General features: G+C 36.6%; 1 protein-coding gene and 1 pseudogene across 1 annotated transcript; both read left to right on the top strand.

The window, feature by feature from the left end:
* The first annotated feature begins 50,163 nt into the window (after positions 1-50,163).
* LOC148132491 (uncharacterized) lies at positions 50,164-50,886 on the top strand (annotated as a pseudogene).
* Positions 50,887-50,970: 84 nt separating this feature from the next.
* LOC148132490 (uncharacterized) lies at positions 50,971-51,876 on the top strand. Its single transcript, XM_087954228.1, is given in 4 exon segments — positions 50,971-51,005; positions 51,056-51,137; positions 51,140-51,793; positions 51,796-51,876. Coding segments are annotated over 4 exon segments (852 nt in total).
* The last annotated feature ends 20,213 nt before the right edge of the window (positions 51,877-72,089 follow it).

Here is a 72,089-nt window from a genome sequence, read left to right as displayed (position 1 = left end):
AAAACACCCTCTAGGGAGAGACCCATACACTGATCTACTGGGACCTAAAAATTACATCTCTTTCACAATACCTGCACCCTTGAATGGTAGCTACTTCTCCCCAAGTTCCACATAGCTCCTCCCTCTTGATATTTTAGTACAAGATATCCAACCTTGGCAACTTTAAGACTTGTGGACTTTATGGTCTTTATATACATAGCTGTTCTTCTAAGCTTTAGGGTAGGGTTTTTGTGGAGCCTTGTGGCTTACATTTTCTATTTGAGGTAATGGGCTTGCTGCACAATGGAATTTTATTTCTATTGCTTCCTTTTTGCTGTTTTTTTATTCTCATTGTTTTAATGAGAATTAATTAATTGTCCAGAGTTGGTTTAAGAATTGGACAGCCTCTCAATTGTGTAAATAAATAAAGTTAAAAAAACATGCTGTATCCAACAGTAACATAAAACAGATCATTCATGGATTCCTCCAAGATGCGGCCTTTGAGTAAATCTAGTATCTTGTAGAGTTTCAGAAACAAAAGTCAGAACTGAAAAAATCAGCTAGGCTAAAATTAAATGATAACTCCAAATAGCACTCCAGAGAAGAAAAATTGTAGCGGGGCACAAAAAATTGGAGAAAAGAGCTAGAAAAAAAGAATAGGAAAGTTCCGAATGACTGCTTTTTGCCACAGCTAATGCATATTTTCTGAGGTAGACCAGGGCAAGGAACAGATACCACATGAAATACCAGAATCCATTATTGTAGGATATAGTAACAGTCTTTAAAAACATAAAGGAGACTTTTTATGTTTCTTGTCTACTAAAAATAATAATAATAATAAAGGTGGTTCAGTCTTTTTCATACCCCCTCCTGTCTATCTGAAGTAAGGAAAAGGTTACAGTATAAAATGGTAGCTAAATTCTTATTTCAAGGTAATCTTTGTAGTCCTTTACAGACTCAGTGAGAAGAATGTCAAAGGTTCAAGGAGAAAAGCTAGTAATTGTGGTGATCAGGAACAGCATTCACAGAACGTTTGCTCACTGCAAAGGAAAGGAACCCTTTGAGTCATGGCAGAGATTGTAATTGATCTGTGAATGCATGTCTCAGGCACTGAAGGGGACAAGACAGCAACAGATGTTCTCCCAAACAATATTGGCCTCCCAGATGTTTCCCCCACACAATGACACTTCAGTGACCCCTGAATGATAACAGGCACTTAATTTCTTTAAACAGAGCACATATTTCCACAGAAGAGCAGGAACATTTTTTTTTTAAATCCTACTGTACAACTGCAAGCAAAGTTACCCTCTGCTATTCCCCAACTTTACACCAAAAATATTGTCAGACATCTTGTGTTTTGGATTGTGATTGTTGGGTTTTTTCAAATCGAAGAGATTGAGTAACTGGGTGACTCATGAAGTATTAGTTGTCTATCATCAATGCTGCATGTTGCGGTCAGTCAGTCAATCAATCTGGGTAAGGTATAAAAGGAATGTTATCATAAATTACGCAATGACAACAACCATTAGATAGAAACAATAACAATGTTAATATATCATATTTTATATTATAAGCATGTTATGCATTATACAGTAAAATATATCAGCAGCTCATCTGAGTAATTAATAATTTAATGAAGAGGTCTCCAAACTTGGCAATTTTAAGACTTGTGGACTTCAATGCTGGCTGGCGAATTCTGGGAGTTGAACTCCACAAGTCTTAAAGTTGCCAAGTTTGGGGAATCCTGATTTAATGCATAGATATGGTGGTTCTTTTCAGTTTAATACATTGCAGTGTTCCCTTGCCCCTTTATCCATGAAAAATCGCTGCAGTTCTGACCTGTTTTAAAATCAGACTCTTTTTAATTGACAATTCAACTATCTGTCAGTTTGCAGGAGGATCGATTTACATCATTTCATTTAGTGACCATTCAAAATTACAGTGGCGCTGAAAAAAGTGACTGTTTTTCACATTTATGACCATTGTATCATCCCCATGGTCACGTGATCAAAATTTGCAACTGCTTCATTTAAATTTGACAGTTGAAGTGTCCTGGGGTCACGTGATCACATTTTGTAACCTTCTGACAAGCAAAGTCAATGGGAAGCTAGATTCACTTAACAAACTGCAGTGATTCACTTAACAACTGTGGCAAGAAGGATTATAAAATGGGGCAAAACTCATTGACAGATGTCTCTAAAAAAAGATGTTGAGACTCTAGAAAAAGTACAGAAAAGAGCAACCAGGATGATTAGGGGACTGGAGACTAAAACATATGAAGAACGGTTACAGGAACTGGGCTTGGCTAGTCTAGTGAAGAGAAGGACCAGGGGAGACATGATAGCAGTCTTCCAATATTTGAGGGGCTGCCACAGACAGGAAGGGTCAAGCTATTTTCTAAAGCACCTGTAGGCCAGACAAGGAATAATGGATGGAAACTGAACAAGGAGAGATTTAACCTGGAAACAAGGAAAAACTTTCTGACAGTGAGAACAATCAACCAATGGAACAGCTTGCCCTCAGAAGTTGTGGGAGCGCCATCACTTGAGACTTTCAAGAAGAGATTGGACTCCCATCTTTCAGAAATGGTGTAGGGTCTCCTACTTGGGCAGGGGGTTGGACTAGAACAGCGGTTGCCAACCAGTGGGCCGTGGAAAAATTTTGGTGGGCCACAGAAGAAATGGCCCCAAAAGCAATTAATCTGGGCCTCACAGTTCTTGTACCTCCCGGCTCTCCGAGGGACCCTGGAGTCAGGCCCCTGAGATGCACGCGCCAACCAGCTCCTACACCCGGCGGCAGCAGCAACAGCAACAGCAGTGCCCTCCCCAGTGCCTGCTGTCAGCTCTTCCCCATTAGTTCTCTAGCTTTGAATTGGTCCTGGCTCTATCTCTTTCCTCCCCCCGCCCACATGCAGGCAGGAAAGGGAGATGGAGCCGTGCACAGCGTTCCCCTTTTCCAGCCCTTGCTGCCTCTCCCAACATCGAAGCCTCGGAAACGCAGGCAAAGCTGCCACAGCGATAGTGTCCTGAGTTGCCTTAGCATGCTCGGTTAGTTAAGAATTGCCCTACCCAGAGAAGGAAGTGGTGCTGGAGGAGGCGGAGGCAGTAGTGGAGAAGCAAGCAACTCAGGGCACTACCGCTGTGGTGGCCTTTGCCTGCGTTTCTGAGGCTTCGATGTTGGGAGAGGCAGCAAGGACTGGAATAGGGGAGAGCTGTGCACGCTCCATCTCCCTTTCCTTTCTGCCTGCATGTGGGCAGGGGGGAGGAAAGAGAGAGAGCCGGGAGAAATTCAAAGTGAGAAAACTAATGGGGAGAGCTGACAGCAGGTGCTGGGGGAGGGGACTGTTGTTGCCGCCACCAGCAAGTGTGGGAGAGTGCATCTCAGGGACCTGAGGCGGGAGGCACGGGAACTGCAAGTGGGAGCGTTTAATGCCTCTGCAGTTGTCCTGAGGCCTCTCAGCTCAGACACACACACACACACACACCGCCCACTCTTCTGTCTCTTTGGAAGGTGCCAGGTGGAGGGAGGCTTCCAGCCCAGAACATTTTATTTTGTTATCATTGAGCATTTACGTTTTTTATTTATTTAAGTTTTTATTGGTTTTTAAAAACAAACATAGACAAACAAAACATAAAAACATCAAGCCATCTTCCATATGTATACATACAGTGTGCCGGTTGGTTTACAAATTGTTTTGTGCTTCCATTTCGTAGTCTTCAATTACAATTACATTGCATATAATCTCGTATTTTCAATCAAAAATTAAATACCTTAGTATCATTATTAATCAATCATTTGACTATACTTTTATTCATTCATGTTTTACAAGATAATCATAATTTACTTAGTTTGTTTTATAACAGTTCATATTATCATCCCAAATCTATCCTAAAATCATTTTGTAGATATAATAAGAAAGAAGTACATCTTTATATATTTATTATTTTCTAAGAGTCTACATATTTCATTACTGTATTTTATTGTCTAACCATTGATAGAATAGATTCCAGATTTTATAAAATTGTTTATCCTCTTGTTCTCTAATTTCAAATGTCAATCTACTCATTTCAGCACATTCCAATATTTTCTTAATTATTTCCTCTTGTGATGGTGTTTTCTCATTTTTCCAGTTTTTGGCAAATACAATCCTAGCCGCTGTTAATACATTTACAATCAGATATTTCAAGTCTTTACTATATATTTCAGGTAAAATTCCCAATAAAAATATCTCTGGTTTCAACTCTCTATATTTTTTTGTTATTTTTTCCAACCACATGTGGATTTTAGTCCAGTATTTTTTAGCATCCGCACAAGTCCACCACATATGGTAATATGAGCCAGGTGTCTGATGACATTTCCAACATTTTTCGGATTTATTCTTGAACATTCTTGCTATTCTTGTCGGGGGGAAAATGCCACCTGTAAAACATCTTATACAAATTTTCTTTATATGCTGTTGACATTGTCATTTTATAATTTTGAGACCACAATTTTTGCCATTTCTCTAAATCGATCCCATATCCAAAATTCTTCCCCCAAGCAATCATAGTTTCTTTAACTTGTTCTTCTTCTAATTTAATTTCTAATAAATATCCATACAATTTTTTAATCACCTTTTCATCAGTACCTGTCAAAATCTTATCTAAATCAGTCAATTTATCATAGAAACCTTCCATTTTAGAATCTTTATCATATCTTGAATGTATTTGCACATATGAAAACCGATTCATCTTTATACCTTGTTCCTCTAGTTTTTGTACAGATTTGAGTTCATCTTTTCATTCAATATTTCACCATATCTAACTGTTTGTTCCTTTTTGTATGTTATAGGATAAGAAAATGCTTCAATAGTCAATAGCCAGACTGGAATTTTCAAATAACATTGTTTTTTAATCTTCTCCCAGTTTAACCACAGAGACTCCCATATATAATGTCTTCTAAAATACCCCTGTGTTTTAGTTCCTTTATACCATAAAAAAGCATGCCACCCCAACAACAAATCATGTCCTTCTAATGTCAACAATCTAGTATTTCTTAGTGTTATCCAGTCCTTAACCCACATCAGATTTGTAGCTTGATAATACAACTCCCAATTAGGCAAACCAAATCCTCCTCTAATTCTAGCATCTTGCAAAAGTTTTAACTTTATTCTCGCTTTCTTACCTTGCCATATATATTTCAACACAATTTTATTTAAATCTTCAAAGTAATCTTTTCCAAGCCTAATTGGAATTGTTTGAAACAAATATAAAATTCTGGGTAATATATTCATCTTGATTGTTGAAATTCTCCCTATTAGTGACAGTTGTAAATTTTCCCATTTCGCCAGTTCTAGCGCTATCTGCTGTTTAAGTTTGATATACCGTATATACTCGAGTATAAGTCGACCCGAATATAAGCCGAGGCACCTAATTTTACACAAAAAACTGGGAAAACTTATTGACTCGAGTATAAGCCGAGGTGGGAAATGCAGCAGCTACTGGTAAATTTCAAAAATAAAAATAATTAATTTGGGAAACGATCTCACTATCATGAAAGGTTTAATTGATTCACTAACCCAAAAGAAGAAGATGATGATGACAGCGGGAGGCAGGAGTCACTCTCTTCCCCTCCCTCGGAGGCCCCCTGAGTCAGGAGTCACTACCGCCGGCGCGCCCCAGTCCCGCCGCCTCGGGAAGGGAAAGGCAAAGCGCTTTTTGCCTTTCCCTTCCCGGCTGGGGCTGTTGGGAGTCGCTGCCGCCGGAGGCCGCGACTCCACACCATTTTTTTTCAGAGGGTAATCTGACTCAAGTATAAGCCGAGGGGGATTTTTTCAGCACAAAAAATGGGCTGAAAAACTAGGCTTATACTCGAGTATATACAGTAATTATTCTCTTTTAATGTACTACATCTTGCTGTCAAATATATCCCCAAGTACTTAATCTTATTCGTGACCTGAATTTTCAATAGGTCTGCCAGTTCTTCCTTTTGTCTTAATAGCATATTCTTTGTCAAGATCTTTGTCTTATCTTTATTTATTTTCAAACCAGCCACCTTTCCATATGTCTCTATCTTTTCTATCAATTTTGGTGCTGTTTCTAGAGGGTCTTCTAAGATGAAAACCAGATCATCTGCAAATGCTTGCAGCTTAAATTCTTCCTTTTTGAATTTCATTCCTTCTTTTCATCTCCAGTATTTCTGTTTAGCACTTCCAAAGTTAACACAAACAACAAAGGTGATAGTGGGCACTCTTGTCTTGTTCCTTTCCTTATATTGATAGAGTCTGTCAGTTCTCCCTCTATCATTACCTTTGCCGTTTGCTTATAGTATATAGCTTCTATTGCTTGAATAAATTTTCTAGCGAAGCCCATCTGTTCCAGCAGTAATAACATGAATCGCCAATTCACATTATCAAATGCCTTCTGTGCATCTAGAAATATCAGAGCCATTTGTTTTTCAGGATGTGCCTCATAGTATTCCAAGGTGTCCAAGGTTACTCTCATATTATCTTTAATTTGTCTCTTTGGCAGAAATCCATTTTGATCAGGATGAATAAAATTATTCAGATATTTTTTAAGTCTTTCTGCCAATATTGAAGCAAAGATTTTATAATCTGCATTTAGTAGAGAAATAGGTCTATAGTTCTTAATTTGTAATGGATCAGCCTCCTCTTTTGGAATAAGTGTAATATAGGCTTCTGACCATGATTTAGGTATCTTCTTCTTTAACATAACTTCATTCATAACTTCTAACAATGGAAGATTCAACGATTCTTGTAATGTTTTGTAAAATTCTGCTGGAAATCCATCTGGGCCTGGTGCCTTTCCATTATTTTGCTTCTTGAGTGCTTCAGTTAACTCCAACATCGTTATATTGCTTTCTAACATTGTTTCAATCTCCTTAGGTATCTGAGGTAAATTAGCATTCTGTAAGTACTGTTTAACTCTTTCCTCATCAATATTCTCTTGCATATATAGTTTCCCATAGAAGTCTCAAATGATTTCCTTCTTTTCTTTACTACCATAGCAAACTTGGCCTTGGTCATCTGTTAATTGCAATATTTTCCTTGATTCTTTCTCCTTTCTCAATTTGTATGCTAACCATCTACCTGGTTTGTTTGTGTCTTCAAAGTAGTTCTGTTTAGCACCTCTAATTTTCTGTGCTAATTCTTCTTTTTCTATTTGACCCATTTTATGTTTAACTATATCCATTTTTAGCTTGATGTCCTTGTGGCATTTTCTGTAGCTCTTTTTCAAGTCTTTTACACTCATCCTCTAAGGCCTTAGAGGCTAATCTTTTCATAGTATTTCTTTTCCTTGTATAGTCTTTTATCAAGCCTCTAGCATATGCCTTCATTGTATCCCATACATTCTGAATTGATGTATCTTCTTTTTTGTTTTCTTTAAAGAAAAAAGCCAATTCTTTCTCCATCCACTGTGTGAAGTCTTTTTCCTTTAAAATAGTATTATTTAATCTAGATCTTCTTTTTTGTCCTTTCCATTTAATTGTCATTGGATTGTAATCTGCCCAAGTACTTGTTTCAATATTTATTTCTTGAATATTAGTTATTAATTCTGTTGACATCCATATCATATCTATTCTGGACCATGATAAGTGTCTATTTGAATAGAAGGTGTATTGTTTAGTTTTGGCATTTCTTTCTCTCCATGTATCTTTTAAGTTTATTTCATCTACCATTTTTTAAAAAGATTTAGGGAGAGTATTTCTGTTTTGCTTTATTGTTTTCTGTGCTGTATAGTCCAATTTATTGTCTACAATTCCATTAAAATCTCCCATCATAACTATATTAGCATAGTCCAGTTCAATTATTTTCATATGTAATTTTTTGTAGAATTCTTCTTGTTTGTCATTCGGGGCATAGATTGCAATCAGGAGTGTTTTTGTATTATTGTCCATTATTTCCACCATTAGTATTCTTCCGTCATCATCGGTATAAATCAATTTAATATAATAAAATCACTCCTTTTTTCTTACATTGTGTCAAGGAAGTAAATATTTTCTCTAGTTTTGGCTGTATCAATAATTGTTCATATTGTTTTTTAATATGTACTTCTTGTAGACAAATTATATCAAATTTTAATTTCTCTAATTTATGAAAGGTTTTCCTTCTTTTAACGGCTGAGTTAAGTCCATTAATTGTAATCATTTTTTTCTCTTCCATGGTTATATTTTGTAGTTAGGTTTAGCAGCTCTCGTAGATCTTGGTTAACGTTGTTCTTTGGCTTCCACCTTTCCACCTACTGCACCTTCTTCTTTTTCAATTGCCATTTGGCAGTCCTCTTGGAATTCAATTAGTGAGATTTCTTTTTCTGCCTCTTCCTCTTTCCCTCCAAAAAATTCTGTATAAAATAATTCCGCTTTCTCAATTGAGTCAATTCTATGTCTCTGTTCTTGCCATGTGAACATTAAACCTTCTGGAATCAGCCATCTATAATTCACCTCTTTTTTAAGTAGCATTTTAGCCAGGAATTGGTATTCTCTTCTCATCTCTCTCACTCTTCTGGGTATTTGTTTCAAAACCACAATCTCCTTGTCTTTATATTTCAATGTTTTCTCTTTTGCCACTTGCAATATTTGTGTTTTAATGGCTTTCTTTGTAAATCTAACGTGAACTTCTCTTGGTAAGCTATTTCTCATCACATATCTTGTGAAAACTCGATAAACCTCATCTATTCCATCCATCATCTTCACTTGAGTTATTTTCCAAAGCTTCAGCCAGTATTTCTATCATTATCTCAGCTACGTTTTGTCCTTTTTCTTCCTCTACGTTTTGGAATCTAAGATAGAATTCTGATCTATCCATCTCCCATCTCAACATACCACTTTTATCCTGTTCAACCACCGTTAATCTATTATCAATATCTCCAATCTTCTTGTCTCTTTGTTTATCTTCTTCAATTTTTTGGAATCTCTCATCATACTTCAACATCATTTGTTGGATGTTCTCCACTTTTTCATCGGTTTTCCCTGTTCTTTGTTCAATGTTCTCTGTTCTTTGTTCAATGTTCTCTATTCTCTTTTTAATATTCTCTGATCTTGCTTGAATATTTTGAATTCCTTGCATAATCATCTGCAGAGTCACTTTTTCTTGTTCTTTTTCTTGCTTTAACATTGTCTGTATTGAACATTGTCCTCCAGATGGTGGAGAGGAGGAAGTAGAAGTTGAAGAACCAGGAGCTGTTGGTTTCCTACTCATTTTAAGCAATTCAAAATCTTCAGGTTCTTCTAAACCTTAATACAATTGTGAAATAACCAATTGTAGTTTGAAGTAAAAATAGTAGAAAAAAGAAGCCAAATAGTAATGATTTAAAAAAAGATGAAGAAAAAAGAAAGAAAAAGAGGACAAAATTTCTTCAGGTTCTTGTATACCTTAATCCAATCAGTGGTTAGATGCAGAAAAAGGCTTGAAAAAATAAAGAAAGAAAAGGAAAAATTCTTCAGGTTCTTCAACACCTTAATCCAATTGAGAGGTCTCAAATAGAAAAGAGTACATAAAAATAAACCAGAAAGATAGATGAAAAAACAAAAATACCAGGAAATGAGAAAATAAGGCTATTCCCTTAAAAAAAAGGAAACATTAATACTAAAGCTTTCCCTTTAAAATAAAAAGCAAGCACAGTGATTGGACTTCCAAAGGAAAAAAGAAAATAAAACGAAGACAACAAAGCCAAAGATCCAAATAGCTATTGCAAAAAAAGAAAAAGAAAGATAAAATGAAATAAAATAAGGCTAGTGAGGAGGGATAGCACAACTTAGAAAAAGTAAAAAGAGCACACTGCACTTTGTTTAATTATCCAAGGCTCTTATTATAATTCTCTTCTCCAAAAACATTTTTCCCCTAGTTTTCAACACCAGACTCCAGCTGTTAATAGAAACCCAGAAGAGCACCTGCAATAATGCTCTCCCATGCTCTTCCCTCTATCTTATCAAACAAGCAGTGTCCTTGAAAAAAAGTCTCAATTCTTTCTCAGCTTTGTCTGGTCAAAGGAAAAGCAGATTATTTCCAAGCCTCTAGTTGGCAGTGTTACAAAGTTTCTTTAGCTTTCACTTTCCCCCTCCTTTTCCGGCAGAGTATAATAAGAATTAGTTTAAAAAGGAAGAAAATATTTTTTAAAAAAAAAAAAAGACTAAAAGGGAGTCTCTAGCTTAATATATTATAAAATCAAAAAGGGGAAAGAAAAGGGTAGATTAAAAAAAAAGGAAAAAACCAGTCCAGTTTCGAAATATAGGATCATCAGCAATAAGAAAAAAAATAAAAATATTACTTTGACTTTCCTGTTTAAAATCGCCGCTTATTCACTTCTGTCAAAAAACTTTTACAGATTCTTTCTTTCCCTTAGGGTGTCCTCTCAAATCTTTAAATAACAAAAAGTTCTCACCAAACCGGTACACTTTCTCTTTCGTTCTCTTTCGTTTTGGAGCTATCCCAACTTCAGCAGCTTTAATGGCTGCCTCTTTGCCGCTGGCAAAAAGAGATTCTCCTGGATCTACCAGGGACTTTGCGATATCCCTGGGATCAACAGGATGTGCTTTTTACATTCACCGTGTCTTCGGGACGGTTTAGATCCACTTGGACCATCCAGGAGCAAAGATATCGGCAGCGATCTCAGACCTCCAGGATCGCATGACATATCGTCGCGACACCAGCTCCGCCCTCGCTGAGCATTTACATTTTTGTTATAATTAAATAAGTGTGTGTGTGTGTGTGTGTGTGTGTGTGTGTATCGTGTATGTGTGTGTGTGTGTGTGTGTATGTATATGTATGTATATACCGTGTTTCTCCAACAATACGACCTCCCCCAATAGGAAGACCCAGCTAGGTATAAAATGAAATTAAGCCCCTCCCCCCAAATTTAGGCCTATTTTAAAACATGCAAAATGGGGGGAAGGGCGGAGGGACTTGCCGTTAGGAGCGCCCCACGGGCAGCAATTCCTTGCTACCAGCTGCTCCTAATGGGCGATCATGGCAGAGCGCGGAGAGCTCCCTACTCCTGCCAAGCACCTTTGCGGCAGACCCAAGACCTTCAGCACCTGCCGCTGTTGATTTCCCTTCTGCCCATGCCGCCGCTGCGTTTGGAGGTGCCACTTCCATGTCTGGAGCACCACTGCTGTTTGGAGCACCACTGCCATTTGGAGCTGCCGCTTCTGCATTTGGAGCTGCCGCTGCATTTGGAGCTGCCGCTTCCACATTTGGAGCGCTGCCACTGTTTGGAGCACTGCTGCTGTTTGGAGCTGCCGCTTCTGCATTTGGAGCTGCCGCCGCGTTTGGAGCTGCTGCTTCCGCGTTTGGAACCCCACTGCTGTTTGGAGCACTGCCGCTGTTTGGAGTTGCCATGTCCACATTTGGAGCTGCCGCTACATTTGGAGCTGCCGCTTCAGCGTTTGGAGCACTGCCACTGTTTGGAGTACCACCGCTATTTGGAGCGCCGCCGCCACTCCAAACACAGCAGCAACTTCAAACACAGAAGTGGCAGATCCAAACATGATGGCGGTGCTCCAAATGGTGGCGGCACTCCAAATAGCAGCGGCACTCCAAACCCGGAAGCAGCAGCTCCAAACATGGCGGCGGAATGGGCAGAAGGGAAAGCAACAGCGGCGGGTGCCAAAGGTCTTGGGTCTGCAGCAAAGGTGTTTGGTGGGAGTAAGGAGCTCTCTGCGCTTCGCCATGATCACCCGTTAGGAACGGCTGGTGGCGAGGCTGCCCGCGGGGCGCTCTAGATGAGGATGCAAGGGGGGGAATTAAGTCACCCCCGAAAAGACAGCCTAGCCGTTTTTTCGGGTCTCAAAAAAATATAAGACCCGGCCTTATTTTATGAGAAACACGGTATATATACATAAAATGTATATTTAACATAAAAAAATTATATTAAATATATTAGCTTTAAAAAAAAATCATATTAGTGGTCCTCAGAATTTAAAAGTATGAGTTTGGTGGTCCCTGAGATCCAAAAGGTTGGTGACCCCTGGACTAGAAGACCTACAAGGTCCCTTCCAACTCTGATTATCTGTTATGTCTCCCTTTTGGGGTTCAGTTGGAGGCTCAGTTGTAGTTGTAAGTTAAGGACTACCTGTAATGATCAGAGGAAGTATTCACAAAATAATAGTAAAATGATTCATGCACATCTCAGTGATTTTTATTCCAACATGGAATGGCAGTTTTTGCTTCTATAATTTCACAGTCTTCTGAAGAGTGGCTTTGCCCTTTTTTCACTTCTCCTTCATTTCTCCTCTATTTTCTTCATGACTAACTCCTGAAATCATGATATGGTATTAGCTTAGAGGGTAGTGTGTGCCTGCAAAGGTTGAATACAAATCAAACTGAATACTGCATGCAGATATGTGAATTACGAATATCGGCAGACTACATAAAATAAATATTTTGTGGCATTCACTTGGGAAAAATCTGGCATGACCTTGTTTAAATCTATTTTGAGAGGAAATGAATTTTAAACACTTTAAAGCACTTTTTAACAAAACTGTTGCAAAATATATGAAAGTCTCGAATATTGCATTGTGTCACTGCCATTCATATTACTGCAGTCCAGCGCCTGCAAGACTTCCCATTAACATCCTATATTCAGTGCTTCAGCTATAAAAATGTACATTGAACTGAAAAGGAAAACAGGCAGGTCTAGCTCGGCAACTTTTCATTTGAAAATATGGTAAATTCAAAACAGAGGAAGCTAATGTTAAATTGGAGCGAGAAAAAGATTCAGGATCCATCCACCTCTTAAATATAACTGTGCACAAATCCGTTCTTCTTTAAGGGACATTAAATTTTGTAAGCTGCATTGAAATTCAATTCCATGAACTTCAAACTAATCTCTTAACTATGCTTATATCAACCCTGAAACTCACCCTTCAATCTTATATTCACAATAGTGCTTTAAAGGTTTAGGAAATCCAGTATTTCTAATATGGATTGTGTTTGGATTCACCTTGTTTCTTAAGGGTAGAGTAGACTACATATTGCACATGCATAAAAACAGTTCAATAGGAGATTGCAACCAAACTTTCCTTACTCCTAACCAGAGGTGCTATTCAGCAGGTTCTGACCTGTTCTGGAGAACCAGTAGCAGAAATTTTGAGTAGTTCAGAGAACTGGCAAATACCACCTCTGACTGGAGATTTTACAGTATCCTTCCCAGTGGTGAATCCCACCATTGGTCCTAACTCCTCTTCATGTACAGGTAGGCCTGAACTTTTGACCATAATTGAGCCCCAAAATTCTGTTGCTTAGTGAGACTTATGTTCAATAAGTTTTACTCCATTTTACAACCTTTCCTGCCACCGTTCTTAAGTGAAACACTGCCATTGTTAACTTAGTAAGTACAGTTGTTAATGAAATCTGGCTTCCCATTGTCAGAAGGTCACAAAAGATGATTGCATGACCCTGGGACACTGCAACTGTCATAAATATGAATCAGTTGCTAAGGATTTGAATTTTAATCATAGCTGGAGATGGTACAATGGTCGTAAGTGTGAAAAGTGGTCATAAATCACTTTTTTTTAGTATTGTTGTAACTTTTGAATAGTTATTAAACGAACTGTTCTAAGTCAAGGACTAGCTGTATTCACAAAAATGCCTAGATGAAACTAGAAAATGTGACTATTTTGTTTGTAAGATGCTTGGAGATGAAGGGTAAGGTTCTTAACCCTGCCTTTGTAATTTTTTTTCAATTCAAAATGGCTTCCCCTAGCTGTCTTTTTTCAAACCATGAATTCTAGATGTATCTTGAATCTATCAATGTATTTACACTCACTTTCTCTGCCTCCAATTGATAATTATTGATGATTTATGTACCATAAGGATAATATTCTCCACCCTTGCCATTAAGTACCATATAAATTTAAAGCTTGTTGTGTCTGTTTAATGTTCACGAATCAAGAGGGCTATTTGAGTATTGGCCTCTGAAGTTGAGATCACTCTGCTTGGAATTATCCAGTTCACTCTGTGCATTTCATCAAAGCCTAGGTGAAGCCTATTAAATATTGGGCTGATTGAAGAGGTAGACACTGATCTTCAACTTCAAGCTCTTTATTCAATAACAACAAGAACAACCCAGCAACAGCCTGTCTGACAGTTTGCCTGTTTATAGGAAGCTGCCAGATGGCTCGACCAATCAGGATAAACTATTTTTCCACCGTAATGGCGGGCCTGGGTGAAGCCTTCATTCCTCAGATTCACTCCTTCATTTCAATATTCAACAAAACCCATTGGGACTATCTAGAAAAAAAATCCTTCAGGTTCAAAGAATCCTTTAAAAAAAATAATAAGTTGCATACTATGGCAGAAACCTTGCATCTCTACAGGAATGGAGGAATAGTTTTCCTTGTAGAAAGCCTGCTGAAGAATAAAGTCTAAGCACATATTCAAATCAGGAGAAAATTTTTGGCAGAGTTGGGCTTTTATAATGGAGGGTCTGCAAGTATGCATGACTTGTCACCAGTTCAGCACATTGTTACGGTTCCTGTTGCATTATTATTTCTACCCTTAAGGTCAGGGTAGAAAATGAAAATGTTTGAAAATGTTTGCATATAAAGTGTTTACACAAGAAAAGCAATTTCAAAAGTATTTCAAAAGTACCAAACAACGAAGAAGCTATCTGTTAACAATATTCAGAAAACCAAGTGCCCACTCCAGTTAAATTCAAAGGATTTAATTATACTAATCCTTTCTGTCCTTTAGAGGTCAAAATATATATAGTTGACATATTCTTAGCCTAAAGTTGAACATGTACAATGATTGTGAGGGGAAATATAATTCAAATATGACATTTTAAGAACTGATTTAGAATGCTTGTAGAGAATGATTCTAAGAAACTCATTTACATTTAAAGCAGCATTTATTAACTCATACAAACAAGGGAAATGACTAACACGATCAAGTATATCATAAGGGTCACAAGCACATTTAAGCATATGATTTCTAAAATGATACTATGCTTGCCAACTAGCAAAGAAGTCTGTTCAGTTGTTGAAAGAAATATGCTAGCTTGGTAGTAATGCAAACATTTTTTTGTTTGTGACCTGCACAAAGACTCAGCTACAGTGTGAACACTGATGCATATTCATGCTGTAGGACAAACCAGCTCCTACCCCAAACACTACCAGACTGTAAACTGATACATATAGTGATAGCATTATTGGAATATCAGTGACTTTAATCCCTAAATAGACAAACAAGGTAGTTGAATATAATAATCATAGTGAATAATCTTGTAATAAATAATAAGGATAATTAATTTTATGAGGCTATGGTTTATAAAATCAATCATAATTGAATTATCTGAAAAGAGATGTAGCGTTTTCCATGTCTTTCAAGAAAGATCAAATCCTGACCTCTAATTGTAGAATAGAGAGAAAAATTCATCAATCCCTATGCCTAAGTTAGTTTGTTTCTATTGTAAAATATAGAAAATTATTTTTACCATTCTGATCTTAGCTAAAAGAAAATTATAAGCAACATTTGTACCATTGCATGTGATTGTACCATCCTATGTTATATCTTATTTTACGAAATTAGCATTCTTTTATTTTAACTTGTGGCTATATCATTTCATGCAGATATATGTGGAGCAGATGGACTATATTGCAATCAGTAAAATACTGTGTTTGAGATATTCTTGAAGAGAAAAAGTAGACTTTTGTTGTTTGTCTTATTTTTGTTATTCTTCAGCAAGATATAATATGTACCACTTAACACCTAAAATCTACTGACATTTCAAAAGCCACAATACAACTATCAATTGAGCTAAGTGTCTAGAAGACCAAAGCATAAAATAATGCAAGGAATAGATGTTTTTTTTATAGAGCCCAGCATGCTGAGGAATCAGTCTAGGCTACAAGTCAATTACTATGAGAAACAAAATATGTCAAGCTGGACAAAATATGCACATAAACACTTCTCTATCTTTATAAAAAAAATATGGAACCCTCAAGGCCACATCAAGAATCTACTGAGAACATGCATTTTTTACCTTAGCTATAACACAACAGCTATAAGTGTGACTCTCTGTTGTTGGGATAGGGAAAACTCACCCAGAAATATTCAGGGCTGTATTGAATCTTTTCATGTAATTTAAAGCTTTTTCAGGCAACTGTTGTGAAGAAACAATCCCAACTTTCCAAAAATACGCTCTTTGAGGTGCTATGGAGATAGTAATGGTTTGAGTTCAACATCTGGAGTTCACAAAGGTATCTGTCAACAAATTGCTCGCAATGTCATGTTTCTAAGAGTTGTAGAGTTAAAATAAAAAAGAGGTTTGCTTATTTCACCATTCTTTGCTATTCAGATTCTTTAAGCTTTTCCTCATAGACAAAGTTACTCCAGTTTTGTTAAGCCTGAATTCCCCAACGAGTGTTAAGGAAAACAAACTAAACAGAATGTGTAGCGTAGTCAGATAGGCAGACAGGTAAATGTATGAGATAAGTTTGTATTTTAGTTAACACGCAGTAAAAATACAGATACGCTTGTGCTATCAAAAATATAGTTTATTCCATTAGGAATGATAGCATAGTCAAAATAAACGGTCCATTAGTCATGTATCATTTCAGTCAGTCCAGCCGAGGATACTCAATTTGCAAAGTCCGTGTTGAATAGCCAATGTCAGTTCACTTACAATAAATCAGTCCTTATTATCTCTTCTCTCCATTGAGAAATCAACACTCCTTTCTCTCCTCCGTTCCAGTAAGGAAAAACGCAGTCATCAATCCATCTATTAATTAGGGATCATTAAGCCAGAGAGAGAGCTGCAATTGACTTGCTTCTTTTATGGTGCTTTTACAACCACACCCTTAATTACATTCTTGTAATTAAAGTTACACACACTTTAACCAACAAACCATGATAACTTATTTATTATTTTTACCCAAACCAGTTAGGGTAAACAATGTTATCCCTAACAAGTTTCATTGACAACTCCCTCCTTTCTTTACACATTAAACTATTAAACTCTTCTAAAGAATTTTGTGTACAGGAGGGTTCCTGAGTGAAAAAAGGCATGATGTTCTGTGATCAAGGTCCTGCCCATTACTCATGTTTCACACATGTACATGTGTGTAAAGGGGAGAGGCTTATTGACCTCCTTTTACAGACACCCTAGCCACTAAAGTCATCAGGAAGCCGGCACTTATCACAAACCTACGCTTTCCACTAATCAGAAAGGCAAAAGCTTCCTTGTCTTCTTGTGTCTCCATTGCATTTGGGTCCACAGCAAGAAGAAAAACATTGCACATTCAAAAGCCCAATGAAATGTTAGTGTAGTGCTCAGTCTCTTGATTTCAGCAGGAGGGGTAGAAAAGATGCTGAGTCTTCACAAGAGCCCAACAGAGTGATGGTACCCTGACTGAGCAGAAAGAAACAAAGTGAGATTCTTATCTCTAGGAAACAACATTAGCTCCAGTTTTAACACTATAAAACTAAATTGGCAACATGTCCATGAGTGCCATAACTGAGCCAGAATGGATTATTTTAGCTTTTAAAGAACTCCAATGCTGTGAAAATATAGTGGTGTGGTTTTAATTCTGGAATGACCTAAAAGCAGAGGTGATATTCAGCAGGTTCTGACCAGTTCTGGAGAACCGGTAGCAGAAATTTTGAGTAGTTTGGAGAACCAGCAAATACCACCTCTGACTGGCCCCTGCCCCATCTATTCTCTGCCTCCTGAGGCCCAGCTGATCGGCTCGGTCTTCTTTTGTTGTCCTGCACAGGAGAACAGAGTTGGAAAGCAGGTTAGTGGGGTGGGGAGGGAATGAGGATTTTGCAATATCCTTCCTCTGCCACGCCCACCAAGCCATGCCCACAGAACTGGTAGCAAAAACATTTGAATCCCACCACTGCCTAAAAGTTACATGTGGAGTGGCCAGGTGTTTTTTTCCTATCAGCGATCATAAAGTGGTTATTACACCATACCATTTCCTGCCCAATTATCTATGTTATTCATACTGTAGCATTTATCTTCTATTGTATTCATGTCTGGTTATTAACTAAACAGCCAAGATATATAAGGAGATTGAAAAAATGGGAGAAGGAATCCAAATTTTCAAGCTAGATAGTACTTTTTAGCATAGGCCTTTCCAGAACTTGGCCACTGATATAATGTACTTAACAACTATTGCAACCTGCCGTTTACATGTGTTGTAATAACTCAGTGCTAAAACTTGTATTTTCCATGTTGAAACTCCAGTGCTCAGTCCTACATCTCCAATTCAAACAAGCCAAGGGCATGGAAGGGGACATTGTCACGGGATACTATTTTTTCCCCAAGTAAAACATCTTCAAATTGCTGGATCTCAGTTTGCAAGATAAAAATGCTGGGAAATAAGTTTAATTGGCAGGTGGTGTCTGTTTTGTTATCAGTTCTTGGCAAGAAGAGAGGCAACCTTGGCAAGAGTAACAAAATCACTCTTCATAACGAGATTGCTTTGTTTCACCGAGTCGCTTGAGTAGATACATTTATGCAAAATGGGTTTGCATGGCAAAGAGTTCTCTTGGCAAGAGCACAATTGCTTGGAATATTATTGCTCTAGCTACGATATTGAAGAGGGCAAGGGAAGGGAGAAAGATGAGGCCATGCTTTTACTGTTGGGATGCATCAGGCCCAATTGTCTCAGCAGGTGACAAATTTTGGCTGACCTTGAAAGCTAAGCTGAGTCAGGTTTGGCTAGCACTAGAGCCATCAGGGAATATCAGAGCTGTAGGATATGTTCGAAAATCAACAAAACCTTCCCCAAAGAAGGCAATGATACATGAAGGCATCCATGAAATCATCAATCTTCCCCTATGACATGCTATTGCTATACATCCCACCTTAGTGTACATAAATGCCATCAGGAGAAGTCATATATTTTTATTTAATGCACATTCATATACACATACATAAGACATATATACATATATGTACAGGATATACCATAAATCAGACCCTATAGGCTTTTATTAATAAATTTTTGACAGAGAAAATATTACTGCATTTAGGAATGTTCAGAAATCATGTGTCAAACTAGCATGTAAGTGTTTAGAAGAAATTGGCAACCAATTTAAACATTTGATATAATTTTTATAATAAATGAGCTGACTTTGTCTAGGAGGCCTGATTTTTGGTATACCTTGCACACTAACCTGAAACATTACTCATGCTTTGGAGGGAGGAAGCATTTACTGTCTTATTTAGCAACCTATAAGTAGAGATACTGTCTTATGTTCAAATTATGTCCAAGCTTCATATATTATTACATCATATAATTATATTCAGATTGAATCAAATGTTGCTTGAAACTTCATGTCTATCCTTTCATTCTAATTGATTAATCTGGAATTCTAAATAAAAACTAAAGGTATCAGTTAGGTGTAAGGCTGACATGATTAAGCATGTGATGTTGTATTTGTACCACACTATGATATACCAATCCCTATATTAGCTATTCTTGAAATTCAACTTCCGTTAAGTGCCTATTTTCAGCTCCTGAGTTAATAGTTGCTTTTAGCAGTTTGGTTGATTTATGCCATTTAAAATAAGTTCCTTTATTAAATACTTTGATTTCTAAAATATCCATGCATACAGTACACCTATAAATCAGGGGTGGGATTCAATTTTTTTTACTACCAGTTCTGTGGGCGTGGCTTGGTGGGCGTGGCAGGGGAAGGATACTGTAAAATCTCCAGTCAGAGGTGGTATTTGCCGGTTCTCCGAACTACTCAAAATTTCCGCTACCGGTTCTCCAGAACTGGTCAGAACCTGCTGAATACCACCTCTGCTATAAATTATCTTATGATTGGCAACATAAAAAATCTTACCATATAAAACTAAAATGAAGCAACCATGGTCTGGAAAAAAGAGTTTCAAAGTGACTGAATATTTTATTCACCTCCCCAGTAAATGAAATGAAAAATTGTTTTTGTTGTAATACAGAATATAGATTTTTAAAGTGGCAGATCATTTGTTATTATTAATATTGTGAAGGTTCTTTGTTCTCCAAGGACTGGACATACCACAACTTAGTTTTATTGTAGCACATACCTTCCCCAAGAACAGGCTGTTGCTCTGAGTCAACTCCTCCCTCCTAAGACTTTGCAAGGTGACGTTGTCGCATGAATATAACTTTAATACCCAGCCCTATTTAATCTCTTAGTACTCAGTTCAACAAAGTGTCAATATCTTCATAGTAACATGGAAACCTTTGCCTTTTTCCGAATATTCTTGCACTAGTTGGGATGAAATGCTGTTTCAGTGCAATCACTCCTCTTCTAATGGTTTTCAGCGATTGAGTAATAGTTACCTTGCTTTCTTGTAATAGCTGTCAAACTTCAGATATTACTTCCTACTTCATTGGCTAATGTCAGGCACAAAGAACCAGGAACAATTGCCAAGTTCAAAGCACTTAAGACTTCATTATTGTTACCTATATGCAAGCATCTGGTCAACTAATGGTCAAAGCTAAATTGGTGTTATTAAATAAGGGTTGGTGAAATTCTTGGAGGACTGGACTTGGATCTCTTACAGCTGCATAATGATGCCGAATTGATGGCATATTTAATCCCACCTTCCAGCTGCACCTGCTCATCTCATAGACCTGTATTCCATTTGCTATCTCCTTTTCTCTATGTACACCTCTTTCCACACTGTTTTAGCATTTGCTTTTATAACATTAAAAGACTAGGTGAGGTGAGGCTGCCTCTGGAAGCCTCACCCTACTTAGCCTTTCAGCATGTCCTTGAAAACATCAGGACATAGCTCAGTTAGCCAGGAAACTTAACTGGCTTGAGATGTGGGTAGAGTTATGAGGGAGTGGATGAATACCTGAGGGAAGGCCAGGCTGGGGGGATAAAGATTATGTGCATGACTGCAATTGCTTTTGAAAAGAGCAGACAGCAACCCAATTTCATTCCATCACAAACATAGAAATAAGTTTGAGTTTAATTATTCCCCAAAGTAGAAGCTTACTTAAGTAAATTCACTGGTCTATAAATTTATGGTTCTATGATTCTAAATTTAAACTATTAGAAATTAGCACTGAGATATTTTGAAAATTCAAAATATGTTCAAATTTCAAAAATTGAGTTGGGGTTTTTTAGTCTTGTTTCAGTCCTATAGTTTCAATGGGCACTTAATATATTTTTGGTTGGATAAGGAAATTCAGAAAGCTTTATTAATACTTAATAAATTTATATTCTCCTTTTAGGCTGATGATTTTTTCTAGTACCTCAGGGGAGAGAGGTTTCATTGAATTTTGTGTTTGTAGTTTTATTTCTATAAAATGCCCAGAGGTTCTGTGAGTTGAGTGGTCTAATAAATACATAAATAAATAAATAAATAAATAATAAACAAATAATGCAATTTATACCTGAAAATAATTAAAAGCACCAATAAATTATTCATATTAAAGATGAATGGGTCAATAAGGCTCCTAAGGGTTTGGCAAAAGGACCCAGTGAGTAGAGGACATGAATGTTATAGTTAGGAATCAAAACATGAAAAGACAATTTTCTAAGAAATACAAGAAATGATCCTGAAAAAAATGCCGGTGTTCTCAAAAGGATTTCTTCTAAAGAATTTCTTCTTTAAAAAATAATAATTAAAAATTAAAGTGAGCACCTTGTACTGGGTACATCTTTCAAAATAAGATTCCAATCATATGTCTAAAAATGTGGACATGATGAATGTGTTTGCTTCATGTGTTTAATGTAATTAAAATGTAAACATGTTTTACTGTTTTATGGCATGGCAGATCACAAGTTATTGGAACTTCTAGCCTGAGTTCTCTGCACTAGGATATGTTTCAAGACATACTATAACATGGATGAAAAAATCAGTTTCAAATATTTTTCTTACTTCTCTTCAGAAATGCGTGGACTTTAAATGCAGTACTATTCTTAAAAATACAGGCCTTTCTATTTAATTAGCCTTTATTTAAAAGACATATTGAGCTTTTCTTTTTCAATAAGCATGTCCTACTTTTAACATGCCATAGATCAGGACAGAAGAAGCAAATTGCGTTCTATCCCTTTAATCACAACTAGGCTATATGTGCAGTATACACAAGGCTTATAAACCATTCCAATAGAAATCAGCTCTGAATAATTTGTATATACTCTTTTTGCAATTAAGATTAAAGAATATAAAGTCTAAAACATGGACAAATATATAATACAAAACACAGCACCGAAAGAAAATGAAATGCTGCCTTTATTAATATCTTGATTACTAGATCACTACATTCTCACCCCAAGACTTTTTTTGGGAGGAAACAGGTTTTGAAGGATTCCTGCTCTGCCATTATAAAAAATGGTAGGAACCATCAGTTCATGATTAGGCTTCACAGGGGTCCTTTACTAAGGCTTCTAATGAAGAAAGGGATCTTTTGACAATTTGCCCAGACCTAGTCACAGTCGTTTGAGTTTGATAGGTTGTGTTGATTGTTTCCCTGGGAATGTAGATCCCATTATAAAACATAAAAAGGTAGTAGATGGGAGAGAGAAATGACACCTGTGCAACTCCACAACTGAACTAACAATCATTGCTGTCTAATAGGATCTCTGCAGGACCATTCAATCTCCTTCAGAATTACCTAGCTGCACCATTTAGTTGTCAAGCGAAGTCTTCTGCCAGATCTGAATTTGAATTCAGGTGTGAATCTGATAATTAAGATATTGGTTATCTGCAATGGTTTTGTTCTGTCCTCACTACATGTTACTCTCTGTGCAGCTCGACGTGCAGCTAAACCTACCTATCCTCCAACACAACAGATCTGAATGTTTTATTGAAAGAACAGGATATAGTGAAACTGGGGGAAAGTAGGGGTGGGATCCGACAGGGTTAACTACCAGTTCGGTCATTTATGAGGTTCGGTGATTTACGATGTGCTTCCCTGCATGCTGCGCGGGGGTGCCTGTAAATCACCATCAGCATGCTGCGTGCAGAGAAGCAGCCTTTGAAAAAGCCCTTTTTTCCTGCTTTTTTAACTGCAGCTGTGTCTCGCATGGCAGCTGAAGTTGAAAAATCAGGAAATAAAGGTCAGGTAAGAGCCCGGGTGAGCGGGTGGGCAAAAACATCAGCAGACATAGAACCGGTTCTATGTCTGCTGCTCTTCAGAGCTACCAGTTCTACAGAGGTGGACAGAACCGGTAGAAACCCACCCCTGGGGGAAAGGAATACATATAATAAGAACCAAATAGAAGACAGGCAGTATTGAGTTACTGCTGAACATAATTAATAAATACAAGCAATTTAAATCTCACCAGTGATGCTCTGTGGGTGGGATATGGGTTTGTTCTGGGATGGCTATGTGCTACAGATTAAGATGGATTCTTCTTTGTGCTTCAGACTTCTCCAAATGCTAAAGGAAATGGAGTCTGGTTTTCCAGTATGCACTTGTTTGAAAGTGTGGGCTGATGAGTAAAATAGGTTGGATCAGCTTCAAATACTTGATATTTGTCTCTCCAGCCATTAGATGGGGCTAGAGCACAACAGTATATAAATATTGTATACTTGTTCCTCCAGCTACTAGATGGAGCTAGAGAACAGCAACAGTATATAAAAGTTATATGCTGGGACATGACAGGTTTCTTGATATCTGAAAGTCTTTCACTTCTCTGCCTCCCCCCCGCAACACACACAAAGGTTTTAGGATTGCAGATATTAGCAGGATATTATATGGACCCATCTTGAGGTAGAATTTATACCAAGGTTCACGGCATATATTTGGAAAAGATCTTCATTTAAATATCAGTATGGTGATGGAGAAATTGGTAGATTTAGCAATGGAGAATCTACAGATACAGTATATCCTTCTATTTTAGTGTACTACTTGTTTAAAAAGTATAGTTTGCTTGTGTTTCAATTTTTCATGTCTGGAAGGAAAATAATAAGTTACATAGGTACACTATGTGCAAATGATTATGTGCATTGCTCAAAATCATTTGAGTGGGCAGTATTCAATATTATGAATAAATATCTATGAATAAGGAAAAATCAATTGTATGAATGGTAGTAAGCTTAAAGCATGATAGAGAGAATGGACCGTGCCTTGGTGATAATGATTTTTTTCAGATTGTGAATTATACAAATTTTTAAACGATTATATAATTTCTTTTTGGGGTATATACTTTCCAAAATCTAATTATGCCAAGTTCTGCCTTAGCTCATGCCTAGAAATTTTTTGGAAATATTTCACTCTTTAGTATTTTTTTTTTTTTTTTGAATTCTTGGTTTATGGTTATGATCATAACAACTGAGAAGGTACTTTCTGTAGCTTCATTATAATGAACTTCTCCTTCTGGAAAAAGAAAAACTCAATTTTTAGTAAATTGTTGTGTTATTGGATCATTAATGCAATATATATTCAACTGATGAATGTTGTTTTTTCAATGAGAAAATGATTAGGCTGATACATGAGCCTGCAGTAATTTAAAGAAAATGGAAAGAAGGAGAGAGAGAAAATTGTGTGACGGTGGCCTTAATTTTCCTCATTTGTTTTTTTTTAAAGTAGATTAACAATTCTATGCACAAATGACTGATGGCATTACTTTCCTGTTCATATATAATTTTAATTAAAACTTTTAAAAAGAAGGATAAAACTAATACAAACTAATATAAAGTAAAGAAGAAAAAGGAAAAAGAAATAAAGAGAAAGCAAAACTTTTTTAAAAAAGCTAAAGAAAAATAAAGAAGAAAGAAAAAAGATACAAAGCCATGTTTTCCAATATTCTTCGCCGCAATTATAATTTTATTTTAACCACTCTCTCTATAGTTACATTGTATTAATCTTCTTTCTATAATATATTCTGTCTAATCATCAAAGTCATAAATCACAAGGGGTTTTTTTCACACAAAAAGTCCATAAGAAGTTTCCAAACATTAATACATGTAGATAATGTCTTTTCTTTAATCAAAGAAGTTAGTTTATCCATGAAGATCTGTCAATTTCACCAGCCATTCCTCCTTAATGGACCATGTCAAATCTTCCCATTTCTTTGCATATAATAATCTCACACTATACTGTAATCATGTACTGAAAGAATCTCCCGTGGCTTGTTTTTCTATCAGTTCTAAAAGGAAAAGTTCTGTTTCAACTGACTATTTATTTTTAAAATCCTCTGTATCAATATTAGCCCTTGAATTCATTTTTAAAGTTATTTTTACACGTCCACCAAGTAATATAAAATGTCCCTTTATATTTTTCACAGTTCCAAAATAAGTGCCTTTATAAATTCTATAGAATGTCTCTGATGATAGATAGTCCTCGATTTACAAGTGCAATTAAGCACAAAATGTCCATGTTAAATCAGACATTTAAGTGAATTTTGCCCCATTTTATGATCATTCTTGCCTCAGTTGTTAAGTGAATCAATGTAGTTGTTTAGTGCCGTAGTTGTTAAGTGAATCTGCCTTCTCCATTGACTTTGCTTGTCAGAAGAATGTAAACGATGATCCCATGACTCAGGGATATGGCAACCTTCATAAATAAGAACCAGTAGTTAAGTGTCTAGATTTTGATCACATTATCTAAGGCAGTGATCCCCAACCTTTTTTACGCCGCGGCCCGGTACCGGCATCAGCTGGGCGCCGCGGCCCGGTACCAGCATCAGCTGGGCGCCGCCATCTTTTTGATGTAAAAGTGCTTCCGGTGAGCTTTCTACCCGGAAAAGCTCACCGGAAGCGCTGGCGCCGCCATCTTTTTTTTGATGAAAACGTGCTTCCGGTGAGCTTTCTACCCGGAAAAGCTCACCGGAAGCGCTGGCCCCACCATCTTTTTTTGATGAAAACGTGCTTCCGGTGAGCTTTCTACCCGGAAAAGCTCACCGGAAGCACTTTTTTCATCAAAAAATGATGGCGGCGCCCAGCAAGCCAGCGGCCCGGTAGGACTTGTTCCGCGGACCGGTACCGGTCCGCGGACCGGTGGTTGGGGACCCCTGATCTAAGGGACACTACTACAGTCGTGTGAAAAATGGTCATGTCATTTTTTCAATTCTGTTGTAACTTTGAGTGGTTGCTAAATGAACTATTGTAAGTTGAGGACTAGCTGTGAATTATTTGATAAAAATGTTTACTTTCCTGTTCAAGATAATATTTTGTGTTTCCAAGAAAAGTACAGAGGTTCATGCAGCTGCTGAAAATGACCAGAACAGGCTATAAAAAGAATAAAAATAAATACAAGCTTAGAAGATTGAAATTTTGATCCCAGATATACAGATGATAGCTTCTCTAAGTGCATGATACAGAGAATTCAATTTCCATTGTTTATTTAGATTTGGAGGGAATTTCCAAGGACAAACAAGAGAGTGAACTGCCATAATATTCAACATTTCAAAACCAAGATGGATCAAGTGGATTTATCAGGATGAGGCTCAAGATAGCTAATACGCAAGATAGTAGGAAGCTCCATAGCTAACTGTGCAATTTAAGTTTCTGATTAAAATTATTCCATCCTTCATAACAAATTGTATCCTAATCCTCCAAATCTCTATCACCTTCAGTCCAATGCATCTTCAGCCCATTGCATTTCCTTTGTTTCCAGGCAGATAATATTTAATCTACTATTACCTCATCTAGATCCAGCACAGTCACCATTCCTTTTTATAATATATGTCCTCTTTTCTATAGATCTCTTCCTTCTGTAACCAGGAGAACTTCTACCATAAAGCAGTCAAATTAGAAAGCCAATTGTAAAACTAGGACTGAGGCTTACATACAAGGTAGTGCCATGGTAGCACAGTGGTTAGAAGGTAGTATTGCAGGCTAATTCTACCGACCGTCAGCAGTTAAATTCTCTAGGCTCAAGGTTGGCTCAGCCTTCCACCCTTCCAGGGTCGGTAAAATGAGGATTCAGATTGTTGGGGGCAATAGGCTGACTCTGTAAACTGCTTAGAGTAGGCTGTAAAGCACTGCAAAGTGGTATATAAGTCTAAATGCTATTGCTAGAGAGGCATTTAAATCTATTAGTTTCACCAAAGCAGCCATATATGGTTAGCCACTCATTCATCACACACACTTATTCCTTTTACTAAAAGATTCTGTTTTTGAAAAATATGCAGTAGGTAATCCATCATCCACTTCATGAAACTACTTTACCTTACAAAGGTGTGTGACTCTACTTTGCTTTGATGGGACATTTCAAAGGTCATGCAATTATCTCTGGGGGTGCAGTTTCATGGGCTCTGCAACAAATTTAACCATTAAGTTTTCATTCTCACTCCACACATACAATACTTGAAACAGATCAAGCATCTCAAAACATTTTGACTATTCTATCCATATGAAATAATCCAACTGTACAACAAAGCCTTTCCTTTCCTTGGTTTCTCACTTTGGCATCCCAAGAATAGATGGGGTAGGAGTCAGTGCTAACTCTCCTTCTTAGTTGTGGAAAAGGTAACCTAAAAAAATAATTCTTAAAAGACTTCTATTTCTTGTAATTAAAATGTTCCTCTTTGTTGAACCTACATGTCTACATTTCTTAGGCTAGATCAGTGTACTTTTTTTTTTTGACACAGGTGGTCCTGAGTTCAATAAATTATCATCCAAACTAAACTCCCAAGTATAAGATGCCCATTAGGTCCTTTTCTACTCCCTACCTAATGCTTTAACTAAACCTGTTCCCTGACTTCCAACTACCAGAGTCTCTAAGGAGAGCATATCCCATCCCTCAGTAAACACACTTCTCCCTATAACTAGATAAACAGTTCAGTTTTGTCACTTGCATTCAGAAATAGTAGCCATACCTATATCTATAAATTTACACCATTACATAAACACATGAAAAAGCATTACAGAATTATAGCTGTTGAACTCAGGATATGAATCCTCACATTTCTTAGAGGCTTATTTGGAGAATGCAAATCTCTATCAGCCTCAGTCAGACAGGATTTTCTTTGGTAAAATCCCAAATACATTCACAATTTCAGTCTCATGAAGTATTTTCCATTCTCTTCCTCTTAATTCTGCTCTTTTTTTCTTGCATTATCTCTTTGCAGAAGACTGTTGTCAGCTCACTAGCTCTTTAACCATTCCAATCCATAGCCACCATACATCCATGATGTGTAGGCCTGATCTACCTGACTTGTACCCAGGGGTGGGATCCAACAAGGTTAACTACCAGTTCAGTGATTTACGAAGTTTGGTGATTTACGATGTGCTTCCCTGCACGCTGCACACGGGCGCCTGTAAATCGTCATCAGCATGCTGCATGCAGAGAAGCAGCCTTTCAAAAAGCACTTTTTTCCTGCTTTTTAAACTGCAGCTGTGCCTCACACGGCAGCTGAAGTTGAAAAATCAGGAAATAAAGGTCAGGTAAGAGCCCGGGCAGGCGGGTGGGCAAAAAGATCAGCAGACATAGAATCGGCTCTATGTCTGCTGCTCTTCAGAGCTACCGGTTCTATAGAGGTGGACAGAACCGATAGAAACCTACCCCTGCTTGTACCTATCTTTTTGTTGTTGTTGTTGTTACTCTGCCTTACAACTGGATTGCTTTGTTCTTTTTGTCTTCTTGCCTCTGATTCCTAAGTAATTGTTCTCTCAAATTAAAGCAGTGTTTCTCAACTTTGCCATCTTTAAGATGTATTGACTTCAATTCCCAGAATTTCTCAACCAGCAATGTTTCTCAATCACAGCAACTTCAAGTTATGTGGATAGCTGGGGAATTCTGGGAGTAGAAGTCCACATATTTTCAAGTTATTGAAGTTCAGAAACAGCTTTACAATTTTCTTTCTTTCACAGTTGAGTATTCTGGCTTTCTGTAAATATCTGGCTCCTTGTCATCTGCTCAGGATGCCTTAATACACCAACCACTTCCTTTTCTTACCAGGTTATTGTTTCTAGGCTTGGTCTCTCTAGGTCAAGTCAGCCTGACAAGTTGAGTCCATAGCTTTGCTCTTGCCTCTAAATCAGAACTCTTGCACCCACAATTCCATATATTGTATATCCTTTCCCAAATTCAAAGCTTTGTCTTTTTCCCTCACAACTCTTTTAGAATGCAAACATCTTCCTTTGAAAAGCTCCTACTTTGGATTTCTTTATAAGTTCCACTCCTCTGCTAAAAAGCTATCCATTTCCTTTTGTGATCCAATTATGTTGCTTCTCCTTTCATTTTTTTCGTTTGAGACCTCTGTCCTACATTCCACTAATTGCAAAACCTGGGTATCTAGCTTTCCAACAGCCAGCCAAGTTATTTCCTTGCTTATTGTAACACACTTTCCCCAGTTTACACCACTTTCACTTTTTTAATATTTACATTCATTCACATTCATTTGGTTATACTTTGGTTAAAAAAAAAACCTGTCATTTCACTCTGACATGATTTTTCTTTCTTTCCATTTTGTCTGATTCTCAGAGATTGCCTAGAGAAGTCCTTATAGTTATTTTCAGCAAGGTTTTTCAAAGTGTTTTGCCATGAACTCCTTCCTTGCTTGAGATAAAGGTCACTCAACTGGCTTTGTGCCATAACTAAAACCAGAATTCACAATTTCTGGTTTCTAGCTTGGTGCCCTAACCATTATACTAAATTGGCTCTCTTATGAATAATATTTCAGGATACAATTAAATGCTGTAAATCTGCATTTAAATGCACTTGGAGCTCAATTTAAAGAGAGTATAAAAACACAGGGTGCACTCACAAAAAATCTCAATTTATTGGCTCAACCACTACAGAAATACATACAGTTTTAGAGGACTCCACAACTTAATATGGATAGGCATGTGCCAGTGGACAGAGTACACACACCTCTTATGAGTTCAACAGCTACTTCAGCTTATCTCAATGAACTACTTGCAGTAGTGATCTTTAAATTTAAAACTACAACCGCATTCACAGTTGGTCAATCAGTTGCAGTACTCTAGTCTTCACTCTTCAATAGCAAAATCCATATCAGTTCTTCAGCCCTGAACCAAATGCTAAAGTAAAGGCTCTTTTGCCTAGCACTGAATCCCTTATATCAAAGCATCCAGCAGGAAATCACCTGTCACTGCTGTTGTCCTGGCTAAACTGGAAACTGTTTAAAACTTCAGTTCAATCCCACAATAGGCCAGAAATACAAAATGAAGTGGAATAGCTTGGAACAAAAAAGCAACACTATTAAGAACTTCCAGTCATGGAGATATTGATGTAAAACATACAGTATACTATTCCAAGTAGAGTAATCTTTTGCAAAATTAGTGATGTCAAATCCAATAGGTTTAATGTATACAAATACTTTTTAAAATGGTTGATAAATAATTTACCTGTGTAAATTATTTGGTGGTATTTGGTAGATGTAATATGCCTGAAGAAAAGCACATTTGCTGTTCCTTTCTTGGCATTAATTCTGTTCCTTTGGGATTTTGTGTTTCTGAGATTTCATGGCTGGTAAATAAAGGAACCAAGGCAACAAATCCCATAAACAGAATATTTAAGAACTATTTTTTTTCATGATATTCTTTTGAACTGATAGACCTAGATGATATTTGATTGACAACATCAATCCTCTACATCTGGGCAGCCATTCACTGTAGCATTTTGAATTAGATTTTCATTTAATACTGATAAGATGGGATATTTCTATAGTTTTTCAAATGGAACCATTATTTGCGCAGTCTTGCATATCTTGATTATGATTTCTACTTATTTTATATGCATAAAAATTCATTCAGCCAGCTTGCAATCTTTCCAAAGGAGAATGAACAAAATATATGCTTTTACCCACTGTTTTCTTTTTCTGTGGTTAGCTGTTACATTGAAAAATGAAAACTATTTAAAAAGCTCTGTCAACAACTCAAATGCATTATACATAATATACACACATAATTGTAACAAAGAAGCTAGCAGCTGTGTACCCAGCTTTAAACAGGAGTTTCTTTTTGGAATGAATATCATTTATATCAAATTTACAGATGTGTTGCCTTCCCTCCAAGGCAGTTTCAAATTATGTTGCTCATCTCTTTTGATTTCATTATGACAGCCTTATGTAGAAAGCATACATAAGAAGTGCAAAGGTAAACAACAAGAAACAAAGAAACAAAGAAAACAAGCATGGAATAAGGTCTAGAATGTCTAGAAATAAGAAATCAATAAATTAATGTTCAGGTTTATTCATCTTGAAATTTAGGTGAAATAGTTTTATTCTGAATTGTGAAGATCTATGATGTAGAGGCTCTTAAACAACTCACTGGTCTCTTTAAGCCTTTGAAAATAGTAGGAGGAAGGACAGGATCCTACCTAAACCTAAGGTTTATTAAGTAGATTCCTTTAACATTTTCTTCTTTTGTATTTCATTGATCAAACTCCTTCTCTCAAAGTTGCAAACTTCCTCCTTATGTATATTTTTCAAAAAGATCAAATAGCTGTTCTGCAAATGATTTATGTAGGTAAAAAAACAATTGAACATAATAATAGCATAGCATAGCATAGCATAGCATAGCATAGCATAGCATAGCATAGCATAGCATAGCATAGCATAGCATAGCATAGAATTCTTTATTGGCCAAGTGAGATTGGATACACAAGGAATTTGTCTTGGTGCAAATACTCTCAGTGTACATAAAAGAAAAGATACATTCATCAAGAGTCAAGAATCATAAGGTACAACACTTAATGATAGTCATAGGGTACAATAAGCAATCAAATCATACTAGGAAACGGTCAATAAAAGTAAGATTTTTTGTTTTGTTTTTTTAAGAAAAACCAGTGAATGATTCAGATAATGTTATTATTACATGTGTTTTGGCCTTCCACTAAGAAAACTAGTTTGGAATAAATCTGGAATCCATGATGGACCTAAGGCCCTTTCAGCAGTTCCAATATCAATGGTAGTTATAAAGTTTCCACACATGAAATTTATCTGTTGAATTCATGAGTATTCTTGGTCCACATTTGGAATCAGTTTTAAATAAAATAACCCGATATAAATTTTGGCCATAACACTAAAACCTAGAGAGTAAATCAGCTCCTTTTATAGGAAACTGATCAGCCAAACAACCAGTCAGAAGAGAGTATTTTCCCACTCCAACAGAGGGCCAGAATGAGAACTTCAACTGACAATTATATACAGTACATAACACTTTGCTTTAAAACAATAATAAAATAAAAACTTAACCCTAACCCTGGACCTATTTGTAGAGGTGATGAATTATTTGGTTTGTTGTCTGCCCTAAAACTCTTGGTAAGACTTTTAATTTTCTATGCCAGGAATATCCTGGAAGAAAGAATGCGAATGTATGAGCCATCTCTACCTCTGATACTAACCCTGTCATTCATCACAAGGCAGAGGGTGATTTTCTACAGCTGGGAACAGCCAGCTTTGATGAATGGTTTAAAACTGATCTCCAGGATTTTCAATTGCATTGAAGCCTCACTGGAGTGATAACACTTAACTAAATGTATACTTAGGAAAACTTAAAAGCTTATATATTATTTGAGAGGATCTTATTAAAATTATGCTGCTTAAAAAGTCTATTTTATCTAAATGGCTCTATAACGTATTTCTTTGTAGAACAATCAGAACTTTTCACATCTATTCTTAATATTAGCCAGCTTTATGTCAAACAACAGTTAATATGTCAAATTGTTTTTATTCCATTGCATGTTAAATGCATTTTTAAAAATTTTCATATCCTTTCAAAATTAGAGAAAATTCTCTAATTAGCAAAAATTCTTTCTAGACGAATTTCCAAATTCTCTTCTTCCTAAGATTTTGTATAGAACATTTTGATTCCCATCATATATGAATCTCTGAAACAAAGGGGGATGAAAGTTTGGCCTAATATAAATTTTTCCATGTTATTTTACTTGCCAACTCCTTAGAGCAATTCTAGATTGGGTCTACTATTGTACCAATAGGCAAATAAGTGCAAATGAAAGCAGTTTGCAAGCCATTCCAATTCTTAAACTAAAATTAAGAAAATGGGAAATAATTGACTGAATTCCCAGGGAAGAAGGAGAGCAAATTAGAGGAAGCAATAAAAGAAGCATTTATTTTTCTATGCCACCTGTTCTCAGACTCATCTCACCCCCACCTCCCACCCCGTCTCTTTAGTTAACTTTAAAGCATTGTGATAGTTTCTGAACTGCTGGGTTCTTTGTTTAATATGAAAAATTTATATCAGCATGCTGCGCTAACTCCATTACAATGTCTCAGAAGACTAACTATTTGGAATAGCAGTCAGAACCTTTTCACTCAAGAGGAAAACATTTTGAATCCCTTGAAATGACACGTTCCACTGTATCATGCAAGCTGCACCCCAAATATGTGGTCTGTGGAATAGATGTCTGTCTGAGTATGACCAGCGGCATGATGTTCAGCATGGTCTGCTCCACTGGACTGTTTTTCTGTACCTGTGGCTGGAAGGCTTTATACAGATAATCAGAGTTGGAAGGGACCTTGTAGGTCATCTAGTCCAACCCCCTGCCCAAACGGGAGACCCTACACCATTTCTGACAAATGGCAGTCCAATCTCTTCTTGAAAGTCTCAAGTGATGGTGCTCCCACAACTTCTGAGGGCAAGCTGTTCCATTGGTTGATTGTTCTCACTGTCAGAAAGTTTCTCCTTGTTTCCAGGTTAAATCTTTCCTTGTTCAGTTTCCATCCATTATTCCTTGTCTGGCCTACAGGTGCTTTAGAAAATAGCTTGACCCCTTCCTCCCTGTGGAAGCCCCTCAAATATTGGAAAACCGCTATCATGTCTCCCCTGGTCCTTCTCTTTACTAAACTAACCAAGCCCAGTTCCTGCAACCGTTCGTTGTATGTCTTAGCCTCCAGTCCCCTAATCATCCTGGTTGCTCTTCTCTGTACTTTTTCTAGAGTCTCAACATTTTTTTTATAATGTGGTGAACAAAACTGGATGCAGTACTCTAGGTGTGGTCTTACTAAGGCTTTATAGAGTGGTATTAGTACTTCCCTTGATCTTGATTGTATCCCTCTGTTAATACAATTTAGGATTGCATTAGCTTTTTTGGCTAATGTCACCGTTACTGCTCTTGAGCCTGGTTTCACCCAGTCTATATGTGTACTTTTGGTTTTTCTTGCCTAAGTGTAGGACTTTACTTTTCTCTAATAAGGTTCTCTACACCTTAATATAAGAAGACAACACTCAAGAACATAAAGAACATCTCCTTCTTAATCCTGCGGTTCTTGTAAAAATTTGAGAAAGAAGACCAGAAAACAGATGTCCAAGTGGAACGTCACAGAGAGATCGAAATAGTCAAGGGGATCATAGTCACTGCACAATCAAATCACCTACCCTTTTATCATATTTAGAGACTGCCTGTTTCCCTCAGAGAGCAGGTCTGGATAGTGCACAAATAGATACCAACATTTATGTATATAACATGAACCTCACATACAAAAGTGGGGGAGACTTCAGTCATGTGGCTGTAGCTGCCATCATTAATTTTTGATTTCCCCATCCATAAGCCCCTCTTTCTACATAAGCAAATTAATATGTTCTCTCAAGATAGACTGGGCATAACATGAAACATACTCTAAGGACACATGGGCATATCTGAAAGTTAATGGTATTACTGAACAAGGAAGCATATTATTGAAAGTTGCTACAAAAATGAGTAAATATGCAAAAAGATCAATTACACCACCTAAGTGTATATTTAAAAGCAACATGAGAGAAATTCAAGTAAAACGTACATTGAGGAAATGGACATAAATAAGAACTGTAAGAAGATTTGTGCTTTAAGTCTAAAGTTACTGCAAAATGTATGCATGTTTTGTTTTTAAGAATCCATTAAAATCCTCCAGCAGAAATACTGTAACATGTTCAGTAAAATAAATTGGATTAATACTGATCTGTTCATCTCTGTTAAAAAGTCAACTCTGATTAATGCAGAGATAACAGCAAAACCTTTTAATGATTCTTTACAAATTCCGTTCCTTCCTTCACGGTTAAAAGGTTGTACAAAGCTGCCAAGAATACTAGATAAAGTTACTAAGAAATATTTCAAACACAAAGAATTTCCAAACACCAACCAAGATACTCTGAATGTCTACAAGGCTTGAGTGTAAAAACTTCTTTGCTTTCTGCAAAGAACTCCAGTTTCTCAGCTGGCTTTTATCTCTTAAGGGAGGGGCCATTACCTTGCAGCCTTACTCCCGAGTCACACATGCTGCTGCAGCTGCTCTTTCCTTTGAGCAGCCCTGCGTGCATGTGCACTGGGCACAGGCTCCTCGGAGACCTCTTCATCACTGCTGCAAGCCTCCACAATCTCTGAAAGCAACATTCCACTCCCTGATGGTCCTGGCCCCATCCCTGCATCACATGCAGACCCTCATCTGAGTCCTCGCTCTCCAAGACCTCAGCAAGTCCGCGCCTGCTGCTGGCAAACCACAACAACTGTAAATAAATTACAGTGCAAAAACCTGGTCTGTGTGTAATAATAGTTTCCTTCTTAGCTAATTCTTGGTGAACTCCTTCACTCACTTGAGAGACAGAGAAAGGGAAACTGCAGCTGTAAACTGGACATCTTTTTCTGAGTAAATTTGGTACCAGAATCTACAAAGTATTCTGACTGACAATGGGAAAAGGATGTTTCTTTTTTAAAAAAAAATGAGTTACAAGTACCTAATTTGGTGTATGACACTTTCCCCAACTTTCTATGGATGAATTGTTAAATCTTCTCAGGCATATTTATTCTTGAAAGAGCAACTGATGAAAATTGCCTCTCACCCTGATTAAACAGACCTTTCTGGATCTAAATTTGTGTTAATAAATATTAATTTGCATTTTTACCGGAAATCAAATTTCACCGTGTGTTTAATTATGCATCTTTACTCCCTTATAATTGTTATTTTATAGACATTTCTTATTTTGTGTGTGTGTGTGTTTGTTTGTTTGTTTGTTTTGTTATTGCACAAAGAATGCAGCCATTTTTAGATTCATTTTGCCAACTATTATCTGTTTAAGTAATAACTCTTTAATTGATGCTATTTATGAAGTCAATTTTTTTCTTGCAAAAAAGATAAAAAGGAATCTGATAATTTAATTTACACACTTGGACTTAGTAACTTTTGGCACTTAGTAACTTTTGGCATCTTTTCTTTTTCTCTTTTTGAGCTTTTTGTAACTTTTGGCATCTATCAACTATTTATCATCTCTCTCTCTCTCTTTCTCATCTCATCTGTCTCTGTTTGTCTATCCCTCTATCCATCTCTCTCTGTGTGTGTCTCTCTCTCTCTGTCTCTCTCTCTCTGTCTCTCCTCTGTCTCTGTCTCTCTTTCATCATCTCTCTCTCTTTCTATCTCTGTATCTGATATCTGTAAAGTTAAGTAATCTCCCATTTCAGGACAAATCAGGCTGCCACTATGGATATCAAACCAACCCATCACAGAATTTTTTTGAAGTGAAATATTTATGGAAGTTTATAATTTACAGAGTCACAAGTATCCATCTTTCTAACTTTTCATTCTATTCCATCTTTCATTTTATTCTATTCTATCTTTGCTCAAAAACTGGGTGCACAAATATGTATGTTTGTGAAACTTGGATGCAATAATAAATTCAGTTTTATTTTTTTAAAAACAAATAGAATTATATGTAATGTTTAACAATTGAACAAAATATGTAAACCCGATTTAACATAGTAAAACTTTGATCTCAGAATACACTCACCACTTGAAAGCAGTTTGATGTTAGATAGTCTACTCTAACTGGTTGTTTGGTTGATCAGGTTCCTATAAAAGGAGCTGTGTCAGCCAGGGAGTTCAGTTTGCTTCACAATTAGTATTGAATAAAGAACTGTTAGAAATCACTCTAGCCTCACCTCCATTCTTCGACCAGAACTTAACACAAAGGATAAAAAGAGAACACTATTCACTTCATAGAAGCCTAATAACTTGCCAACTGAAAACTTACATTACTGATGTTAAAGAGATTCATATCCAAGAATAAAAAAATAAGTTAGAAGCATATGACAGCATTCTGTCTAATCCCCATTGCCCTTTTTTGCTGGGTCTCTGGCTAATACAAAAAATAGGAGTAATCCCCCTCCAGAATCACTGAGAGAGAAATACAATTTTTAAAAAATGATGATCTACATCTTACAATGTAAGAAGTCAAAGTGTTCTCATATCAATCAAGCCAGAAAAAGTATTTCTATGTATTAAATTAGACAGGGGAGTTTATAAATTGAAGAGATATTGAGATTAAAATATTTAAATTAAGATTATAAGTACAAAGGTGCTCTTAATCAAGCTTCACTCTCGATGGCAAAATCTATGCAGTTTTCTTGGCAATGTGACAGAAACTATTGAATTTCTTCCACAATGGTTTTAATTTCCCAGTCTAACAACAGTCCTGAAATGCACAGTTCTTCTTCAAGAGCTAACCTGGTTAGGTTTCAAGATTAGCCAAATTCATCCAGGACAATTGCACATTTTCAGGCTAACTGAGAAATTAGAGAGTTTGATTTATTACAAATAAATCACTGTTTTTATTGGCTTAATATGACTCATGAATAAGTTGTATGGGTACTTCATAATTCTTGAAGGCATAAAAATCTTCCTTAAAAGATCATTAGGGAGCATATTTTGATCTCATAAATGAAGTCACTGTCTTCTAGTCAGTACATATATTATTAAGACTGGGAGGCACTTGTTTTCCCAAATTTGCATTTTTTTCCTTCCTCTTCTTACTATATAGATTAATTTACAAGAGCATAAATTTTAGAGAAAGGAATTGATCTGTCTTTCATGTATTCAGTGTCTCATACTGACTGTCGGTAAAGCAAAGCGCTTGTCGAAGATCACTATTGATTTAAGCAACATCTATTGCTGCAACACTTCAGAACAAATTTCCAATTGCTCAGAATCACTCGGTTGATTTTGACTATACATTATTAGATTTGCTGCTTCTTGTATATTTGCTGAACAACTTTCTGTCAAAGATTAAGTTCACATTTGAAAAACGCCACTCTCTTGCACTCTCTCTAAGCAGCAATAAAAATTCCCAGTCATATTTTTCCAGCCTTTGTTGCATGCCCAAATGACATTCTAGCCCAGTTTAGTCAATTTTAATGCTCTCAAACAGCATTTATGATGCCAAAACCATTCAGCAGCAAAAATCAAGCAGTGATATACTTTGACACCTGCAACTAAATTTGCATACTTATAACTATTTTCCAGCATCATAAATAAGAAATGCCTTTTGTCCTAAGCTTCTACTGGAACACAAAGAAAGGTTCTTTAGTGGAGTTCAAATAAGTTCTAAAAGATGGATTGAAATAGCAACATTGTCTTAGCATTAGGAAGAATAATTGGATGCCTGCTGTGATGCCAGATGTTATTGCAGATAATGTTTACTACTAAACTCCAGGGACAGTTCAAGTCCTGGATTCAATACTTATGCATGAATTCCATTGGATCACATAATAGTAAAGTTACACTGCAATGTCCATTGACCTTGAACTTCATTAAAGATACAACTATAATCTGTAATTCAGGTAATGCTTTCTCTTAAGAGTGGGGGTTTGATTGAAAATACTGTAGTAAGCACATAGAAACTTGCAACTATGCATTCCTGAAGCAAACATCAAGACTCCAATTGCTTACAGGTAATCCACAACTTATGACTGGTTGCTTACTCACTGTTCAAAGTTCTAACAGATCTCTACTGGGATACTTATGACTCAGATTTGAAGTTCCAACTGTTGCCCTCCCCACCCAATCACATTACCACATTTTCAGGTGCTTGGCAAATGGGACACATTTATGGCCATTTGCAGCATCCCACAGTCACCTGACCACATTTTACAATGGATTTGCCAAAAAACAGCATTTACTTCTGACTTTAGCAAAACTGGTCCAGAGCAAACCATCAGTTTGCTTAATAACTGTGGTGTTTGCTTAATGATTGCCACTAAAAAGTACATAAAATTGAGTCAAACATATGGGTGACCTGCTTTATGGTTGTTGCAAATTATTACCATGATGGATGGGTTCCATTACAAGACAATCTGTATTCTGTTGGTGCTATGTATCACATGTTCACTACCTTACTGACTAAACTGTTCCAAAACATATCAAAGGAAGCCTTTGGGACCAAACTCCAAAGGTAAATTTAGTTTAGAAATACCTTGGGCTTAGTGCCATTTTTAAAGTTCCTGATTATCTGTTAGTCAATTAGTCAGTTAAATGATGCTGCTATGTCAAAGAGTGGGAAGATAATGTTATTTAAGAATTCATTATGTAGATCGGACTTCCGGTTGCAAGGCTTCGGCGGCGGCAGGAATCCGCTTCTCTGCGCTCGCCGCTGAGGTACCCCCGATCCAACTGGATTTGGGGTTGTCGCTACCCCGGAGTGGCAGCGGAAGACAGAGGAGATCTGGGCAGGGGTCTGGGGATATCGCACCCCCTTTCCCCAGCCGGCTAGACTCCTTTTTCCTGAGGCGGTGGAGCGGCTGTCAGAAATGGCAGCCACAAAGGAATCTTCAACCGGATAAGACTGTGCAGGAGGAAGAACCAGAAGGAGAAGTTTTCTTGGCTGAACTGGGACATTAAGTTACTTTTAAAGCACCCTGGAAACCTGACTTTTGGATTGATACATTTGTTTCCAAAAGAAGTTGCTACAGTGGCGAAAGTGCTGAAAGGAAAGTTCACTCCCCTTCCTTACGGAGAAAGCAAATGAGCACAGAAAAACCTGCTTCTTTAAGGTAAAAATAAGCTCTTTGTTATAAGTGGGAAGGAGAGGACTAAAAAAAATCTTTAAAAATTTGTTGGAGGAGACGCCTTGAAGATTATAAGACCAGCAACTAACTGTAATACGGCTTTAAAATATATTTGGGATTTTGCCCCAGGAGGAAAAACTGCAAAGAGAAGAAGAGGAAATAATTTCTGTCTGTTTGGATTGTTTGATAACTTTGACATTTGGAAATTACTTTAAGATTAAAAACATCTGGGTTGTTTTTAAAAATTTACAATGGCACTATCTGTGGATGAATTAAAAATGGAATATGAAAAATTAAAAGAAAGAGAACAAAAAGGCAAGGATTCTTTGGGAGCTGTCTTCCACTTTTTAGAAATGGCGGTTTCTACATACCAGCAAATACTTGAGGAAGAAGGAGAAGGAGAAGAAGAAGAAGAAAAGGAAGAAGCCATTTTTAATGGACAAAAAAGTTCAATTAAGAAAGAAAATAGGAAGAGAAGAAGGAAAAATGAGAATTTAAGATTCAATAAAACAACCAAGAAAAAGAAAAATAAGGTGAAAAAAAGGTACAATGTTAGAAAGCAACTGAAAAGAGAAATACAACAGAGAGGGGAAGTTAAAAAGGCGGAGGTTAGGAGAGGGGGGGGCAAAAAGACCAGACTGGAGAAGAAAGGGAGGGAAAAAGGGGAAAAAAGCCATGGTCTGAAACAAGATGCCAAAAAGCAGATTTTTTTTAGGGATAAAGGATAAAGGATAGAATATAATTAAAGAAAGATTCTGCAAGAGTACATAAGATAGTATTGTAGTATTTGCATTTGAAATAGTCTATTGGAATATTATAAGATTTAACAAAATATTAAAATATTAAAATGTTTAATAATGATAGATCTCAATATTCAATAAAATATTAAAGAGAATTTATAAAATGATTAATGTTTAGTTATAGTTTAATTTGTTATTGTCTTAATGTTATTATAAATTTACTATTTCATTTTCTTATTTTAAAACAATGTATTAATTAGAATTATAACTAGAATGGAAATTATATACTTAATTATATTATAAATTTATTATTCTTTTATTTTAAAATGCAACATGTAGAATGTACTAAGCAGAATCAGGATGGAAATTATGTATTATTTTAAGTGTTAATTTAGGGAAAAGATAGAAAGGCGTCACACTTTAAAAGTGATTACAGGGGAAATTTTTTGTTAAAGAGAAGAGATAAATAGACAATTGGAAAAGAACTGACAAAAGATACAAGCATAATGATTTTAAAACAAGATGAAATAAACAAAATATAATTAAGAGAGTGAAAAGAAGGGAGAAGTTATATAGAAAATATAGAATGGTTAATAAGATATGAATGGTATATAAGGCGAGCATGAATTTGATTTAGGTCTGTAAAAAAAGATGTAACCCGGGGCTAAGCCACTTTTCAAAAGAAGTTTTATGTTTTATGTTTTGTGTTTTGGTTAGCTATGTTTGATTGAGCGTTAATAAAACCTTGGACCAATAAAACTAAAGGGTGAGAAATTTGGAAAAGACATGTACAAATGATAATTAAGGAGGTTTTATCTTTTTATGTCTTGTTCTATGTTTTGTATTTTGTGTGTTTATGTTTGATTGAGAATTAATAAAACCTTGATAGAAAGAAATATAATTGAATAAAAGTGAAGGGAGAAACAATGAGAAATTTGGAAAAGATATATATGTGCTTAAATGGAAATGTGATAATGTGGAACTATGTCTTAAAAAATAATGTTTTATTTGCCTTGTTAAAACTTATAAGTAATTTTTAGAAAGGAGGTTTTATGTTTTTATGTCCTATGTTTTGTTTGTCTTTAAAAAATCAATAAAATTTGTTTTAAAAAAAAGAATTCATTACGTAGATCTATTTCTGATTCAATACAATACAAACTCATTTAAAAGAGAACTAGCGATAGGAACATGACAGTTACATGTAACTTCCAGTACATGATTGAATTGTGAGTTCTTGGTATAAACTGGAATTTCTACACACTAAACATAGGACAGGTAGAGAGGTGGTATTCAGCAGGTTCTGACCAATTCTGGAGAACCAGTAGCATAAATTTTGAGTAGTTCAGAGAACTGGCAATAACCTTCCCCAAAGAGTGGGATGGGAATGGAGATTTTACAGTATCATTCCCCTGCCACACCCAACAAGCCATGCCATGCCCAACAAGCCACACCCACAGAACCAGTGGTAAAAAAAATTGAATCCTATCACTGGACAGCTGATTATGTAAACATCCAAAATACCACAACAGCAAATAAGGTAAGACAGAAAGCGTGGAATAAAACATAAAACAGGGATAAAAAGTTGCACTACAAGTTCATCCATCTTTGTAATCTATTATAAGCAGAACAGCATTTTTTTAATTAAAAAATGTTCACAAATTCAAGCTGGGTAAAACCCTTCTTTCTATTATTCTTTCTTAAATATGAATCTATGATAAAAAATGCAAGTGTAATATCTTATTTGCTTCTTATATGATCAAATATTTTTGTTCAGGCCACACATTTTTAACAAACCATATTCAGCTTCTGTATGTACATCTCCATGTCATCATCTTTCCTTCCCTTCTAATGTTCCCCCTTAACATTGGCAGCTGATCTGACTTCTATGAATATTAAAAGGACCAAAGCATTTAAATTCTCAAAGAGTTCAGTCAGGCTTTACTAAACACAATACAGCTTCTAGAATGAAAGGCCTATACAGGTAGCTGCTCAATCTGGTATGAATCCACAAAGCATGTTTAATTGACAAGCCATTGTTTGGTTGACAGTCAGTTTCTTTGTCTTTTTGTTTAAAGTACAATAATTGGAATAAAATGAAAAAAGAACATAATAATATTTCTGTATTATACAAGTCCTAGGTTAACTATTTCAGTTTTCAGAGCTAAAGCCAACATATTCTTTTACATTCTCAAACAGTATTTTAGTATCTATTTAAATATAGCATGGTATATATAGTTTCATAATTCTACCTTTGGAATTGTTAAAAAGCAATAAAAATATGGGTATAAATTTGACAAAGTGATATTTAAATACATATAAGTAAATAAAAATGTGCAATTTAATTGTATGCTTCAAATCACAATATATACTGAACTCTTTAGTCATTTATGAAACATTTATGACAATCTACATCTAATTTCTATAAATTACAAAAATAATCCATTCACCCAGTGACATCTGCAGTGGTGGCAAAACAGGCAATGTGATAGCTGCAGTAGTGAGATTTTAAGCCCCAACTCTTTTCTACATTTTTGTAGATGTCAAACACACATGTAAAGGCCTGGAACTTTGATGATGAGTCTTCAGATACCAACATACCTGATCTGAATACTTTTCCCCACTGCACTTAATTATACTGATTGCATGTATAATGTGCAACCCACATTTACTCACAATCCTCCCAGCTTCAATTATAGATAAGTTATCAATATGTTAATAAAAAATATCACCTCACCTTGGCTCATTAAGCCAAGGAAGAGATAATCTTACACTTTTCAGGTGTACCAAGACTTTATTTAACTTTTTCCACTTGGCTCAGGGCAAGACCTTCAGGAAAGAATAGGAAAATCATTTGATTATGAATTCCTCTTAACAGCTAAATGTATCAAATCAATACAATTACAGTTGATTTTACTTTACACTTTCATTCCATCTTATCCTCTTTCCAACTTTTATAATATAACAATGCCTCTGTTTCTGAAAGGTCTGGTTGACATCTTATTGCCATTTAGAATGATAAATACAGCCCATTTCCCCTTAATCATTCAGAGAAAAAGATATAATTATACATAATAGTTATGCCATACTCCCACATACAAGGTTTACATGTAATTGCTTCCTTCCTTGAGTAGTAGAAATTATTCTGTTTTTACATACATTCTGGGTGGTGTTACATTGATCTCCTGAATGATCAATGTGGCTTATTTCCATTGAAATTCATTATTTCAATGCATTTTTGTGCATTTCTGTTAAAATCTGTGAGTGAGATATTCATATGCTGCTTTTGTAAGCATCTGTTAGAAATTAGAAGCCTTCTTGAAAAATGGAGAAAAATGGAAGAAATAGTGGATTAGTCTTATCATTTCATTGGAATGCCAAATCATTCCATATTCAAAACTTTTTCTCAGTTCTTATTCATCTCTCTCATATTTGACCTATCCCCTATTCTTTGAAGTTTTGCCAATTCAGCATGTCTTTTTTACAGTTCAGATTTAATTTATTAAGCAAAGATTATGGCCTGTATTATGCCATCAATCTCATTATTTTCCTAAATGAAAACATAAGCATAACAAATATAGTGACAGAATAATACTTAACTTGTTCTTATCAAGTATTATCAGATCTTTATTCCACATTATAACATCAGGATACAAAGAATGTTGAATAAAATTATTTCAGGAATAGCTATAATTCAGAGGCTTTCTGTGTGGAAGATCCCATGTCTCATAACTGATATCAAATGATGTCCCATGTTTGATATTTGATATCCCATCTTTGATATTTCTAGTTTAAAATCTCCAGATATCTAATAATGGAGAATATCTTAGCTAAAAAGCCCAGACTGATCAGAATACTTTGAGAGGTAAGCAACTAGTTTGGTCATGATTTGAAGCAATAGCCTATGATTTCTTCAGGCATATCTATACTTTTTAGTGTTGTGTTTCTTAATGATGAATGGGAATGACCTTGGGAGATAGGAGGGAAAGCCATAGACTGGGCCACCAACATACCTCAGCCCATAGAAAAAGGTAATGGTATGAATCACATTTCAGATATCAATCCTTTATATATATATATATATATATATATATATATATATATATATTGAAAAGAAGAAATATCTTGTTCTGCAAAAGTTTGTTATTATAATCTAACAATAAAGATAAAATTAGTACAACTGGTGGTGGTGCTTCTTTTCTGGATTACTTTGACTGATGAAAGAGATTTTTTTTTCTTTTAACAAGTTACTGGTAAAATGGTGGAAGGCTGGGTTTTTTTTTCTTCTTTTCTTTTTACAAGTTCAATAATGGAACTATAAAAGAATGATATCGTCCCTCCTTCCTCATATAAAATTGACAAGACTTCTTCCAGTGTCCCCTTCTATATCTAGGGGCTAGTCAAAATGATAACATTTGTTTTCTTCAGTTTTTACTAAGCTACCAATGGTTGGAACATGTCAGCTACAAGGGGAAATCAAATGGGTGTGCTCACATTAAAGTTCCCTCAATGGAAAATACATATCTTCAGAGATCTTCTCTCAGAAAGGAGAGCAAGTAGTACTTGTTTCCCTAGTGGGAAAGGTATGGAAGCAGGAGAATTGGTTTTCAATTATCTATAAATATATTTATAATTGCTTCTTGTACCCTCCATGTTATCTGAATTGTACACTGTTAAAGGTAAAGGTTCCCCTCGCACATATGTGCTAGTCATTTCCAGCTCTAGGGGGCGGTGCTCATCTCCGTTACAAAGCCAAAGAGCCAGTGCTGTCCAAAGACGTCTCCGTGGTCATGTGGCCAGCATGACTAAATGCCAAAGGCGCATGAAAATGCTGTTACCTTCCCATCAAAATGGTCCCTTATTTTTCTCCTTGGATTTATACATGCTAGGTTAGCAGAAGCTGGGACAAGTAATGGAAGCTCACTCCATTACATGGTGCTCGGTATTTGAACCACCGAACTACTGACCTTTCTGATTGACAAGCTCAGTGTCTTAGCTACTGAACCACCGCGTCCCTCTTGTACACTGTTAGGAATCTCTTAATCTGTGACAGGCATAATATGTAATGTATCTATTCTGGGTACTTCATTCATTTGGTCAAACACCACAAATAATGGACCATCTTTATTCTTTCATCTTAATATCTGTCAGATGGCACAATTACTCGTGAATGACTATACATTGGATTTTGTGTACAAACAAAGGAGTTTGATGACTACATTTTAGAACATGCAAATGGAACTAAAAGTTGACTTTACTACTGGTATTACAAAGGAATTTTTAACTGTAATGAACATACATTTAAAATATAATAATGTTCTTTGGTTATTATTGATGAGACCTTGTAAAACAAAATGCCCATTTCTGCGTGAATAGATCAGTGAATCTAACTAAATACAATAGATTGTGCTGATACAGCCAGCAAATGCATCTCTGTATTTGTGTGAGAAAGCAAAGCATGCATGTGTGTGGAGTTTGTGTATGCAAAAAGAATGGTTACCTAATTTTCATGACTTTGGTTACATAACAATAAAAACATTTAAAATGGAAGTTTCTAAAGTTCTGTTGCATTTTCAAGTTCCTCTCTGTCATTTTTTAGAACAAGGATGGCAACAGAATCATCCTACAGCTTGTGCACTGAGCTTTAAATATGCCACAGGTCACGAAAAAAAGGACTGACTGAATGAATCATTTGCATCCATTATTAGGAACTTATCACATGTTATTATGCAGCACTGTGTGTTTTGAGGAGCCCAAGCTGATTGTTCGACTATTATAAGCATCTACTTTTCTTCCCAGAGAATAACGAAATCAGTATCCAATTTGATGAAACTGAATGAGAATTTTATTCATTCTTGGCTGAAATTCTTTTCAGCCAAGGAATGCATTGGTCACTTTAAAAAGCATGTAGAATGTTTTATGTGTGTCTTTCTATCACACACACACACACACACACACACACACACACACACACACACACACACAAAATTACAGAGAAACTTCTTCAGAGGCAGAAACTAATTGATGCATTAATTGATTGGATTTTTACCCTGGTACATTCTAATCAGGCTTCAGTAGCTCACAAATAAAATGGAGACAATAATAAAACAATACAAATAACCTAAAAGATATAACACATACAGTACATTATTCACCCATTCAGCCTCATGACTCAAATACAGAATAGCTCAATCTTCAACTTTTTCTGGACGGTGATCAGACAGTGACCAGATCATGACAAAGGGAGAATAGTAATAACTTCCAAATCTAGATGTACAAACAATTGCTCCAAAGTAAAGACAACTTCTAACATGACTACCGACAACTACAAAACTGCGATCACTTGGGACAAGCCTATGATCACCATGGAGGCTGTGAATTCTTGCATTCTATTTGATTTGATGATCCTTCAGTTCATGCTTTATGACTGAAAATTATAGCATTTGCAATTTGTGGCACTTCTAGGCAACAATCTGCAAGGGCAGAAATGACTTCGGGCCAGTGGGAAGAATAGCTGTTTTGGCAAAGGCATATAAGAAGGGAGAAATTTTAAATCATGAGAAAGTAAATTCTGTAATGGGTCCCTGGAACCCCGTCAAAGCATACTGTTAGTGGCAGGGACTGATTCTTCCACTTTCTTTATTGGAATCCATGACCAAATATAGTTGTCGCTGTCCAGAAAAACTTAGTTTCACCCTAAACAATTTGAATTCAATAACTCTATCATTCACATCCCCAAAGACATTTTCAAGCTCATGGTCTTAGATTAATAATAATAATAGGACAGAAGCAAGTTGTGCATTCTTCTCCACACTGGCATCCTTTAGTTCTTACGATAACTGGGAATACTCAGAGACATAATACATGGCATCTAGAGGACACTTCATTAGAAATATGTGCTATATAAATTTTTGGATGTTGTGGTGAACATTGCTTGTTGATTTCACAGCAAAATGCAAGTAATATACACTTGCACAGTCAAATTATCAGATATTTTGCAGGTACTATCACCTCAAATGTTGTTCTGTTGCTCATTTAATTGACACCGAATAATAGAAATAATAGCATATATTTTTGGTTTGCATATGCATAAATTAGAGTGTGCTAATGTGGATTGGAGAAACTAACTTGTATCATGAATATTTCTCCCAGGGAGAGGAGGCACTACCAATAGATTTAAGAAAATGCTTCAAGGCAAGATGCAGATGAAAACTGTTCTGTGAAGTTTTTGGCCAGGAGACAGACCAAATGGAAGTATAATTATGGGGAAGGAGACAGAGGAAGACTTGAAACCCCCCCAGAGATTATATAGAAAAGTAGTGGTAGGAAGAAGTCTGGAATCCAAATTGGAGGAGGCATCATGCATCTTCAAGATAACCTCACCTATATTATCCTCGTAGTAAATCCTACAGCCTTTTATGGTGCCCTTAAGACAATAATCAGAATTTTTGTCTGAATGGGTGATGAAAATGAATCCATTGCCTCCTTCCTGAGGCTGAGAGGAAAGTGACTGGTTCAAAGTCACCCACCTAGCTTTGTGCCCAAGGCAGGACTACAACTCAATCTCCCAGTTTCTAGACTGATGCCTTAACCACTACACCAAACTGACATATATAATAGATCCAAATCTGTAACTATGAGCTAAGGATGAAAATAATGAAACAATCATAAATTGATAACCCATTTTCACCGGTGTACAACATATGATTCATAGATATGTATGTCAATCATTAAATCAAACATTCAAAATAGAACTCCAGAAAGATAAGCACCATCCACTGATTAGAAGTTTTAATTATCAGAACTCCAGAAAGATGAGCATCATCCACTGATTACAATTTCTAATTATCAGGAAACCGAGTATTTACATCCTGTTCAGTAACACAGTATGGAGTAGTAAGTCAATAAACCAAATATTTCACCATGAATATGGGGCAATTACTTTACAAATGTCTATTTATTTGCTTTAATTCCAACTATACTGAGTGGGAACAGTGTTTATAGTCCCTTTATAAAGCAAAAGCAGATGCAAGTGAGATCCACTTAAAATTATCCTTGAAAAGAACAGATGGTATAAAAGCAAATGTGAAGTATCTTGCAATTTGTGTACTATAAATTGAAAATTGATTTCAAAAGTTTTCTGCACACACAGAATTGCAGTTTTAAACTATGCAAATAAAAGAACACTTCTCCTTATGATCACAAAAGGATATCAAATTGTGGTGTATTTGTTAACAATAGTTTAAAATCTTTTAACCAAATACAATGACTGCCAAATCTTGTACTTCATAATTCCCAGGAGCATTATGGATAACTTTCCCACCTTACAAATTACTTTTGTTTATAAAAGCATAACACACTTTTCTGTTTATATTCAACAAGAGCATCTAGGATCACCAAAATGTAACTCTTCATTCTTGCTGTAATCCTTTTAAATATTCTTAGTCCAATCTTTGTTTGAACTAAAGAACTAAAGCTATGGTAATTAGTTTGTCTGGAGTGAAACCATGACCTTCTGCTTTAAAAGCAGTCTTACAAATCATACATATTATTTTCTACATACAGATACCCCAATTAAACATCCAGTATATAATTTATTACAGACTGTTGTGCCTCAATGACAAAATCCTATCTGTTCCTGTATCTCCTGATGTCAACCCTCTGTGAGGTTGTGGTTAACATATTGGACCAGCAATGGTCCATCCTGAACCATGGAAGTTTGATGAGTAGCTGGACCAGTCATTTTATTTTAGCCCAACCTACTTCACAGGGTTGTCATTAAGAAAAATAAGAGAAAGGAAAACCACGTGCATTACTTTGAGCTCCTGTAAAAAAGACGTGATACAAAATCTAACATATAAAAAGGGCATTGCTTGTAGAAAATGAGAATTTGGGGTACACAATAACTTGGTGCATAAAGAGTTGGAATTCATTGCTGGGATGTATTTTTATGCAATAATTACAGTAGTATTTAGCCAGTAGATGGCAGTGTTTACAAGATTGGATCTATGGTATATATAGAGTATAAAGAGTGTGGGTCCTAAAACGCTGCCTCGGGGGACACCACTGTTGACTGAAGCAGGGTTTGATATAGCCCTCCCTATTTTTACTATTTGTTGCCTGTTTGACAGGAATCCAGTAATCCACTTATGAAGGGATCCGGAAATGCCATAAGAGTTTAGTTTTAACAGCAGTTTGTCATGTACCACTGAATCAAAGGCTTTGCAGAAGTCTATGTAAATTGCGTCTATTGCTTTGCCCTGGTTGAGTAGAGTAGTCCACATATTTTTGCAGTGTAGGAGTTGTAGGTTGCAGGACATTTTTTTCCTGAAACGAAATTGTTTTTAGGAGAGTAGGTTGTTTGACTCTAAGTGGAGGGTGATGAATTGGTTAATGATTGATTCCATGACTTTGCACATGACACAATACAGTGAGATTGGTCTGTAGTTTTCAACCAGGCTGGGGTCACCTTTTTTGAAGATAGGGATGACTGTAGCTAAGGACCATAGGTTCGGTAAGGAACTGATTTTGAATGATATAATGTTACCTGGGCCACCGTCACTGTATTGTTATTGATCTTGTTTGATTGAACAATTTAATCAAAGAACCATCTCAACAAACTCACCATGCCAGGAAAAAATCCAATGCCAAACCACAAGCCCAAGCAAAAGTAATCCCTACCAATGACCCACAAGACTCCTGCACATGCCTTATATGTAAAGAAACTTTAAAGGCGAATGAAAATTCCATCAAATGTTCCCTATCTGACAACTATGTTCACCATGGCTGCTTGGGATTACCCAAGCAAATGGCTCAATTCCTAGAATCATCCAACCATGTGTTTCCATACTTCTGTCCACTGTGCAGACCCAAACTGGACAAATATATTGCCCTGTTCGAAAGAGTTGATACTATAGAAACACGAATATCATCCCTTGACACCATAGTAGAATCCCTGGATACTATAAACCACATCTTTACCCAACAACTGCAACCACAACCCAATCCACAAAAAATCACAAATCCTACAAATAATGATATCCCAATCCTCATCAAAGAAGCCATCGAGTGTGAACGGAAACATCTCAATGCCATTTTATTTGGTCTAGAAGACAACAATGACAATGATGACATCACAAATGTCTGCAACATCATCAGTGGCTATCAAGCATGAAGCATGTCCCCTGATGAAATACTCGACATTTCCCACATCGGCCCAGAGTTCAAAAACAGTGATGGCTCATTGGCCCCATGCTTCTTCAGGGTTGTTTGCAAAAATGAATTAAGCAAACCAAAATTCATTTACACTATAAACTCACTTGCCAAGTGCAATATCAACCATAAGAATCTCCGTTCTTATCCTGACCTAACCTTACAGCAACGTGTACAGTCCTGTGAGCTATGCTCTGAACTCAAAAGACTACAAGAACAAGGAAATACTAACCTATACATTGACTACCACACAGAATGTATCAAAAGCAAGACTTTCAACTTACATCCCAATAACCATCACCCCAACATCCAACATTAGGCATGCACGCCCCTTACTTCCTCCAGATCCACTACTACATATCTAAAATGCAAACTACTCAACGCAAGAAGCCTCACAAACAAAATGCATGAATTCCTCACCTTACTAAGCACAGCCATGTTCGATATTATATTTGTCTGTGAGACGTGGTTGAATGCATCTTTTCCAGACTCCATTATCACAGTCAGAGAATATCAGTTTATCGGTCAGATCACGAAATCTGTAGCGGAGGTGGAGGTGCTATCTTCTATAAAAAAAATCCCTAAATCTAAAAAAGATTCTAATTACACAGGAGCTTACTCTTCCAGAGACCATCATTTGTGAACTGTCATTAAATACCACTATCCGCTTCTTACTATGCCACAGAGCCCCTGATTATGACATAGTTCATGCAAACAAACTAACTTCACTGCTGATGTGGGCTACCTCTTGTCCATGCCCTCTTATTTTCCTTGGTGACCTCAATCTACCTCTTATAAACTGGACCCTAAATGAATGTACATCCGAATCCATACATGCAATCCTGTACAATGCTGTTATCACACTGGGACTGGATCAATTAATAACAAACAACACTAGACTCAACAACTGCCCTGACCTCATCTTCTGCAACGGCTCAAACTCAATTTATGGCCTACAAATACAAGAACCCTTTTCAAACAGCGACCACAGTATGATTGACTTTTGTCTCAATTTACGCCCTCACAAAGAAGATCATAATGATGGATTTCCGAAATACAATTTCAAAAAAGCCAACTATGATCTCATAGATGCTGACCTATCATCTCTTGATTGGCACTTTCTGTTCTCTAACTGTAATACTACAGAAGACTATTATAATGCATTCTTACTTGAACTTGAAAGAGTCATTAAACTATATGTACCATTAGTTAACCTTAAAAACAAAACAAAAACAAATTATCCATAACAATAAGGAAACTTCAATTAAAAAAAACCCACTATGGCGTAAAAACAAAGCTAGCTACATAGCAAACTTTAAAAACCGATACAACACCTTATGCCGACAGATAAAGGCAGAATGCACAAATTATTACTGCAAGCAGAAGGAAAACCTCCTACGTACAAAATCTACCCTCTCCTTCTACAATTTTATAAACTCCAAACTTAAAGACTCAAGAACCATCCCACCTCTAAAGGGACCAAATGAGAAAGACTGCAGTGACGAAGCTTTTAAGACCGATCTCTTCAACACATTCTTCAGTTCAGTCTTTGTAAACAGCAAAAGCTCATGCTCCACATTTCCTAATCGTACCACAACTAACTGCAATGATCTACTACATATTGACTTTACAGAAGATAATGTAGAAAAGGCACTACGAAACCTAAAACCATCCCTATCTATTGGTCCCAATGGATTATGTGCATACTTCTTAAAAAAGCTCTCCTCTGCCATAGCAGAACCCCTAAGCATAGCTCTTTTGTTCTAACTAGATTTTCCTTTTCCTGTTACAGTTCTATAGTTGAGCAGTAGGGCACATGGTGACTGTACTCTTTGTTTGTTCTGTTTGGTGCTTTATATAAACATAATTTCATACACAAGGCATGGTCGAGAATATATGGATCGAATCCTTCCAGTCTGTACTCCTAGCTATAGTTGAGTCAGATTCCAAGTTGTCAGCAAGAATAAGGGCCATGACAAAAGCTATTATGTACCATAATGACCTTAGAATGCTTAGGCCATGTGAAAACTAAACTATCCATACTTTTAGAGACAAAGCTTCTACATAAATATTCTGGTTTGTTTGTTTATGCTTTACCTAAAGCAAGATAATAGAATTCACATTGGGAAGCTAGCATGGGGAGTAGAGGGATTTAGCACTTTTTCTCTTGCTATGGCCTTGATCTGGATTAATCTATCCATACAACCAGATGGATAATTTTTATTTGCAACTTTTGATTTAATTTCCTTTCCTAAGAGAGTCACATCCTATACATCGGTAAAAACCTTGTTGACTCAGCCACTTTCTTTAAGAAGATGAAGTCCAATGGGTGTGCTGCCCCACTCACTCACATCCAGAGATAAGTATGGTTTAGAGAGTTTATTAATGTTCCCCAGGAATTCCCTTCATCTAGCCTCAGAATGTCCTAAATAAACCCAGCCACCAGCAGGCCAAGGCTAGTCTACATAGCAATGACCAATAATCAATAAAACAAGGGATAGTACTTCAACAAATAAATCCACCAAACAAACTTAATCCACTAGGCCAAACTGAAATATATCCACAAGAGCTCAATTGGCAAGAGAACTTCAGAGTCTCCAAATTCTAGTAGGAAGCACAAGGAACAAACACACACAGTCAGAAACCAAACACGTTGTTCCCAGCAATGCTTCCCTCTGCCTTCTGTGATAAATAGCATTCCAGTGTAGCCCATCAAGGCAGACTGGGCCTTATCCTGAGTAATTTGGCAGATCTCTGTTGCTCTTGTCTTATCTCTGCCCTGCATGCTCTTGGATCCACTGTGGAAGGTAGCTCCTCTTCTTCACTGACCATCCACCCCTGCAATCTGTCCCCAGCTGAAGCTCCCTGTAAATCTCTTTGGACCAGCTGTTCAGAGTCATTAATTATACCAGTTCCTGACATGCCAGAAATTAGCTCATCCTCCCTTGAGCCGACCTCTGAGGAAGAATCTGAGGAGTCATCCAAGGGAGACATCATAGGTAGTGATTATTGGGGAAGTAGGCACCGCATATCTGGGCTACAGAATTCCAGGCAACCACTCAAAATGGTTACAACTGCAAGGGATATAGTCAGAACTAATTCACTGCTACTACCCAATGAATATCCTGCTATTTACAGTCCAGAAATGTGTTTCCAGATATAGTTGAAAGGTTTTTCTTTTTATTATTTGAGCTGTGGTGGCACAGTGGTTAGAATGCAGTACTGCAGGTTACTTCTGCTGACTGCCAGCTGACTGCAATTTGATAGTTCGAATATCACCGGGCTCAAGGTTGTCTCAGCCATTTATCCTTCCAAGGTGGGTAAAATGAGGACACAGATTGTTGGGGCCAATATGCTGACTCTCTAAACCACTTAAAGAGAGCTGTAAAGCACTGTAAATGCTATTGCTTTTGCTATTTGTTTCTATGGTTAATCTGTGGATCTGTGGAATTTTCTACTGTCAAAATTGAGTTAGTCCAGTTTGGACAGATTTAAAAAGGACTAGATTAAAAAAAATCATGAAAAACCTGGCTTCTTCTCTTACCATTCTTCAATGATTGGCAGCATCCTTCAAATACTACCTGCTATACTGTAACCATGGAAGAGAGCCATCATTCTCCTATATGCATCTGATGGGTAACTTTAGAACACAGAATCTTAAACTAAATAGGATATGGACTTGCGATAAGCATTTACACATTTAAAAACTAAAAGGACTTCATTAATTCTCTTTCACATTTTAAAATACTGTATGAAAAAAGCCATCATGTAAATTTGAAACTTATTTTTGGCAGCTTGAAAGCTATGGGGCACTGGAATGATAAAAAATGTGGAACCTCCATAAGGACCTTAGGATAAAAACTGCTAATAAGTTTTAATATGCCTACACAAAGTGATAACTTCTTGAGTCAAGCTGCTTTGACTCGGATCATTAGATCAATCCATTCAAAATGGTACACTGACGTCTTCAATTAAAATGTTCAGGGGGATTCCTTCATTTTGCTGATGCAGAAGATATTTGAAGGCCACTGAAAATGCAGGACTGATGTAGCACTCTGAATTCTAATGAGACACCTAGACATAGACCCTTTCCTTCATAAGTTCATAAGAATAGCCCACACAAATCAGGCCAAGATTAATTCTAAACCAGTGTTTTCTCATCATAAACAACCACATGTTTATGGAGTGTTCCCAAGCATAAGGAGGTCAACGTGTCCTTCTCCCACTGTTGTTTCCTTTACATTGTTATTTGGAGTATTCTGGCTTGAATCTGGTAGTAACATTGTGCTTTCAAGACTAAAATCATCTAAAAACATGGATCCAACTGTGATCTATGAATTTAACCAATCCCATTTTACAGAACCACAAAAGTTAAATCATATTTTTAAAAATCATATTTTTTTTATCATTGAGTTAGAATTGATTTCATCTAACTTAAATTTATTATTCTATGTTCTGCATTCTACGGTGAGAGAATTTGTTACAGTTATGTGTTCCAGGTATTTTAAGAGTGTTATATTCTTACTGTTTTCTCTTTTCACAGCTAAACATTGCCAACTCCTTTAATCTCTCTTTGTAAAACTGAATTTCCAGTCACGTAGTCTTCCCCATTGCTATTCACTGAATCTATTCCAGTTAGTGTGAAAGTGTGGCTCCCAGAAGTGGACCTAATAAAGAAATTCTATACATTTAAAAAAAATTGCAACCCAGAACACTTTTATTTCCCAGGTAGGAAAAAGACACTTATTGTATTTTATTACACATATTCGTGCTACTGTCTTCAAAGTTTAATTTGCTAGTTCTGTTTTGATCCTGAATACTTATATTTTGAATAGGCTATGTTCTCCATCATCAAAAGTTTACAAGCAGTTTTTAAAATGGACCACAAGTCTCCAATAAAAGCAAGATTACCTTTGACTACATTCTCTAAATGTACGCATCTTTATTTAAATGTCAGCTTTGTAGACAATTACTAGAAAGCTGTCAACAAACAGGAAGCCTTGCTAAACTTGAATATCATTTGCAACTTGTTAGGATTCTCATCCCACCATCTGATAGATTTTGAAGCCTTGTCAAAGCAACAGGACCATTCAAGGGAGAAATCTTCCTTTTGCATAGCAAAAAGAAAAATGAATCAACAGAGTAATAACTGTTAATGTGATTTCCTCTTGCAACAGCAATTTCAATCAGCTTTTATTTTTTTTAAAATGACTGGTACAGACATTTACATTTTATTTATTTTATTTTATTTATTTATTTATTTGATTTGCCAATTGTTTACAAGATAATAAGTATAAGTGTATACATAGTTGTGAATACATGAAATGGGTACATATAAGAAAAATAAAAGAATAAGAGAAACAATAGGACAGGGACGGTAGGCACGTTGGTGCGCTTATGCACGCCCCCTATTTTATTTTCAAAAGCCACCTGTATGAACTCTTAGGGTAGGGGAGCTGGCACTCCATTCATATTCATGACATTGAAAAAATTATGAGGCCTTTAAAAAAAACTCATGACAGACTATATAATTTAATCAATTGTTTTTCCGTTTCATCTCTAGGCTTTTCCAACTTGCCATGGTAGTAAACAGTGACATATAGCAAATACTTTTCTTAGAAGAATGAAAAAGCTGAGAATATGTGCTGTTTCAAGGTTTGATTGAATTCTTTGCTGTTTTGTCTTAAATTTTCTAAAGTCACAAACAAAGCTGAAGTAATCACTTTTTCCCAGAAGACATATTTCTAAATTAGTAGACAGAGATGATATGCCAATAGAAACATTTTGGAAGAATATTATTTTAGGAAGGGAAGATGATGACCATGATTTATGATCAAGTCCTCAGAAAACTTCTTACATCAAGATCAATCTCCATACTTGTACCTGAAATATTGCAGATTAAGGTTTGGATTCCAAGTTCCAACTTGGATCTCTCTCCAGTGGGTTCTTCTTACCTTTTTAAAAATCAAATGCAAATGGTCAAATTTTTGATTGTCTCATTTTTCTAAATGAGGCTGTCATTTCCTAGGGGCTTAAAAAGAAAAATATGAGGTGATATCTGGTTGACTTTGACTGGTCTGCAAAACTCAAGCTAAGTAGAGTTAATCCTCTGCTAGATCTTACACCTTTGTATAAAGTAAGCCAGAAACAATATGAAAGAGGCTCTTGGTGCATGGACCTGATAGAGCTACATATTTTACTGGAAAAATGTTGTTAGAAAGCTTACATTAAAGAAGAGTAATACATTTAGACACAGTTTTTCAATCACTTTGTATATAACACAGTTGGGGAATCTGTACTGAACTACCACTTCTGCACATCAATGGACATTGGAATTCAACCACACTTGGCCAGTTACATGTTCCTATACTTTTACAGTAGAAGGTTTGCATGCAATAGTATAATGGAATGGAATGGAATGGAAGACTAACCATGGTTCTGAAAGGCTTCAGACAACCTCTTTATGAAACTTGAATTCAGATTTTTAAAAAACCATCCTGATTCAATTACCTGGGGGGAGGGGCGTGGGAATAAAGTGATCTTGCTAGAGAAGAGCTTGATTTCAATTCTCCAACAGCTAGAAAGACTCCAGCATATAAAGGGGTTTTTAGATTAGAAAGGAAGTACTAAAAAGAGATTAGAAAGAACTCAAGTAGACATTTTATGAAGAAAGTTCTGCAAAATACTTTTTAAGCAAGCAATAGCTATCACTGTAATCATTTTAAAATGCCCTGCACATTTCAGCAGCAAACCTTATTTTGTATTAAAATTTTTAGATTAAAATTTTAAATTGTACACATATTTAATTTCTATATATGTGTGTACAAACACACACACACAAACAAACATGCACACACTATATTTGTATATATGTGTGTGAATACACTATATTTAATTTCTATATATGTGTGTGTGTGCACAAACACACACACACACATATACACACACACGCATACATACATACATATATACATACATATAAAATTAAACAGTAATTTTGGGTTGACCCAATAGGAATCAACAAGCATGCCTGTAGTCATGCTTGCGCTTTTGGATATCTTGCGAGGAACCCTAAAAATAGATACTTTTGATCATTATGATAATCTTATAATTCAGATAAAACCTTTGGAAGCTACAATTTATTTCTATATTTATCCATTCAGTGTACTAATAATAGGCCTGAGAGCATCTTACAGATAATACACAAACATCTAGTCCATCTTGATGGGTTTTAACTAATAAAGAGAAATCCATCCATAAAATCCTAATGAAAAATGATAATCAGTCTAGATTTGAAAACCTCATTCAGTGTAACAGCTGCTAGGAATGTAGATCCAAGCTCCATTATTGTAGCAATTGGAGTTGTCAGAATACATTTTGTGTGGCATATCTTAATTAGCCTGTTCTAGCTGCAAAACAAAACGTCTAGCATTTTTGCATGTGTTGTGAAGCCGTTGTAACAAGCTGAATTATTTTAACCACTTATGTGTGAAAATTAACAGTCTCGTGCTTTCAGTAAGATTGGGTCACCTGAAGGGCAAGGAATCAATGTCAGTCATTCATAATTATACATTTTTGCAGCACTGATTACAAGAAAGGGAATAACCTCATCTCAGAAATTGCTTGCTAAGTTGAAGAGGCAAGACAGCTATTTTAAGCCATTTGACCTCCATGAGTGTGAAAAGAGGGACATGAAATATTTTGAGGGTATATACAAAGGAATTATACAGACAATTATTTTCCTGTCAGTTATCCAACTGCAACTAAAATTATCCATAAATATACTATTCTTTTGGCAGACAAGAAAAGGGGAATAATATGCTTGTTCTTTTCTTTCTTTTCCTGTTCCTGTCACCTTATCTGGTCAGCAAGCTGTACCACAGCTTTTCTCCTTTCCATTAACCAAATATTTCAATAGTTAACACTGCTGTTCTCACAAGAAAAACAGATGGTGATGTCCCCTTTGTCAGAGGTTCTGGCCAGCCTCACCTTAGTGGGAATTGAAACTGCACAGCTTTGTGCCATACACCCTAGTGTTGATCAGATTTCTCAAGTCCTGCTGATTGAAATTGGGACCTACAGCTTACTATTCAATACCACTGTGATTTTGGTCATCTTGATTGCTGTGATTGAGTCAGTTGCTATGATTTGCCTAAGCACTGCCTTTATACTGTAAGAAGTCAGAGGTTTTACAAAAAAAATATAAATGGGATTTAGCTTCTATGAAAAGACAATTCACAGTTGGCAATTACCTGCAAGCATCAGAGGCAAAGTCAATGCTTTGCAAGATGTAGGTGTGAGGCAAAGAAACTGGATTATTGCACTTTTTAATCTGGACAATTATAAAAATAACTCCATCACTGAGATTCGGCCTAACTTACTTAAACCATAGCTAAAACTTTTAGGAACTTTAAAACATCAGTAACCAGTATCTGGAAATACTGTAAGTGATCAAAACAAATACAAATGAGGCAGGAAGACAGCAGAAATAATGCTACCCCCCCACCCCCAAAATAAAAGTATTTACTGAAACAAAGAAATAGAGAAACAAAAAGCAAGTAATAAAAAGAAACAAATCAGCCAAAATTTGCTACCAGATCAATGCAGAATAGTTACAAATAAAAGATAACAAGATTGTGACCAGATAAAATCCCATGAATGAAGAAGGATAATTGTATAATAAAAATGTTGCAGTGTAGTATCAATATTATTGTTACAGACTGGAAAGCTCCCTTGCCAGCAAACATTATTTTATCTCTTCAGCAAATCTACAAGCGTGCTTGTGCTCCTATATATACTCTCATTTGACTATTTGACTGATATTTTCTGTCTCTTTTTCTAAATCACCTCTGCTAATGTAGAAAAAACCCATTTACAGCAAATGTTTTATTTCCAGGAAGGAATGCAAATATTCTATATGCTCAAATAACCTGGATCAGTGTTCCTGTGTCTGGGATATATTTCATTATTTATATCTTTGTCTCTTTGTCAGATAAAGCATATATAATTGCATAAAATTATTAAACATACTGGTGTAAACATACTAGTCAGTATGGACAGATTCCCATAATCACTTGCAATTTTTTATTCAGTTATTGACAGTCTTACTTGTGAAAAGCATTCATCACAAACAAAAGGTGCTCAATTTGAGGGATTGTGGAAATACTTCACATTGCAATATTGCAATATTGGCATCTCCTCAAAACCAAGGAACCAGAGTGGTAAAGCTGGGATGTTACTTAATAAATCCATATTTCATCCTCATACTATTCCTTTATTATTCCTGAAAGAATTATAATCTCCTTGCAAAGTATTAGGCTGATGCCCTTCATTGCAGAAGATCCATTCCACTGAAACTAATCATGCTAATGGTGATACTTTGTTTATGGTGAGTTACACAACATAATACTTCCTTTCCCAATACACTGGATAAGTCCCATGGCTGAAGAGAAAGCCAACGGGATCCAGTGGATTCCACTCATATTAGTTTTTCTAACTGCATTGCTATTTTTGTCTTTGCTTGCTATGAAAACTTTAGATCAGGGCTGTCAAACTCCCAGGCTGCAGGCCAGATGCATCACATGCTAGCCATGCCCACACCCAGTTTAGCGAGGGAGGGAAGTCCCAATATATCACATGACGCCACCATGACGATGTGAGTTTGACACCTCTGCTTTAGATGAACCATGTTTTGATTTATCTGAAGCTTTCTCTTAAACACAGATGATTTCACACAGAAATTATATTCTGCTTCTTCCTTCTGAAAAAAACAAACTGAAAAGCACAAATATAATATACAATATAACAGTAGTCCTACCATTTATGTTTGCCCCGTTGTCTCACTAATATATTCAAGCATACAACTTTTTAAACTCTAATTTCAAAAGTATCCTTGCTAAAGTTAAGAATAGCCAAATCTGACCAGGACCTGAATAAGTAACCGCCCGTGAAAGAAACCCTTGAATCCATTCAGAATTCAATTGTAGAAGCAGATAAGATTTGTGCATTTTTTTTCTATGCAGCCAAAACTACTAACTTCTGCTTTCTTTGCTCTGCATGCTACTTTGTAATATGAACTCTTGCCAGGTATCTGGTCATAATTGATCAGCATCAAAATAAGATTAACACCATTGATATAGCCTTATGTGTCTCTTGCTTTTGCACATGTAGATGCCAGTATCCAAGCAAAATAAAGGGAGAAGCCCAAATATAAAAGACTATACATTCAGAGGCACACTAGACTGTACAGAACTTTAATCTGGGGTACATGACTATCAAGACTGCACTTTTGAAAACAGCATTATTTTCTTCTCTTGTTTAAAAGAAAAGACATTAAAAGAAAGGATAGGTTTTTAGGCTAAGTCACTCTAAATCACCAAGCTCTTAATCACAAGGCATGAAATAGCTCTGTGAGTTTACTTTTCCTTCAGCACATAGATTATAAAGACTGAAGTAAAATAAAATTTTCATTACCCTGAACAAATCACAGTAACAACACCCAGCAAATAGACTTTTATCTCTTGGGTTAGTATATTTTCAGGGAGTATCATGAATGCAGATATCATTTGCTGATGTGTCTTCCTGTGCTGCATAGAAAGAGGATTAAGTAATTATCTGAGATCCATCCAGATGACTTGCTGTCTTAAAATATTTTGCTAACTTTTGTTAACATTCACATAGGTCTTTCACAAGCAAGCCCAAACTGTATCTTTAAACATTTTGTAGAAAAATCTAAAGTGACATAAACATATAGTCAAGTTTCGGTTCTGTTCTTGGAAAGCTTGTGAGACTAGGGCAGTGTGTTGCAAGCTCAAATTTAAATAGACAGGAAGATCTAAAATACTGAAGAGTATATTGTCAATGAGATTTCATCTGATAGAAGCAAAGCCATCTACATGCTCAAAGTAACACAGGGAGACAGCCCGTTCAATATTTCTCTCTGAAATATCAACACATTAAATTCCCAGATTGTTTCTTCTGCATGCTTTATCAAAAGAATCAAATTTGTGTTACCCTATCTTTATTTAAAAGCTTTCACCTGGAATCCCTTTGCTCCATTAATTCTGCCTTGGCAAAAAAAAAATAAAAAAATACAAAGCCAGGATTTTAAAACAATTCCAATTTATTCAGTTTGTTACAATTAATGTAATATAATTGCTTGTATAATAGTCTTTTCCCCTCTCAGTTATAGAGAACAGGTGGTTATCCCTCTGAAGCACCTGTAGCTTCTAACTAAATCAGCCAGCTGCTAAGCATTGAACATTATTTTAACATTGAAAGTTCCAGCTTCCTTTTTTTAAAAAAAAAAAAAAGACAGATGAGTGACTACATTTAGGAATAGATAATGAATGTGATGTATTCAAAATGGCGGCTTCAAAGATTTACTTCAAGTTTGTGATGAAAAAACTTGAACCTGACAGCTACAGCAGTCAGTTCTGTTTTGTGTCTTGATTTCTTTGTCCACCAGAGATAGTAAAAACCCAGTCTCCTCTTTTCCCCTTCTGTTTCCAATCTCAGTTAAATAAGTCTTTTATCCATCTCACTGTTGGAAAATGTTATTTTATAAAGTTTTGGTTAGTCTGATCTGGTTATACTTTTAGTACGGAACCTCAACACATGATCAATCTCCCTAACAATTGCCAGGTAATATGTTTGCCCTTTAATGAAATTTATGAAGAAATTGTGAAGTCATCCACTGCTAGACAAGATGTATCTAATTCATGAAGTATTTTTCACAAACTTTCATATCTTCCTAGTAATTCGTGGTGAAGCAAAGCTAAAAATGACTTTTTTTTTCTTTTATCTTCATTCCTGTGAAAAAGTGAGTCTTCACACTGGCATAAATAAGCCTCCTTATGTTTTCTAAATAATGTCCTCTTAGAGTCTTCTCTCCGGCACATAAGATAAAAATTGATTAATGTCACCCAGACTGCATAAAGAGTTTTCTAATTTTTAGGGGAAAGGTGCTGTGTACCTTTTGTTTTATTTTTATTTTTCCTTATACAAGCTTAGAAGATATATGCTGGACTAGAGTTGTTCTAGGAACCACAGAAGTACTTGAGATGCACCTTGGGATGAAGGATTTTCATAAATTTACATTTTAAGAACCTGATTGTTGATTAGAGTTGAGCCAAGAACTATAGAAGTATTTGTACTTAGCATGATTAACCAAATGGCAGCATCCATAATAAAAAATAATAATTCTATGGTAAGCCACATCTATAAAGTTTTTTAACTAGTACAGTAAAATAGAAGCTTTTCTTTACTAGTGCCTTGTTCCCTGTTATGGCCAGCTAGGAGGACTTATAAAAGAACTGATGCAACAAATAAATTTTGATTTTTACATTCCATGAAATTCTGCTAGATTTGGAGTCCAATGGACATAGTGAAGATAATAAGTCCCTCTGGGTCTGGGAATTATTACCAAAAATATATTTAGGAATATATTTTAATTAAAAGGTTTTTAAAAGGCAGATTCAGAATCAATGTTGACAAAGATTCCCACTGTTAAGATCAATTCAGCAGTAGATTTAATTTTCTAGAGAATCATAGGCTAGAAAGTCCTCAGCCTGAGGTGATTTAATTTGCATTCTTTCACTACACGAGGGACTGAACTCGATAGACTAATCAGCTCATTCTAACTCTATTGATTCTAGGTTTTTCAGTCAGAAAGCGAGTAATAATTGAAATGATTTCCAATGTTTCTTAAAACTGCAGTGCTTGTGGCTAAGATCCTAAATTTCTTTATTAGTACAAAGAAAATCATATTGAAGTCACCCATAGCTGTAGTTGTAAGAATGTGAGCTGCTAGCTATGTGCATTGGACAAAAATCAAAATCAAATCATGGGACAGAAAAGGATAGTTTTGATTAACCCAGTTTAAAGTAGTTGGATCCAAACTGATTGTATTCCACTCTTAGTTTTAAAATATTCCAGTCTTGATAAGGACAATTGCATAGAAGCCGTTGTATTGATTCTGAGGATCAAGCTGGGTCAAACTGAAATGATCTGGACTAGGCTCATTCAATTCTGAACTTCTGGATTTCTTTCCTCCACCAGATAAGGTAATCTTTCAGCTTTTCACTCGTGTATGGTTATTATCTTTTAATGTTTTGTTCAGATTAAGATTAGCTATAAAATAAACATCTTACTACTTTGAAGTATATCTGAATAAAAGTGAATATGATTTACTATCAATATATTTCATGTTAGCTATCTATTTAGGCTTGAGTAGTAATTTTAAGAGCTGTGTTGTTACAGTGGTTAGAATGCAGTACTGCAGGCTATTTCTGCTGACTGCTGGCTGCCTGCAGTTTGGCAGTTCAATTTTCACAGGGTCAAGGTTTCACAGGGTCAAAGCCTGCCTTCCATCATTCCAGGTCAGTAAAAAGAGGACCCAGATTGTTGGGGGCAATATGCTGATTCTGTAAACCACTTAGAGAAACCTGTAAAGCACTGTGAAGTGATATATAAATCTAAGTACTATTGCTATTTCAAAAAAAACAAGAGGAGGGAATTCTGGAAATAGTAAGGGGTAACTCATTTCTAATCTACATAAGTAGAACTTCATTATATCTCAGTGAAAAATGAGAAAAGGGTAGCTTAATCCAAGCTAAATGCTCCTAATAGGTAAAAAGCATGTGTGAGCCAGGGACTTAATGCCAACATTTATCACAAAGATAATACTTCTTCATTATTTCTACTCTTCCCGCTCTTTATTTTTCCTTAGAGAACAAAATTATGAAAGCAGGCAAGCTCTGCTTAGTTTGATTTGAGTCTTCCTCACTGGTGATCTTTAATGGAACGCATCTCTTGAGGTAGTGACAGAAGGAGCTGCAGACATACTGATACATTGCTCTGTATTTTGCAGCTGCTATATGGTTTGAGTAGAAAAATAGCAGGATGGGACTGTATAAAGTAGGACCTGGGTATGAAACTCAGGCACATGCACACACACACACACACACACACACACACACACACACACACACACAAAGTAGAATTGGGATGACAAGGCCATTCTGGTAAATCATAAAATCATAAGGTTGAAGCGTTGTTTATGCCAGCAGGTCCAACCTACTCCTCCATCCATGAATCAGGATTAAATCACCCATGATGGATGCTGTCCAGCCTTTGCTTGAACACAGCCGGTGAATGGGTTGCCCACAGCCTCCCATGATAATTCAGTATTCTGTCACACTGCTGTTACCTGTCTTCCAGTAAGTTAAAACCATTATTTCATGTTATTCACTCTGGAAAAATATAGAACAAGATCTGTATTCTTTATGCATTCCTTCAGTTGTCCCACTCTTATGTTCCAAGTCAGCTGTCTTTTCTCAATGCTAAATAAACCTCATTTCCTCAATTTCCTTCCATAAGACTTAATCTCCAGTGCCTTGGTGATCCTGGTGGTCCTTCTATCTACCTTTCCCAGTTTGTCTGAATTACTGGGGTGAGAATCCTGCAATTCTCCCCACAGTGACAGGGTCATGGCTCTTTGTGAACACTTCTGAGATGAGAATAAAAAGAATCCACTATATTGGGGGCCTCAAGCCAATGGTTGGCCACAATTTCATTGCCATAAAATAGAATCAGAACAGATTCTTCAACATAATTAAAGACACCTTCCAGTTCCCAAAATAAAGACTCAGCAGAGTCTAAAGCATCACCAGTAGAAAGCTTAGGGGGGAAAGGGATATTCCCTTTATAATATGCTTCATAGGCAGTTATTTTCCACATCATATTACAATTATATTACAATGTTTATTCAAATATTTAGAGAGAAAGTATTCATGCTGTGATATGTTTATTCAAATATTGTTTATTCAAATATTTGGAGAGAAAGTATTCATGCTGTGATATGAAAAGAGGTTGAAGATCCCAGATGGAAGGGAATTCATGAAGAATGAAGTAAACTATAGAACAAGAATCAAAAGAGAAGAAATCCTGAAGCAAACCTAAAGTTCATTGGCAAGTGCTTGTTTTAGCATAAATATTGGAAGAGAGACAAGAGGTATTCAGGAAATTCTAGAAGAAAGCAAGCCACCAATCTTCAGAAGCCCTTACCTCAAGTAAAAGGATAAGAAAAATTTATGCACAGCATTTCACCAGGGTAGACTGCAGATCTACAATTTTCCAATTCAGCTCACTACTGTTGGTCTATATTCATAGACTGATTCGCCATTAGACTGAACAGTATATAAGAATTAAATACAAAATAAGCAACTATTATTATAATACTTAAAATGAAATGAAAATATTATTTCCTTTCTTTTGCTAATTGGCAGTGAATAAAAGATACAAAGTTGGACTCCTTCTTGTGTTGATCTCCTCCAAATGCAATTATCATTTTTTAAATTCATGCTTTACATAGCACACTGGGTCACACAGGAAAATTAAACTCTGTTCATACTTCATTGTCTCAGTTATTGATGTAGAAAGCTAGTTAATTCTTCTATTTATTTCATTTTTATTGTGAGAGCTCGAGTGCAGATGTTAAGAACAGGTATGAATCACAACTCCTCTGCAATATATTTTCAAAAATAGAACCTACATGCACCCACTTCTTAGTTGCTTGACATTAGGCATCTATTCCTGCTTTTACTGATGGACTTACGAATATCTATTAGACATTTTTTAAAACCTGGATTTAAAATTCAAAAACATCCATGCTGTGAATGGTCTAAATTTCCTCCAACAAAAGGAATATTCTTCATCTAAAACATATTACTGTTAAGGGAAAAGTTGATATAATGCTCAAGAGATTAAAAGCTTTTCATATTTTGGTAATTTGTTTGCATGCGTTCATTATGATTTGATGGAAAAAAGAATGCATTCTTTGTCAAAGAATGCATTGTTTAATAAACCGGGAGTTTGTAATTTGTAGAGAAGTGGAATCTGTTCTTTGATGGAAAGACTAGATCGAAATTAATAAGTAATAAAGGATACATATAAATATATTAACTTTTCTGAAGCAATTCTATACTCAAAATATAGCAGCTGAAGAATTTTTGATTGTGGTAGAAGTTCTGCTATGTGGACAGAATGTTAGTTATACCACAGCCACAACAACTCCAAGAGCCAAAGCATTAAGATAATGTCAAGAAAAGCCACACAGCAATGCAGACCAATGTAAGATGTTGAAAAGGCTTCTTTGTCCTCCCCTCCAAGCAGACCTACATTTGACAATCCTTCCTTTGACAGAATGGTGACATCTGTCATCACTTCAGCACAAGTGCAAGGTTGTATTTCTCTATTAAAGCGTAGCATACCAGAATATTATTCTTCCATTTACTAGCAATACAAAAAGAAATATGAATGCAATGATATTGAAGATATGCAAAACCTATCCAGTTACTGAAAACTTCCTGAGTTTGGCAACACATGAATTATTTTAAAGTACAGGACCTATAGGGAGGCAGATTCAATAAAATCAAAGGCAATGAACCGCACAGTAAATCTAGGCTTCCCAAAATTAAATCTGATTATAATAGCTCTTTACAGTAAAAAGGTGATTAGGTTGTTTCCCATTAGTTGCTAGAATCAATCAATAAACAAGCTGATTTAGATTCCAGAAGAACAAATCACATGCATTTCTAAAGAGCTGTCTTTGGCAAGCTTTAAAAAAAAAGATAAAGAAAAAGGCATGAACTTTGAGAACTCATGAACTAGACTGTTGCTCTTCCATTTTATCTAAGACAGGGACAAACTCTTATACTGTAAGTAAAATGTCACTCTGTAGATCCTGGGCCCTTTTTCCTTTTAAAAAATAAATTATTTTTTACATTCTTTAAATTAAAATTTAATTATTCATTGGGAAGAAGGGGGCTGCTGTCCAAAGTACAGTTTGGAAGTGTACCCACCTCACTCTTATTGTCTTGGAGGGAAGTCAGAGGACGGGCAGAGACTGGAAACAGAAACAATACAGTTAGGATAGAGATCAATAGCGAAGGCAGCAAATGTTGTGCTGCTATATAATGCTCTAGCCACTCAAGAATAAATCAGTAGTACCGTAACTTAGTATTGGCAAAAGTCCCTAAGTCTCTTAGGCCATTTTATAAATGTTTATTTGTTGAATCAGTCATAGCTGAATCAGTCATAATTATAGCAGTGCTCTAATGATTATATTAATAGTACTCCAATATTAATTGAGATTTAATTTTGGGACAAATGGACTTTATTTGGTGCAGAATTAAATTGGATACCTAACTCTCTGTGACACATACATACATATTCCTGATGATCTAGCAAACTCACAGGCTGGAAAAATCATTGACAAAAAAGCCTAGTGTGATTTATTTGAATGACTGCTTAATTGTCAGCTGAACATGATCAATAATGTTATGGCCCTTATTTAAACTCCAATTATAAGTTGTCTCTTAATTAGTATTGCAGGAGCCAAGCATCAACATTACCAACAATATACATATATGCATATGTTTGTGTATATATATACATACATACATATACATATACATATACATATACACATACATATACATATACATATACATATACATATACATATACATATACATATACACACATATAAATACATGCAGGTCTTGGCGTGTTCGGGTCTTTTCCCATGTAAGATTGAGAGTATCTTGGTGATGTTTTGACGAGGTCCCACTCGCTGTCTTCAGGATGGTGCTTTCGGCTTTGTGCTTGTGCGAGCAAAGTGTGATCGGAGCTGCCATCTCTCTATAAATACTGGTGGGGAGGTGTGGTGTGCTGGCACTGCTGCAAGTGGGCTGGTTGGCTGTGTTGTCATTTCCTGATTGGTTGATGGAGTTGATGTCTGCAGATTGGTTGGCTTTTTCGTAAGAACCTGTGTGGCTGAGGTGCTGGCTATGTGTCCATCATCCTCCTGTGTTGTAACGACCTGGATAATGGGCTGTGTGATGACCTTCTGAGTTCTATTGTTGTGAACTCCTGGGTCTTGTGCTGTAATCTCCTGGGGCGTTGGCTGTGTTGTAACATCCTGAGGTTTTGTGGTATAACCTCCTGAGTTCCATGATGTGATATCCTGAGCGGGTGGCTGTGATGTAACATTATGGGTTTTGTTTTGGCTCTGAGTTTGAGGTCTGGCTATGTGTTCCTGGCGTGTGTCAGTTTGCTTGGTTTGGGGGTTGGGGTGTGTGGCAGTTGGTGATGCAGCTGTGGTCTGTTTTCTGGATGGTGGTTGCCTTTCGTCTATGGGATGGGTTTGGGTTTGAGTCTGGTGAGGGAGATTGGTGGTGGCATCATGTGTTGTTTTGGGTCCAGTGTTGGTTTTCATGGCTGGGATTCGTTTGTTGATAAGGGCTAGTTTCCAGATATCTGGTAGGCAGGAAGTATCATCCCGTTTATTTGTGTTATTGGGGTCTTTCTCTATTTCAATGGCTTTCCTGATTATTCTCTTGTTGAAGTGTTCAGTATTGGAGATTAATTTGGTACCCTCAAAATTAATTTCATGTCCTGTGGCTTTAAGGTGCTGGAAAAGGGAGGAAGTATTTTCTTCTTTTATGACTGTGTTCTTGTGTTTTGTGATACGTGAATTTATTCCCTTGTTGGTTTGTCCAATGTATGTGGCTGGGCAATGGTATTTCATAAACTCCTTGGTTTTCTAGCTGGATCTTGTCCTTGGGGTTTCTTAGGATGTTGGCTATTTTTTGGTCAGTGCCGAAGGCTGTCCTGATATTGTGTTTGTGGAGAATTTTGCTGATTTTGTCTGTGGTGCCTTTGATGTAGGGGAGGAGGTCAATCCATTGTCCTGTTCTGTATCTCAGTTTTCTGGGGGTGTCTCCCATAGGATTAGGTTGGTAATTGTGTTTCTTTGGAATCCATTGGAAATTAATACGTTAGTGAGGGTATGTAATTCTGTTCTCAGGTGGTCTTTGTCAGCTAGGCATTTGGTTCTGGAGATGACGGTCTTGGCTACGGAGTTGATCTGTGCAGGGTGGTGATGGGATTGTGCATTTAAGTAGCAGTTGGTGTGTGTTTTCTTTCAGTGGATGGTGTGTCCTAGGGCGCTATTGGGTTTTTTGTAAATTAGGACATCCAGGAAGGGAAGTTGGTTTGTTGGCTTCTGTTTCCATGGTGAATTCTATTTTGGCGTGTAGGCTGTTGAGGTGTGTGAGGAAGTTGTCCAGTTTTTCTTTCCCGTGTGGCCAAATTACAAAAGTGTCATCTACATATCTAAGCCAGAGTTTGGGTTTGTGTTCAGATTTGTCTAGAGTGTTGGTTTCAAAGTGTTCCATGTATAGGTTAGCGATGACGGGTGAGAGGGGTGATCCCATAGGCGCTCCTTCTATCAGTTTGTATCTTTGTCCATTGTTGTATGTGTTGGTTAGGCAGTGGTTGGTCAGATCTAGGATATGCTTAGGGGGGGTTGTATTTGTTTTGGATAGCTGTCAAGACTTCTTTAATAGGTACTTGGGTGAAGAGGGATATGACATCGAAGCTCCCAAGTAGGTCGCTGGGTTGTAGGCTTTGTTTCTTTATTGTTTCTTTGAAGTGGAAAGAGTTTTGTACATGTGAGGTGATGGATTCTGTGTAGGGCTGGAGTTGTTTGGTGAAACATTTGGCAAGATTCTGTAGAGGTGAGCCTATGAAGCTGACTATGGGTCTGAGTGGTGTTCCTTCTTTGTGTATCTTGGGGAGGCCATAGAGCTTAGGGCATCTGGATGATTTTTCTCTGGGGATGATTCTTTGCTGGATCTTCACTGATGGGAGAGGCTTTTATTTTGGATTTGGTGGTTTTTTTCCAGGTAGGTGGTGGGGTCTGTATTTAGAGGTTTGTAAGTGGGGTCTTGGAGTAGGTTGGATAGTTTGGATTGGTAGTCCGATGTGTTCATCACGACCGTGGCGTTGCCTTTGTCTGCTGGGAAAATGATTATGTTGTTGTCTTTCCTCAAGTTGGTGAGTGCTTTTTGTTCTTCTCTGTGTAAGTTGCTTCTGGGTGGACTGCTGGAGCAGAAGACATTGGTGACTTCAAGTCTGATTTTATTGGCTACATCTGGATTAATTTTGGTTAGGCTAGCTTCAACTCCGTATATGATGTTTTTGGTGGGGATGCATTTGGGGGCGACTGCAAAGTTGAATCCCTTGGAAAGGACATTAGTTTCTGCTATGGTGAGGGTTCTGTCTCATATGTTGTGTACAGTTTGTTTCATGCATTGTTGTGGGGGGGTTAGGCTTCTGGCATTTCTCTAGTCTGTGGAGTTTGTTGGTGTGTGTGTCTGTCTTGTGGGAGGTTTCTGTTTCGGCTCTCCAGAGGGCTAGTTGTTTGGATTTGTCCCAGACTGCTGGGTGGATTTCGTTGCTGAGTTTGAGGTGGAGAGTGAATAGATCCCTGTTGGTTTGGTCTAGTAGGAATCTTTTCCTGTGGAGTTCATTTCTGATTAGGGCTAATTCCGTTCTTTACAAGATCCTTTCAGTGGTTGAGGTTTTGGAATGGAATTTGAGTTGGAAGCATGTGGGGGTCACTTTTTTGTCTTGGCAATTGTATAGGAATGTGAGGTCACATAAGATGGTGGTTCTTCGGTCTTCGAGTTTCTTGTAGGTCCTGGTCAGCCGGAAGGTTTCCTCCCGATAGAGGTAGGATATTTGTTTTCCTAGATTTTCACGGGTACAGGTATGCAGGTCTTGGCGTGTTCGGGTCTTTTCCCATGTAAGATTGAGAGCATCTTGGTGACGTTTTGACAAGGTCCCACTCACCATCTTCAGGCTGGTGCTTTCGGCTTCATGCTTGTGCGAGCAAAGCATGATCAGAGCTGCCGTTTCTCTAAATACTGGTGGGGAGGTTTGGTATGCTGGTCCTGCTGCAAGTGGGCTGGTTGGCTGTGTTGTCATTTCCCGATTGGTTGATGGAGTTGATGTCTCCAGATTGGTTGGCTTTTTTGTAAGAACCTGTGTGGCTGAGGTGCTGGCTGTGTGTCCATCAGCCTCTTGTCATCACACAGCCCATTACCCAGGTTGTTACAACACAGGAGGCTGATGGACACATAGCCAGCACCTCAGCCAAATGGTCCAGCTTTTTACCTCCTGTTTTTTGAATATGTTTTGAAGCCTGGCTGAATGCTGGATATAGGCAGCATGCAAGCATGAGTACCTCTGCAGGCAGGGTTGGTGTCAAGCACATGCTGGGGAAGTACTTGGGTTGGAGATGGGAAGCAAGGGGATAAAAGCAAGAAAGAAGTAGGGTGCCTTTGTGTGCTGAGCGGTGTTTCTGAGTGATGCTTAAGAACAATCCAGAGTATTAGCAGAAATCAAAGACATGGAACACAGCATTCCATATGCAAGCGTTGCTTCTAGAAACCAAGAGGTATTAGTAGAGGTGTTCGGATTTCCTTCCTGATGAAACCATACCTTTGTAGCTCCCTTTGCTTAGTTGGCACTGATAAGCAAGTGGCTAATCAAATAGATTCAATGTGACTTGCTGTTTGCTTGGGAACCAGCTGCTTTTACAGGGCACATAGGCTTCACGTCATATTTGGGTGGTGTGCCATGCTGCCTAGCACCCACAGTACTTAGGGAGGG

This window comes from Notechis scutatus, chromosome 2 (genome assembly GCF_049901735.1).
Source record: "Notechis scutatus isolate UNSWTSFEM ecotype Mainland chromosome 2, rNotScu1.2, whole genome shotgun sequence".
Taxonomy (NCBI): Eukaryota; Metazoa; Chordata; class Lepidosauria; order Squamata; family Elapidae; genus Notechis; species Notechis scutatus.
This window is presented reverse-complemented; position numbering and strand designations above follow the sequence as displayed.